This window comes from Camellia sinensis, chromosome 8 (genome assembly GCF_055761805.1).
Source record: "Camellia sinensis isolate YWXY chromosome 8, ASM5576180v1, whole genome shotgun sequence".
NCBI classification, from domain to species: domain Eukaryota; kingdom Viridiplantae; phylum Streptophyta; class Magnoliopsida; order Ericales; family Theaceae; genus Camellia; species Camellia sinensis.
The window spans coordinates 40142374-40214462 of NC_138968.1; the positions used below are offsets into that span (position 1 = coordinate 40142374).

A 72089-nucleotide genomic window follows, 5' to 3' on the forward strand; every position below is an offset into this window, starting at 1 on the left:
AGTTCCAACAGGTTGAATAGTTCCACTAACGGTTCACTTTTCAAAATGTTTTAAAAGTGCTCCAGTACATACCAACGGACCTTTTCAAAACATTTGAATTTTAGTGCATCTCTTCATTCCATTTTTGGTACCTGTTCGGATAGATGTATTTGTCTATAAAAACAAATCCTTTTCCAGCAGTCCAAGATGATCCCAAAAATCAGTCTGAAATATTTTTTGTTGTCCAGTTTGTAATCTTTGGTGCATTGGTGCGTTATTCTTCATTTTAGTATTAGAATAAAATTAAGAGAGTTAGAACACAGGTTTGGTTCGCCGAACAAATTATTTGGAGTACTACTACAATTTGCGAAGATCATTGTATCCTGAGAGATAGACGCCACTCAACCGTAAGTACCGTAGCAGGGCGAATCTGTCTTAAGGACAGAGTGTCACACACTCGACTTGGTCTTAATTTTAATTTGATTCGATAAATAAATCCGGTATGTTATTTATTTATTTTGTTTGAATTTATTTCAAGTTATTTTATTTACACAGAAGATTGATCCAACACTTATAACCAAACATACAATTCAAAATTATTTTAAAGCATATAAAAAATTTTAAAAAATTCAAAAAATGTTTTTTTCAAATATATAAAAATTAACATATCAATTGCAACCAAAAAAAAATTACTATTCCAGTCAACCGGTGGGACGACTGGTTAGGCAAAAATTGCAAAAAGAAATATTTCGAAAATCGTGCCTGTCTCAGAGTTCACTGCAGAGTTTTGGAAACGTGTTTCCAAAACTCGTTCCAAACATCATATTTAAATGTAAGTGTAGAATCACGTTTTCAAAACACAACCAAACAGAGTGAAAGTTTTTATTATTAACAAAATCATGGTCTTGGCGGATCCGTCACTATAATCGTTTGGAGTTACGGGTTTTGAGGGTTTGAATTTTTTTTTTTGTGGTGTTTTCTTAGTTTACCTATACAGTTTAGATATAGATTATATATTTATTTTGGAGTTATTCCAATGTCGAACTTTTTTGATTGACCTCTGCTTTGCAGTATAAATGTTATGTCTAGATCTATTCATAGCTTATCTTTAATACTTTATTTGGGAATTTTCATTTGTTTTACACAAGGTTTTTCCTTTGTTTGACGTAAGCTTGTTGATGATTATCTTGTAAGTGTCGTTTGACAATTTTTATTTTAATATAAATTTTTATTGATAAAAATAAAATAAAATTATAAAAAATTAGGTACACATGTCTTGCTCCAGAGCCCTCAACACTGCATCTGTTGTACATGTAATCATTAAAACTTGGTTGGATCAAAAGCCTTCCTATTCAGGTCCTAGTTAATGTCTGCTGCGTAGGATATAACATGCATAACAAAAATGTTTGGACCACAAAGAAGGATTCCTACTAGGGGTGGACTCGGGTTGGTTGCGGTCACGAAACCTCTAATCCGCCATCCGTCTGCCAGATTGGCAGATTGGAGAAAATCAATCCGCATCCGTCCGCCAATCCGGCGGATGTGGATTGAGCGGATTGGCGGTTTGGCGGATGGATGCGAATCAGTTTAGCGGTTTGAAATTTTATAAATTTTCAACATAATTCAACTTGTGTACTTCCTCAAAAAAAAAAAGAAAGTATTACAGTCAATGACTTAAAAAAGTATTACAATTACTGCATGTATCATCCAAAGAAAGAAAGTTTGAAACTTTAGAATATCACAATCACTGCATGCCTCATCCACATAAAATATTACAATCTGTGGTTCTTAAAATATAAAAACAATTCAAACCATCAAAACTATGAGCAAAGCAATAGTGGAGATTGTATGTCTCTGTATTGTTACATTTATATATGTTTTTGAAAATAAAAACCAACTAGCATATGTTATATTTTCTACTTATTACTTTTAGAGTTAGATTTAAAAATCAAAAAATATAGATAACTAATATGTTTATTTTTTTCAATTCAAAAAATATATCTAAGTTGAAAACTTTTTTTCAACAGAATATTTGAACTCTTTTTCAATTGAAAACACAAACAAAATATTTAAACAAATTGAAAACACAAAGTCTTATAAATTACTAAGGGTGCTCGCGGTTTGGCGGTTCGATTGCGCCCAAAGGAAGTTCAAATCCGTCATCCGTCCGCCAAATTGGCGGATTGGAGAAAATCAATCCGCAACCATCCGCTCGTCATCACGCATCCGTCCAAAATGCGGCGGATCGGTTCGGTTCGGTCGGTTTTGGCGGATCGGTATATCCGCTGCTCACCCCTAATTCCTACCACTCTATTAATGAATTAATTATTAATGTATTTAATTTTTTTTTTATTTTTAATAGTGACATGAATAATTCAGATCATTTTGAAGGTTATGGAGTTGTATTTTGTGGGGTCTCTATCATTACTACATACATAATATTGATAATGATATATAAGTATAATTTTATATAAAATTTTCATAAATAATAATGTGGCTTATGTACTTCCTTCATCTCCAATCAAAACATTCACCGTAATCTTTATAATTTTTAAGATAAATTATAAATAGGCCTCCTGAGGTTTGATTAAAATACGAATTATTCCTTGTAATTTTAGAAATTATATTTCACCTCCTGAGTTTTTAATTTTATAACAAATCGCTCATTTTATGAATAAATTATCAATTCAATTAACAATTTTTAATGATATTGGAAATATGTTTCAATTAATAATTTAAGTAATTTCATTATTATGTAGGAGAGTAATTATAAATTTTATTTTTTTAGTTAATTTTGTTAAATAAAAAATTCTGACAATGGGTTATTTGTAATTTTTCAAATCACATGAGACAATCTGTACTTTAAGTAAATCTCAAAGGGTGTATTTATAATTTACCCTAATTTTTATAAATGCAATTGATACATTATGTTGAATGTGTTTTTTTTTTTTGTATAATTTTCTATTTACAAATCATTTCCCTTATAATATATGTATGAATATTACTATATTTGTAATATTAGTCTATCAACAACTTTGATTCTTTAGAATAGATTTTTCTTTATTCTATTATTTTTTAGTTTTCAATTTGAGAACTTTACTTCAAAATACGTATCCGATTTTTGAAATTGACCTTTTAATTTTACAATATTTTAGCATTAATTGAAAATTTCACTGACTTTCCACAGTAAAATTTCATTGTTTTGATAATAGCAAACACAAATACTAAATTTTCACTATCTTTGCACAGTGAAATAGACATTGGAATTTCACTAACTAGACTTAGTGAAATTTCAATGTTTCAATAATATGAAATTTCATTGTTTCAGTAATACCAAACATATACACTGAAATTTCATTGACTTCAGTCAATAATAGTGAAATTTCACTTGCTAGACTCAATGAAATTTCATTGATTAAACTCAGTAAAATTTTACTGACCAAGGATAGCAAACTCAGTGAAAATTCATCAATTTTTTTTTGTTCACAATTTCATATTCATCACAGATCTTGTTTGATAGATCTTGATGAAAGGATTTCAAAAATATAAATTTTAACAAAACTAGAGATCTAGATCAAAAGTAATTTTTTTTTTTTTTTTCAAAATATGAAAACAACGTAGTTGCTATGTGTTACTTGATTTCAAGTACTACCCTATAGGGTAGTTTTGTCTAAAAAAATACTATATACTACGGAAGGATTTATACTAGTAAGAGTTAGTTTTGTGTCCTTTGGCTGATAAGAACTAATAATAAGGGAGTTAGAAATAAATAAACCCTTTTGCTTTATAACTTTTCTCAAAAAATAATTGCTGAATAAATTTCAATACAACAGTGATACAACTCCATCTTTGATATGTAGAATCATCATCCAATTATAATATATAACATAGAAAAGTGAACTCTACTATGCAATTGTAACTATATTGTCCAACTGATCTCACTAATTGACACATGGCTTCGTTTGGTGTAACTGTTAAAATAGATTATAGATTATAGTTTAACAGATTCTAGATTATAACCTTAATCATAAGCTGTTAATCTGTTTGGTGTAACTGTTGGATTATAGATTTAAGTTGTTGAGTAGTATTTGTTAAATAAGTTATGAAGTAACTTTTTGCTATGTAAATGTCTTTCTTACCCATGTTAGTTGTAAATTGAATTTATCTTGACTTTTTGCTATTAATTACATATTAAGAGATCATTCCAACACCAAATTAACATAATGATTTTATTTTTAGATAATAACAATGATATAAACATTACACAAAATTAAATTTATTATATTTTAATAATTATTTCCTTCAGAAATTGACATTAAAATCTCATATCTTCTCGAATCCATCTCATAATCATCATTATGAACCGAATGTCCATGTCAGTATTTCCCTACCACTACTTCTTCGCCAATAGGGACATACTCAATATGTTTATCATAGGAGTCAAATGCAATATCCCTTAAATTAGTTCGTTTAATGAAGTTGTGGATCGTCCTGGCAGCACAAACAAGTTGCCGTTGACAAGCAAAATTGTAATTGCATGGAATATCTCTCATAAAAGGCCATCTTGTTTTCCAAACACCAAATGATTTTTCTATTACGCTCTTGAGCGATGAATGTGTTTTTTTGAATCTTTCATGTGCAGTTTGAGGAGGCCGATGGTCAAATTGAGCTAATGATATCTCTCTCCTTTATACAGCGCAAGATAACCCTTTGTGTTTGGATAGCCAAAATCAACCAAATAATACTCATCTACAAAGTTAAATATGAACTCATTACAAATATAACTAATATAGAATAAACGAATAAATCTTAATTTGTGTTACATACATACCTCCTTCTGGATATGGAAAATTATTGTTTGGATTCCTAATTGTATCCCAAAAATTTTGCGTGTCATGTGCACTTCCCTCCCAACCAGGCAAGCAAAAGGTGAAACACATATCAAAGTCACACACTGCCAATATGTTTGGTGCATCGTATCTCTCCCTACCTATGAAACGGGGTAAGCATTTTGCTTCCACATGAGGTTTGATATGTGTTCCATTAATTGCCCCAATGCAATTCTACATACAAAAAATATCATAAAATATTTTTTTTAAGAGAGAGAGAGTAATTATTTCTAGTTACTTTAAAATTAGGGTAATATTTTCAGCTATTCTTTATGTACGGATGGACCCCATTTCTCTGCCAAGGCTTCACCCAATCCACGGACATTTTCACACACCCTTTTAAAACATAGTGGAAGTATTTTGAAATAGTTTCACCTGATAATTGAAATCTTTCTTGAGCATTTCTATTGTTTGCATGTTAACCAACAATAAACAAAAAAACAGCAACTTTTTGTTGAACCCCAACTTTTTTCTCACTTTGTAGTTCGTAGTTAGTCTCTAATAAATTGCACAATTGATAAAAAAAAATCCCTGTCCATTCTAAAATTTTCTTATATTCTTCTAGCATTACCATGTTGCAATTCTAACATCCATTGATGTCCTATGAGGGCAGATGTCCTACATGGTTGTTTATTTAGGTAATTTTCTGCATACATTGTTCCTGCCACTACTACTGCCATTAGGTAGGGATTCCCATACGGGTGATTTGGTTGCTGTGAAAATTTGGCGACATTGTCATTATTATCATAATCACCAGCATCATTGAAATTATCCATCTTTTTATACTGTATAGAAATTGGGGTCATGTACCACATTCATTCAATAAGAAATTAATTTAACACATAAAATAAATATAAAATTAGTGGATATATATAGACAAAAAATAAAATTAGACAAACATCAGTAGCACACCTATAAAGATTGGAATGCCTCTTTGTTGTTTAACAATTCAGAATGGCAAACAAGTTCACCATGAAAGTATATATAGACAGTGTCATTGCAATGGCCATCATTTAAAATAATATTTTTTTAAAAATTGTTTTCCAATCTTGCGGGCAAATGGACAAATAATAGCTAAAACCTGTGACTTGGAATTGTAAGGACAAATAATCACATGGCACACAAGTGGGCAATACAACTTGCAATAATACTTCTTATTCCACCCGTGAGAGCACAAATTAAATCTGCCAATAAGGCAAACATATATACAACATCAAGCCAGATTAATTGAAGATAGTCCTAATGAAAAAAAAAAAAACATTCGCACAATGAACTAATCATGATAATCAGGAATGCGAACCTTTTCCAAAACAATTTCAAGATTAATATACTTCAAACGCAACACATCATTAGGCAAAGCCATGAAAAACTCACGAAGTGAGGGCTTCATGAACAACCTTGCAGCCCAAACTAAAAGGTCATCGTCTTCACTAACGCCAGAGATTGTGCTAATCTTAGCCAAACACTCAGTTATTGTGTGCGGATTTTGCATAGTAGCATTCTATGTACCAGTTGAAGATGATGCCTCCATAACATCGACAATGCAGTTAAGTGTCTTACTCAACTCACCGACAGCCGATTGTTTTTTGTTCCCCTTTTGCTTCTTTGATGGACCCTCTTTTTAACGACAAAATTGGTTGCACAATTCAGAATGATGGATTTCCGTATCAGTATCATCACCAAGTGGGGTGTGAGATCCCTCAGTGTCAAGAAATACTCCAGAGCTTGGGATGTATGCCCACTCACCAGTTGCAGAAACATCGGAGAATACTATGTCTATGTCATCAGCCAATATCAATGGCTTATCACAAAATCTGGCCGCATCAGGATACCTCTATAACAAAATATGGACAAATAATTACAAATGTATAAATCATAAAGCTCAAGTACAAGTGAGCAAGAAAAAAAATTAACATAATTTACTGACCTGCAGCTTCAAATTCCATCAATCATTAGATGCCATGATAGCTCCAGTCAAGGGATTTAACCCTAGCTCAGTCTCATCTCTCAACAGATTTTTCCAAAGACCTCACTCCTTTTTTAAGGTATCCTAACGATTTTTAAGTTGAACTTGTTAACATATGACTTTCCAGTTACAATTTTGAACTTGTTAATAACTGCTTCCCAACCAACCCTATCTAAGTGTGTACCAGGTCTGTGATCTGCTTTCACTTGCTCCACACAAAGTTTGACAAAAATTTTAGTGGATTTTGTGTCCCAATGTGCCTTTAAACCTTGTGAGGGTTGGGAGTTTTGGGAAACTTTTCCCTTGCTCTTTGTAGTTGTTGGAGATTGTGATGGTGGTTGGGAACTCATTTTCTATTAAACAAACCATAATAATAAAAACACTTGAATTGCAATAATGGTTTGAACAAACCCTTACTCATATTATTAAAAACCATATCAACAAAAAAAATAAAAAACAATCAAAACCAAGTTAATTTTACATGGCCTTGTCCCATTTTGAAAACATTGGATATGAACAACATGAATTAATAAGAACATGTAAACAAAATAAACTTCAGAATAATAGTGAAAATAAAGGCACATAATCATTCCAACAAGTAAAGAAAATCACTGTTGTCATATTCCTACACTTAAAAGCAATTGCATACTTTAACAAGCATTATTTAAGTGTATATCAACTAATTCATTGTAAAATCTAGACCTAATTAAAAATACACAGTAATAACCTATCTGTGTTCTTGAGAGCATTATCTATGATCTTAGGCATCATACAAGTTCATCTACTGATTGAGGGATCCAAGAAAATTCTGAATATCGGATGAAAGAAAAAAAATATATATATATATATATATATATATGTGTGTGTGTGTGTGTGTGTGTGTGTGTGTGTGTGTGTTAAGCACTCCTTCAAAGCATTAGGGAGATACTAGCATGATTGGGTTCAAGGGCACATGCCAATCAGTTCACATTTTTTTTCGGTTTTGAGCATATATGAGCCCTCCAAATCATATATAGAGAACTAGGACTCTGGAGTACTAATTTAATTAGCACAAACAAGTCTCATTGTTCAAGAATCAATTTCAAAACATTTCAGACTTTAAGATACTAATTGTATAACATAAATATCAAATTCACATCTCCAACAAATACACAATCCAAACAACTTCAAGGGGTCATACAGTCACCTATAAGAAATGTAGCAAATAAACCCTAATAGTAGTACCAGAACAATAGCCTTTAATCATAATTGTTAATTTTTATACATTGGCAAAATAAACAAACAAACAAATGTTAATTTTTCAAAAATGAGATTCAAGGGGAGGGAAATACTCCATTTGGTTGCCCAAAAACTGCAAAGAAAAACAACTAAAAAAAATTACAACTTTTTTAAGTAATTATTTTTCGTCTAGTTGACTTCAACATATCCATAGATCATTATTGAATGCGTGGAAAATAAGTTAAAATTAATGTGAGATCCAAAAGTTTGTTTCATTCTTTTATCTCTAGAATTTTCTGGGCAACCAAACACTATTTAGATAGAACAACTCTAAAATTTTCAATTGTCGAGCCCTAAATATGAATTTTAACAACAAAAAAACCACCAAAAAAAAAAATTCAAGAAGAAGAATTAGAAAATAATTGATTCGAACCTTTTGATTTGAAGAAGATTGAGATCGAATTTAGGTTTGTAGAGAGTCTCAGATACATTGATAAACCATAAATCAATGCAATGGCAATCAACATCCTACACAAATTTTTAACGTCAAAGCATGAATAAAATTTCCCAAAATTTTTCCTAAACCCTAAATAGTCTTATTTTCTCTAATTTCAAACAAATTTAAAATAGACAAAATCACAAATAACCAAACAATATATGTATATATACATGTATGCCGAATCCAATGCAAGAGAGAAAAGGAAAAATCGAGAGAGATGAAGGAAAAGAGGTGAATAGAGAGAGCGAGAGTGCAAGAGAGAAAGAGAGAAGAGAGAAGTGATCCAGGGTCGGAAACGAACCACAGCTGCACGTCGCCGGAAGCGAACCAAAGCCGGAAACAAACCAGAGCCACACGTTGCCGGAAACGAAATAGAGCCGCAAGTCTTACTATTTGCGTTGCTGCTTGTTGATGCGTTTTCTCTTGCCAAAGAGAAAGATTAAGGCTAAAAAGAGTATATATATGTAGTATAAGAGTAAATACTTTAAAACACTAAGGGCATTTAAGTATTTTTACCCTTTTCCGCTTGGGGGTGAGAATCTGAAGCACCTTGGAGCAACTTCTGAAATTCAGCTAATTTGCCCTCTGCATAAGTTGATAGAAGTTTAAGACCTCGTTTGGGAGTAACTATTATAGCCAAAAAGTCATTATAAGTTGTCACGTCACTCTTTCTATTTTTCTACACATCTTTTCGTAAAAAATTAAAAAGTTACTAAAATTGCATGTTCTCAAACGAAGGCCTAAGTTTTAGCTGATAGAAGTCTAACAAACAGTTTGCTTCTGCTTTTCTTAAGCTAAAAGCTATAAGTTGGGTTAAGTAATCTGGAACAAACACCCCCATAACATGGTATAGCCATTTCATTGGATTTTTTTTCTCGGTAATTGCCAACACCTCCAAACCTTTAAAATTTTGGATAAATTATATTTTATCATTTTATATTTGGTTATTTTTTCACTTTGACCTTCTATGTTAAGTTTTATTTTTCAATTTACTTCAAATGCTAACTTATATTCAAAATTAGACATAAAATGACACATTGACAATAACGTGACATAAAAAAAAGTAAATTAAAAATAAACCCCCTAAGGATTGCTTAAAATACGAATTGCCTCATGTGGTTTAGAAAATTACAAATACTTCATTGTCAAAAATTTTTATTTAATAAAATTAATTGAAAAAGTAAAATTTCTAACTGTTCACCTATACAATAATAAAATAGTGAATTACACTAATAATTCCTATAGTTTTGGATTCGTGTCACTTTGGTCCCTGACTTTTCAATTGTGACACATTTGATCCTTAATTTTGAATCTTATTCCAAATAAGGACAATTGAATATACCATTCCTTAATTTCATGGATACAATCGTTAATTTGATAAAATATAAACTAATTTGACAAAGATAAATGTCAAAAAAAATATTTTTAAATTTTTAAAAATTATTTCTACCCTCCAAAGATAAAAATATGTAAAATTAATAAATCTTTTAGACATTTATTTATTTTACCAAATTAATTTTTATTATATGTTTAGATGATGATTATGTAATGGCTAGTTGTTAAGCTTTTAATGTGTAATCGATACGTTTAATATATGAAATGTTTTTAGTTTTGAATTATTTTTTTATTTATTTAATGGATTGATTTAATAATGATATCAAAGTTGCCGCTATATTTGACTTTTGAAAAGATAGAAACTAATTTAATAAAAACAAAAACAAAAACAACCACACATTATATGATTATTATCCAAACACATAATAAAAATTAATTTGGTAAAATAAATAAATAAATATCTAAAAGATTTATTAATTTTATATAATTTTATTTTTAGTGGGTAGAAATAACTTTTAAAAATTCAAAAATATTTTTTTGACAATTGTATTTTTGTCAAATTAATTTATATTTTATGAAATTGACAATTTTACTCTTGAAAAATTCAATAATATCTTCAATTGTCTTTATTTGGAACAAAATTTAAAATTCAAGGTCAAATGTGTCACAATTGAAAAGTCAGGAATTAAAATGACATAAGTTCCAAACTATAAGGATCGTTTGTGTAATTCACCCACAATAAAATTATCTTAATTATTAATTGAAATAAAATTTTAATATTATTAAAAATTGTTAATTAACTTGTTGATTTATTAATAAAATGACATATTTATTATGAAATTAAAAATCTTAGAGGGCATAATGTAACTTCCAGAACTACAGGAAATAATTTGTAATTTAAATAAACATTAGAGGATGTATTTATAATTTATCCTAAAAAAAGGCTAAAATTTCACGCATTTTACACTTTAAACCCCAATATTTTAAATTTGACAAGTTAAACTCTATAGTTTTATGACTAATGTTTGAGGGCCACAAAAAATGTGGCTCAAATGGCTCAAAACTGCCAAAACGACGTCGTTTTGCGTCGTTTTACGTCCAAAACGACGTCGTTTTGGCAGTTTTGAACCATTTGAGCCACACTTTTTGTGGCCCTCTACCATTGCTCTAGTTTTATATGTGTATTAAGGTGACCTCCTTTCCATCTCCTTGTAGGTAAGGTATCAAAGAATCATTTTGATGAAAAAAAAATATATATATATATATATATATATTCTCTCAAAATTTGAAAAAAAATATATATATATAAAATTAAGTAAAATATAAATATATTTTATTTACATTTTATCTATATTTTTTTATTATTCATTCTAAATCTCTCATCAAATCCCTGACCAAACAAAGCATTACAGCCACCAGATGCGGTCAGATCTGGAACCTACTCCGACGACCTCAACCCTTCTCCCCTCCAACAGTCCCCACCCTCGCCGTTGCAGCCTACTCCGACAGTCGTTTCTTTTCTTCTCTCTCTCTATCTCTCTCTCTCCCACCAGATGCGATCAGATTTGGAGGGGTCACATACATTGCACTCCGAAACTTTCCAAACATACTTCCTACAGAGATACAGTAGACAATAGATACACAATGTCCTTCACTTTTCAATCTATTCTAAGGCCTCGTTTGGGAACAGGCTAATTTAGTAACTTTTTGGCTATTTGGCTAAAAAGGTAGGTAAAAAAAACTTGTATGTTTGGGATGACTTTTTGGCTAATTCTGAAAAGATGTGCAAAAAGTAGAGAGAAAAGAGAATCTTTGACTTTTTGGTATGGGTTATTGGCTTTTTGACTAATTTAGTAACTTTTTGACTAATTGACTAAAATACCCTCTTGCCAAACGAGGCCTTAATCTACACATATAGGGAGAGAACTCATTGGTATTGGTTATGGAAGCTCTGTTCTCTATTTGTATTTCTTAAAATGGGTTTTGAATTTCCTTCAATTTTGCGACTTCAAATGTCAAGACATTGAAGATTTGTTAGATTAATGAACTTAAAAGGCAAGATTTCAGATCATTGTGAGAGAGGTCAAGAACAGAGAGGTTTGGGAAACTCGATCTGTGCGGTCGGTGGTAGTGGAAAAGGCTGGGGAGCGTGCGGAGGTCTCCGAAATCTTGAAAGGCAACGCCAAAGCAACCCGATTCACTGCGATCCTAAACCCATTCACGTAACTACCCCTTACCAGCAAGTCGAAAGTCAAGATCATTTGGGTTTTCGGTGTCTAGGATATCTAGGATTTGTGTTCCAGAAGATTAAGGTTGAGAATATTGTTGCTGTTGAATTTGATTATCATTATGTTGGGTTGAGTTCAATGAAAAAAATTAAAAAATGGCCAAACATAAAAGTAGTAAAGTGTTATAATATTTCATCTAATTTGATTATTATATTGGATAAAAAATTTGATTGGATAAGAGTTATTTTAATATTTTTATCAAATTTGAGGAAAAAAAATGCTTTCCATAATTTTGTGAAACATTTTATGTAAGACATTGGAGATGATTTTTGATGAAGAAAAAAGAAGTTAAAAGAATTGGAGATGAAGTGTAATTCACCCCCTTTGTCTATGACTCGCAAATATATATATAAATATTAACTAAACAAATTAAAGGAGGTTCTAGGTGTGTTGTTTTGTGTGGTGTCTCAAAGTGTACATCTATAGTTCAAATCATTTATCTTGAAGAACAAAACTTGACGTAGAATGAAATTTAGATGGTACTCCATCCAATGGTCAAGCCTCCTCTTATTTTCACCTTAATCAAGTATAATATCATATTAGAACAAGTTTTATGTTCCATTTGTTTCGGTAAAAAGTCTTACCACCTCCACCTCCCCCTCTCCACAACTACTATCACCGCCATCACTTCTAGTACATAACCAATTTTTCAACAAGCATATGGCATATTAAACTACAACCCGCTTTTCTGGGACTCGGAAATAAATTGCCTCCCCATCCTGTCCTCTTACTTGAATGCGACTAATAAAGATATGCCTACAAAAGACCAAACTCTTTTTGAAGACTACTATCAACTGCACCGACAGCTCTCCTGCACACTTTGTAGCTCAAATATGTGTAGAGACAGTATTCAGTAATTTTCACAACCTAATTATTTATATATAAGTGAACGTTCCAATTAGATAACAAATGTTTTGCCATTAAAAGTAATTTATTAATATTTACAAGTTATTAAGCTCAACATAGTTCTTAAAGACTTTCTATTTCGATGAATGTAAGATATACTTACACCAGTATATATTTGGATTTCATATTTACAAGGCCGAGGAATTTATTTAGCTCATGGAATTATCACGATAGCCCTTATTTTGGCCTATTGTCCGTCTTGAGAAAGCGAACATATTCCTGCTGCAACATCTCCCCTCCATTAACAGGATCAAAACTGCACCTGTAGAAACTGGTCACAAGGCCAAAAAAGAATCAAGAGTAAAATAAAGTTAATTTAAAAATAAAAAAATTGACGAGAGAGTGAAACCGTTCAATCTGACTAAAACACTTAACAATAATGCTAAATTATCATTTTTGTTGCCAATTGTAAATACTCAATATTTTTTAACCTTCCAGAGCATATAGGAAATAATATTATTTCTTATTTTCATAACTTGCACTAAGCTTGGGCAGAAAGCCTAGTTTTTGGTGGAGAGCATGAGGGAAAGGAAGAGAAAGGGTGGAGAGGCCAGTTTTCCACCCGAGGGCCCAAAATTCTTTCCATCCAAAAAAGGGCATTACGGGGGCAGGGACACACTCCCCACTTTTTAAAAGTTTGAAATGATTTTTGGTCCTTTACAAGTTGCAACTAATCAACTTCAAATAAAGTGAGGGTAAAACAGTAAAAGGACATAAAGTCATAAACCCATCTCTTTCGTTCCTCTTTTCCTTTTCATCTTACCAAACAAATTGATGAAAACCAACGATCCCTTCCCTCCTATTTCCTTCCTACAAAACATAGCATTAGTGCAAAAACCACATCTCCATGCAAAGAAAGCTGAAGTGTATGAAATGTCAGAAAACCTCACATGAGCAAGCATACAATTGCATGGTTGAACTGGACTGATTTGGCATTTTGGATGCAAAATGCTTTAGTCAAATCTTGCTCTCAAAATGACCTATGTTCAGGAGATCTTTTATTGAAGAGAAAAATGAGAAAGGACAGAGGTCAAATCCTTGTGATGATCTACTGAAGTCCTTCAACATCACACTTTTAAAATTGAAATTGGAAGGGCATCACATTCTTATTTTTGATAAGTGAAACTAGAAGGGGATCATGCTTCAACCATTCATCATATATCTTTTCTGTTTATAACATCAAGGCGATGTGCATAATAAGAACAAAGGTTTTGTTGAGTTGACTCAAGCCATTTTCTAGCGACATATTTACAGCAGTGTAAGTAAACAAAAGAAAGAACACAATTTCATTACTCCCATAAAAAAAAAATAAAAAAAATCATACCTCCCGTCCATGCCAACAATAATGACAGTGTTCTGAGATCCAAATGCTGCAATGAATTCGGTGTATTCTGGTAAGTGAAACTGGGCAAATGACCATTCTGAGCTAAAATACTTTGGTAACACCCCTAAAAGAGCACAGAAACAAGAGAGTTTGGAGGCAACGTCAAAACAATCCCTCAGATATGAATTATTTTGGAGACCCCTAGTACTGGAAAAATGAACAAAGTTTGGACAAAACCTATCAAGCAATGGTGTAGTAACAAAATATACTGCTGGTTAAACAGCAGTTCAACTGGTAAAAATAAGGGCCAGAAGATGTTTACAAATTCAAAGTCTTTTTTTTCTTTTTTTCTCCTTTTTTTTGAGACAATTTAAAAAGAGTCTAGTTCAATTTAGGTGATTCTTGGCAATTTCATAGAAAAAGAAACAGTGGTATGTCAAAATAATAAAATATTAAAGTCACAATAGTCATAAATGGGCTTTGTACAATGGCATGCCTTAATTCTTAAACCCTTAATGCAAACCATACAAAACATAGAAATTTTTTGATAGTCATTCCAAGCTTGAGGTCAGAAATAACTTCTGGATAAACGTCTCTTACCTTTCATAAAAGACAATGATGAACCAGGATTGGCACTAGTACTTGGAGAAATAAGAGCATCAAGGGAAGATGATGAATTGTGGGAAACCATTGCTGGACTTTGAACAGCACTTGAACAAGTAGCTGAGTCCTCTCCCACAACCCGAACTCTGAGGCTGAATAAATGCACAGTACCCTTGTCACTTGACACAGCCAACCACTGGACATTAGGAGAGAGAGCAATACTAAAAATATCTGCCTTTTCCACTCCTCTGCGTACCTATTCAAAGGCAACAACATTTAGGTAACAGGGAAAAATTGCAAATGCAAAAAAAAAACAGAACCTAGTGGAGACGAACAGAGTACACCAGAAACTTATAGGCAAAGAGAAGTGGGATGAGGTTGTGGTAGGTCTAATGTTCAAATCTAGCCCAGAGGCTAAGAAAGTAATAAATAGATCACTTAGAAACATGAATTACTATCGTACACAAGACAACAACATGTGGGTCCACTTGCACCAGAATGTGGTACGATACTGAGCAGGATTATAAGCTTCTGCACATTTCTCAATTAAGTTAGGGAGTGATAAAGCAACTTTAAGCAAGACCAGATTTTCATTTAATGGCTCGAAAATGATACATGCAACATTTATTTTTAGCATGCACATGATTCCTATTCCTGTCGCTACATAGTGACTGACCTCTTACAAAAGGCCCATACTTCTAGGGGACACAGTGCACTCCCAATATCTCATATAGTGAGTCTTAATTTCTTATTTCATCTTGATGCAGGTCTTGCTCAATATGCATAAAGACATTACACAATTTCTTGATCTTCACATAAAGAGTAATCTTAAGTTTGAAGAAGCAAAGAGAATATAAGCTAATTTTAATTAAGTTGGTGGTCTCCAACCATGATGCTAAAAAGGCGTGGCACTAAAATGGAAAGAAGGAATTTCCATTATTTATTGATTAGTTCCAGCTATATGGTTGGAATTTGGAAACATATTAATCCAGCAACTAACACAAAAGGAATGAAACTCTCTATAGAAAGACCAATTTTGAAGAAAAGAAAGGGAAATGGAAAAGAAATACAAGACCATCCAGCACAGTACCTCCTGTAACCTGGTCCCATCCATTGTGTTGAAAATTCTTATCAAAGTTCCTTTTGTACTAGCAGTCGCAAGAAGAAGTCCATCCATTGTTAAGTTTAAGCATGCTATTTGTGAATCATGAGCATTTATTAACTTGGTCATATTAAGACCAAAGTGTTCAATCCGAACCTGCCCTCGTCGTAGACCTGGGCAAGCCAAGACAGATGTATTCAAGTTCTGTGAAAGGCAACAAAGTCCCCTGGGGTTGGCCAGAGTTTCTATCTGATGAAGAAGCTTCAGATCCATAAAATTGTAGACATATATCTTGTGCTCAAGAACAACAACAATGCGATCCCGTCTTAGTTTCACTGCACGAACTTCAGACCTAAATGAAAATTCACCAATGCACCGGCTCTGATGATCGTCCCAAATTATAACTTTATTAGGAGGGTACTGGGAATTGGCTTTACCACCAACAAGTGCCAGAATGTTGGACCGAAACAACATCTCAACAATTCCAAATCCTCCGTTTTTCAAATCACGTCTGAAAGTTTCCTTGAAAGGATCACAATTATAGATACGAAAACCACGGCTTGTTCCAGCTGCGAAGCAACCGTAGTCTTGATTCCAAGATACAAAGAGCAATTCTGTTTCATCATTGTCATTGAACCCTGGTTCTATCTGGCTAAAAGGACCAGAAACCCCAGATTCACAGGTATCAAGCCTAGCTGGTGGAAGTATTCCTCTAGACGTTGAAACAGTAGAACTCATGGGGGACGAGTGGATGTTCGTAAGCATATGAAGTAATCAAACACTGCAAAAATACAGGACATACAAAGCAAGAACAACACAGGTAAGACTCCACTATAATAATTACGAAATTCAAACTGTGATTCAGAAAGCAACACTATAAAAACCTATCTACTATTTGCCTGATTAGTCTAGATGCTGCTAACCCCAAAATTTTCATAAAGATTCAACAGACATGTAATGTAACAAACTGAGGAATAAATAGCCGTATTTTCACTGAGATAGTTTTTATTTTCAAGATCTCAACACATCTGTATTGTTCAAAATATTTTATAACATTTTATAAATTTTTACAATTTATATGAAAAGATAACGTATTTTGCTATGTGTTCATCGATATATCCTTATTTATCAAGGCTGCATCCTTGAAACAACTATTACCAAAGCAAGCATGTCTCCATTCACAATCCATAAATTGTCATGCAGGTGCATAATCACCTCTTTCTAGAATGGCAAAAGTTTTTTTATTTGCAAGACGAAAGATGTTGCTCCTGAAGTCTGACTCTTGGGAGTTGGGACTATCTTGTGGCTAGGTGGAGTATGGAGCTCCAAGGTAACAATTTCATTAATGAAGTTAGCTGCAAGGCAATTGGAGCTTTCATATACTGTATTTGGATGGCAAAGAAAATTTTGACCCTTTCATAATAATAATAAAAATGAAGGATCTTTATTGTGAGACATGGTTTTTGTATTACGGATTATTTTTCTGGGTACTAAAGTGTTTTTAATTCTTCATCTGCTAGGGAGAATTGCACTAGTTGGTCCGTCTCAGTTTGGCGGTGTAATTCTCTAAGATAATGGGTAGTGCAGCTGCATTTGTAGTATAGTATTGTTCAGATCAGATGTATATAGTCTAGTGGGGTCTTTTGTTCAATGTGGTACATACCTCATTCGTGGATCTTTAGGTTTCTAGTTGAGTGCCATTCCCTCTACAAATTTTTATTTTATTTTATTCAAAGGTATATGAAATTCCTTTTTAATTCCCTAATAGTTACTTATCTACATTTGACAATGTGAGAAGGGGAGTGTGGGTAAGAAAGGTTAGAGGCGATCGGTCGTTGACCTCTAGGAAGATGGCGGGCACTTTAATGGCTTGAGATCACCGGAGGTGGAAGAGGAGAAGACCAAGGCAGGTTTAGAGAGGATAGGGATGGCAGTGAGAGACCTTGAACACTTTGTATATGTTGTTGCATGATTCTTGTTGTTCTTGTGAGAAGGAGAGAAGAAGAGTAAACATAAGATTTACATCCCATGCAATAAGTGTTCAATAAGAGACTTTGTTATGGAAGTGCATAATCATAGTAGTTATTAGGTCCATGTGGGTAGAGACTAGAGAAGACCAAAAGTACATTAGAAGATCTTTACTAAGACATTCAGCAAGTTCCTTAGAGGGACAAATTCACATTTTGCCCTAAGGTTTCAGAGGAATCCCCAAGTTTACACCCGTCTTCCTTGTAAAATCAGCCAGAATTGGTTTGCTAGCTCCATTCCAAATGTTTTCCATACAGCCCCAGCTATAGCCTCTTCTCCTTGAGTTCCCCAAGCATCACACACTCCACCTTTGATTCACATTCCCACTAGACATTACAGGATTGGTATACATAGTAACTGCAAATTAATATTTGTCTATCCTTCCCTTTGGTTTGGGTCATCCTTACTAAGATGGGTTGCTCATCTACAAATGTGTTGCTGATGAAAATGTCCCAAATGGGTTTGTACCCTCTCCACATAGTGAGCAGTTCTTCCATAGTGATTCATTGGATTAACCACAAACTTAAAGAAACATCCGAGATCTTAGTTAGCAACTGCACAACAAGATAATTGACCCCATACAAAAGTAGTAACATCATTATCTCACTGCCATCTCACATAACTTCTCACAACTAAACCGTCTTCAGATTACCCTATACATTTATTTCTAAACGCATCAACCTAAGCAAGCTCATATGCATTCACCCTATATATGAACAAATTGAAATGACAATTCATAATGCAATATGCTAAAATTACATAAGCATATTTATGGCAATGCCGCTTTCTTTCTTGCTCCCAAACGAACAAACTAGTTTATTGGCTTGTTGAATGATTTCATCCATCCCATATAAAGAAACAAAACTGATAGTTCTAAGAAAATGAAGGGCCTGTTGAGCAAATTGATAATAAAATTGTCTCTACCTCTAAAAGCTTAAACATTCAGCCAACTTGTCAGTCAACAATTTAACATGGTATCAAAGCAGACAATAGATCATTATCCGAACCTCACTGCATACCAGATAATTATAATACTTAAACGTGTTTGGTCTACTTATGTATGAGATTCAGGCTACATGTGAGGCGCGTGTTGAGAAAATTGACCTCTAACATCTTTAAGCTTTTAAATGAGGTGGTCAACAAGTTTTTTTTTTTTTTTCGATCTCCGATTTTCCGGGCCAGCGACTAATCCCGGGCCTGAAGATAACGGGCAAACCTGCAGTAGCCTCAAGGTTTGGGATTGGCCTTCATGGGTTCGAATTTTAATTATGCAAAACACAATTGCACATAAATTCGAATTTTAAAGAGAAGATTCCATTGCAATCCAAGTGAAGAGTTTTAGTTTACCAAAGGAACTAATACACTTTTACATAGCTTAAGTCAACATGAATTTCAGAGACAAATATACATAAATCAAGGATTAAATCGTGAAGAAATTAAAGGAAATCAATGAAATCTCTTACAATTTTTTGATGATTAAATCCCTCGATTTCGTGAATCGTTCATTCTTCAGCATAGACGGCAGCGTCAACGACTTTGCTCGATCAGAATTGTGGATTGCAAGTAGTGTTTTTCTACATTAACAAAGTGTTTCTTATAGTGAACTCAGGAAAAAAAAATAAAAAATAAAAAGCGTGAATTTGTGGACATTGTAATCTGATAGAAAAGCTGAATCGAAATCGGAATTTCAGTGTGGATCTTCACTTTTCGGGTGCTATTCAACCACGATCTTGAGTTCGTTGAGGAAAGAGTGAGATTGTGACTTCTAGGTCATAATGATGAGAGAGAGAGAGAGAGAGAGAGAGAGAGATTTGTGTTGGAAGCCGATGGTGAATGATGCATGCGAAGAAGCTTAGGAGAGATTATTCTGAGTCTGAGATGACGACACGTTTATAGGAGTAATTTTGGGTATAGGATATATATGATATGGGCATCTGCCATTTCTATTCAATAATGATTGAGACATTATTTTTTTTATTTTTGTTTGGAGGCTTCATAATACTCTTTAAATCTCAATCATCTGCTTCATAACACTTTTAAATTTCAACCATTAATGATATAAGTCTCACACATATATATGAGTAGGTTATATATATATATATATATATATATATATATGATTAAGATCCAAATAAAGTAGTGAGGGTCTTAAAAAAATAGAAATTTCAAACATTTTTCTTGTTTTTTGACGAGTAAGATTTATTATATTTATCTTGAGAGTTTCCAAATAATAAGAAAATATATATTTGTAATTATTGGAGGGTAGTGCCATATATTATAATATTAGGGTTTGTTTGGAAAGTGGATTAGTTTTTTAGTTTTATGACTTTTTGACTATTTTAGTCTGGAGGTAAAATGTCGCGTTTGAAAATGATTTTTTAATTTTTTTGAGTTTTTGTAAAAGAAAAAATATAATAATTATAGATTAGATATGATATTTTGTCTTATTAAACTACAAAACTTATTTTATATTTTTATGATTAAAATTGCCTCAAGTCCAAACCAACTCTTCTTTTCAAACGAAGCCTTAATATGCAAAAAAAAATTCATTTGTAAGGTACTCATTGTTTTTACAAATTATATTAACACCCTATAAATTTTTGAAATTAACAAAACCATCCTTTTGAGTTTCTAAAAGGACAAATTACACTAACAGTCTCTATAGTTTGGGACTCGTGACACTTTGATCCCTGACTTTTCAATTGTGACACATTTGATCATAAATTTTGAATCTTGTTCCAAATAAGGACAATTGAAGATACCATTGTTTAATTTCAAGGGTAAAATCGTCAATTTAATAAATTATAAACTAATTTGACAAAAATAAATGTCAAAAAAATATTTTTAATTTTTCAAAAATTATTTTTATCCATTAATGATAAAATTATGTAAAACTAATAAAAATTAATAAAAATTACATGATTAATTTTGCACGATCATCATCCAAACACATAATAAAAATTAATTTGTAAAAAAAATAAACAAATGTTTAAAATATTTATCAATTTTACATAATTTTATTTTTAGTGGGTAGAAATAATTTTTTAAAACTCAAAAATATTTGTTTGACATTTATTTTTGTCAAATTAGTTTATATTTTATCAAATTGACGACTTTACCTTTAAAAAATCTAATAATATCTTTAATTGTCTTTATTTGGAACAAGATCCAAAATTACGAATCAAAATATATCACAATTAAAAAGTTAAGAATCACAATGACACAAGTCTCAAATTATAAGAACTATCAGCGTAATTCACCCTTCCTAAAATTACATCCACACTCTTATTCTACCTCACAAAATACTCCTTCCACCACCCCTTAATTAGTTAAGGGGTTAGATTGTCCTCAGTTGAGTATTTTAATTGTACGGACTAGTTCGGCCTATTTTGAACTAATTTTGAATTCGTCTCGATAATTTAAACTGTTAATATATAGGGTTCGTCAAGTACTTTATCTTTATAAATTATCAGATTGATCAGATATCAATAAACATTTGATCAATTTATATTTGTGTCAACAATTTATTTTTAAAATCATATTTATCGTTAACACAAATTTGATTTGATCAAGTAGCTATCAATATTCGGTCCACGTGATTTTTTACAGAGATAAAAGTAGTCAATGAGCCCTACACATTGAACAATTCGAATTATCGATATGCGCTCTGTAGGCCTACAAAGTCCCAACAGCATGCTCCAATTCGATTTCGGATCGGAAAAGAAACCACGGCCATTAACTGACACACCAAAAAGAACTGATATGACCAACTTAAAATTTTAAGATAAAGGTTTCGTTTGGGAAGCCAAAAACTATGTTTTTTTGGCTATTTTAGTCACAAAAATAAAGTAGATTTTTTAGCATAATAAGACAAAATATTACATCTAACTCATAATCATTATATTCTTTCTCTCACAAAAAAATCAAAAAAGCCACAAGCTCTTCCCAAATCAGACTTTTTTACCTCAGGCTAAAATAGTTAAAAAAGCTAAAAATTGAAAAAATTAACTCACTTTCCAAACAAACATAAAGTACCTTGACATCCATTAAAGTTTATTATAATTATAAACACTTTCCTCCAATTTTTTGAAATTATATTGCCCTCTCTATCGAACATATTTACTCCATTAATAGATAATACACTTATTTATTAAACTATGATTCATAAAAAGACAAAATCTGACAAGGTATAACAATATGCCTGGTAACACTTGATTCATCTTAACATTTATCTTCTTCACTATTATTACTGCAAAACCTTAAAAACTTTACCACCACTACAAAGTCCCGCTATTCCACCTCCACAACCACTAACACCATAACTCTACAGCCATTGCTAGCCCCATTATTGTTGCAAAACCTAAACATCCAAATCTTTCATCCACTACAATCACCACCAACCCTGTACAATCACTACCATCACAAAACAAAAACAAAAAAAAACACACATGAGCACGCAAAACCAAACGTATAAAACCCCACTTCTCTCACAATCACCACGATTGCAAAAGCCACACAATATCACTATAAGTCCCCACAACTCAACCATTTTTGACCATGTCGACTTTAGATGTTGTCGGCCTTTATCAGATGCTTGCAATCAACACCTCAATCAGCGCCACTACAAAAACGCAGAACCTTTCTTAGACGTTGTCGCAGCCACCTCAATCAATCCATGCCTCAATCATTTTACAACCTCATAATGCAAACTTGCTTGAGAAGTAGCACACAATCAAAGAATTTCAATAAACCAAGTCCCTCACGGGAATTTCATCAAATCGCTTTTGCACAATCTGAATTAACCCATTTACCGCATACAATCTAATGAGATTGGTACAACAAAATTAACCCAAGGGTTGTGACACTTTGGTAAGGCTTTGGGACATAAGTCTTGAGGTCTCAGATTCTACACTCTCAGGCCCTGTTTGTTTTGGGCTATAGGGAGGGTATTGGGACTAGTAATACCAAGGTATTACTAAAGCCCTTATTTGTTTGCAGAGAAAGCCTTGGGACTATTAGTCTCTTGGTATTGCTAATACCCTTGAAGGGGGATTGGTAAGGAGGAGGTAGAGATGGTATTAGAAAATAGTGAGGGGATTAGAAATTTTTTTATTTTTTATATATTGGGAATTTTTTTTTAAATATAATGTTTAATTTTTTATATTTTTTTATTTGTTTTATTATTTTATATAAAAATAATTTAATAATTCCTCACTATTAATCCCTTCACTATCAATCTCCTCACTATTGATCCCCTCACTATCAATCCCCTCACTAACAATCCCCTCATTATTGATCCCCTCACTATCAATCCCCTCCATTCTATCTCCCAAAACAAACGGGGCCTCAAGGCTAATTCCTACAAAAATGCTTGAGATCACTAATAAGTGATAGTTCTAATGATGTGGTAGTGGATCTCACCACTGCCACAGTGTTGCTGTGCCCTTTCTTCTTCTTCTTCTTTTTTTTTTTTTTTTTTTTTCGAGGTTGCCACATCAGTAAAGCTCTTATTAGAGCTCTACTATTAGAGGTTCCTAGCACTGTCGTTAATTCCTAAGGGTTTGGTGCAGTGGTTCGAGGACGGTTCTCTAAGTGTTGGATAAACCGTATCCAAGGCTTAGGTGTGTGGTCGAATCTTGACAATTACACTCTCTGACTTAAATAGTGTGTGTTGTGGAATCAGTGCACACATCCGAGATTTGCCCTTTGTCCTATTTCAGTAAAATTGACATTAGGTAATTAATTCCGAAATCAATAGAAAACAGACTTGGAGAGTTTACTCGTTAACTAAAAAGAGATTTGTACAACAATAATTTCTACACCATACCCAATTCGTATAATCAATTTGGGAACATCTTTAACATTTGGTTTGGACCTTCATTTTCTCATAAAGCCTTAAGCAAGAAAGACAAAATGACATTGTTGGGGAAAAAGATTAGATTGTGCAATGATTGAGATTCAGGTCTTTGATGGTTGATCAAGATTTATGTGATTTGGGTCTTCAATAAGAGACGCTGGATTTTGGTTGTAAAAGGGAATGAAAGAAATGGGTTGTTGTGGGGGTTATGACATGGGCATGTGATTGTGAGGGGCTAGGGGTGAGTTGGGAGGGTATTTTTGTTGGCTGGGTTTGAGAGGGCAAAATGAAAATTAAACGTGAACAAATTAATTATCTCATAGGATGTGTTAGTCAAATTAATAGAAGGGGAGAAAGTGAAATTCAAAAATGAACTGTAGGGAAGTTAATGTCATTTCAAAAATTTAGGGAGAGGTTTTTATAATTATTATAAACCTCAGGGAGATCAATGTATTTTATTCAAAATTTTAGGAGAAAATTACAAATCAGTGGAAAGTTTACGGAATATTTACATATTAATAAAAAAAGTTTATAATTTTAATTATTAATATTTATGTAATTTTCATTGATTTAAAATTTGTTTTAAAAAACAATACTGATGTATAGTTTCTCCAAATTTTAATATGACAATATTTTTTCCTTATAATATATATTTTAAAAATACATCTACATTTATTTTAAATATTACAAATAAAATATATTTTTTAAAGAATTACTATATATATATTACCTTAAGGTATATTTGTTTCGTAACTTGAATGGTCGGATTGGATTACCATAGTTGTGGGTCACACTCACAGCGTGTTTGGTAGTGAAATTGGAGGGCGAATTGATAGTTCAAGAGACTTAGGGTGTGTTTGGTTTTGTGTTTGTAGCGTAATTTTTGAGATAAAAAGTACAAAAATTTGTATGATTTGTCTTTTTTCAGAAATAATTTTCAAAAATTATTTTGGGAGAGGGTTTTAAAAAAAGTGATTGATTTGATGTGTATGAGAGAGAGAGAGAGTGATTTTGGAAAGTAGGTAACCAAACAAAATTTTGATATTCTTTTTGAAGAAATTTGTTTGGTTTGATTATTCTTTCAAAAAAATTTGTAGAGAATTTTTTCTAAATTTTTTTTCAAAAAACAAACCAAACAAGGCCTTAGTAATCCCCCTCAGTAGGGGATTAACTTGGCTGGGTAGAGAGTGAGATTAAAAAAATAGTGAGCAGATTGAGTCTATTTTATATAAAAAAAATTATTTTTTATTTTATTTTTACCAAATACACCTGTTTGTTTTAATATTTGTTTTAGTTTTTTTAATATAGAAATAGTTTTTTTATTTATTTTATATAAAAATAATTTAACAATCTCATCATTAAACATCTCTCACACTATTATTAAAACAAATACATTTTTAATTAATCCTCTCACTAACAATCCCCACATTAATAATCTCTTCACTAACCATTCTTTCACTAATCTTATCCAACTTAATTCACCAAACAAACATGTGTATTAATATAGCGAGTCATGTTATTTTTAAATATAATAAATCTTGGGTCGTTTGTCATGATTTTTCTCTTTTTCCTGTTACACATTAATAAGAAATTATTTAAGTTTAAAATTGAAACAAAATAACAATAAATGTTTCTAAAATTAAACACTCAAAATAATAAAATTTTGTTTCAATTTAAAACTTAAATTGTTTGATCATCACAACAAAATCGTGATAGAGAAAAATCTTGATGAAACATGCTAATTTCTTATACATGTGTCCGTTTGATCGAGCGGAAACGTTTTTTTGAAAAAAAATATTTTTTATATTTTTTGATATTTGATATAATAAAAAACAAAAGTTAATCAAAAACATTTTCTATGATCAGTAGAAAATATTATAAGTCTATATGGCCAGAAAATATTTTCTACTTTAAAAAAGTGAAAAATATTTTTCGAATTAAAATTTTACCAATGTCACTACATTACCACCGCCACTCTCATCTCCACAACTATACCATCATCACTACGGTCACCGGTACCATCATCGTTGCTATCACCGCCGCCGCTCCCACCATCATGTCACCACAGCCACCTCCACTTTCATTTCAATACCACCAAGAAACATAAAAAAATATCTTCTCTAAAAATATTTTCTTAAAAAAAATTTATGAAAAAAAAATTTCGCTCAAATAAACTTGAACATATTCATCAGCCACTCAACGGCACCAATGCTCCCACAGCGCATCCTTTTTTTTTTTTTTCTTTTTTTTTTCTTTTTTTTTTTTATCTCTCATCTTATGATTTAGAAAAACACTATACTGCACATCCCATATGTACTTTATAATTAAAAAAATATGAAATAATTTTAATTTTTAAGTCATAACTTTTTTTTAAAATATGTCATAACTAAACACAACATGAGACATAACTAAAAAACTCATAACTCATAAGTAAAATAATATCATAACTAAAGAAAAAAAATAATTATAACTAAAGAAGAAAATGACTTAATTAAAAATATATATGGTATACCTTTTTTAAAGAGGTATATTTTGAAATTTTCCTATGATTTAAAGCTAAGTTTAAAAACCTCTCTCATTAACTATTCAACCTAAGGGTGGGTGGCATTGTGGTCAAGGTTTGGGGTTTAAGCCCCAAGGTCACAAGTTCAATTCTCCCCCTTGGGTCAATCTCCTAGGCAAACTTAAGAAGAGCTTGTCTTGGGAGATCGGGACAAGTTCTCAGGTTATAATCTCCTCTCTCTGTTCCGGTTCAATGCTCCCTCGCTGTGCGAGTCCTGACTTAAACGGAGCTTGTCTCGGGAGATCGGGGCAAGTTCCCAGGTTATCGTCTCCTCGCTCGGAACGACTAACAGGTTGTCTCGGGAGATCGGGGCAAGTTTCCAGGTTATCGTCTCCTCACTCGGAACTAGTCTCCTCTCTCTGTTCCGGTTCAATGCTCCCTCGTTGTGCGAGTCCTGACTTAAACGGAGCTTGTCTCGAGAGATCGAGGCAAGTTCCCAGGTTATCGTCTCCTCGCTCGGAACGACTAACAGGTTGTCTCGGGAGATTGGGGCAAGTTTCCAGGTTATCGTCTCCTCGCTCGGAACGACTAACAGGACACCCTGGTGATCTCCACAAGCAGAGCTTGTCTTGGGAGATTTGGGAGATAACAAGACACCCTAGTGATCTCTGCAAGGGGCGCTGCCTTGGACCTGCGGGAGGGTAGGGAGGATTTTCCTGTAAAAAAAATTTAAAAAAAAAAACTATTCAGTTAAAAAACTCTAAAAAAGTCAAAAAAAAAATCAAAAAATTATACTAAAAAGTCAAAAAATTTCTATATTATTTATTTTTTACAAACTTTTCGTAAAAAATCATAAAATATCCCCAATATTAATTTTTTTTTTCACCTTGCATTTTAATTAAAAAAAATACTAAAATACCCTATTCTATTCCCAAAACAATTGTAGTTCTCACTACTTATCGATCATTATCTCCTATATACTATAATATTTCTCATTTTATTAATTAATACCATCATTATTATATTTACAGAATCCAACCCTGCCTCACCTCTGAGAACCCACTAATCTCCATGGCACCCTACCTCCCTCAACATTTTCATCTCCTCACTCTTAGCAAAAACAAATTGAATCACGCCCCATCCTTGCACCCACGGCTACAACCACCACCACCATTGCTACTCTTTCATTGTTTTCATAAGAATACACGAAAGATTCAAAAAAATTGAGAATTGAACAAATATAACCTCCATTTATTAGGTTGGTTTAATTTTTCAATACAATTGTCCGGTTCTGAATAAGAAAACATTAAACTCAATAAAATTGATTTAGTTCACGGTTTAGTTCATACCTAAACTGACCCTAACTATATATGTATATATATATTACATTTAAAATATAGTATTTGATCTTGAATTTTCATCTTTTTAACTTTTCTATCTTATTATTAATGACTTGTATTGGAATAATATGAACGATTATTTGTATTTATTGGCTTGTATTAAAAAAAAAAAAAGTTTTAAAACTTGTTTATTGTTGATTTATCATTATTTCTAAAATGGTGAATTACAAATATATTCATTGATGTATCAAATAAATATAGATTCTCCTCAACACTTTGAAAATATAGAAAATGCTTTTTAAGGCAAAACAACAATGCCATAAACACACAATAAATCACTAGGTGAAACCCATCTCTCATGAGAAAGATGGTTAGTGTAATTCATGCAGAGTCAATAACATAATAAATTCAGAAACTAAAAAAGAGTAGTAATTCTACTTCCATGGTTATCCACAAAAATTCAGAACTTCAAGAAATGTAGGACATATTTGCATTTGTATATTCTTTCTTCTTTTTATTTGTAATTAATGAGATGAACAAATTTGAGACTCAGTAATTTCATGAGAATATTGGGCTATACCCTAAAGAGACAAAACAATAAATAGAAAACAAACATAACCAAATTTTCTTACCGGGCTTTCTTTCCAAGAGACAAAACAATGAATCGGGTGTATATTTATTAATGTAGACTCCGCTATCTTTGTGTCTAATTGTTAAAAAAAAAAAACACAGAATAAAAAACCAGTCTGTATATTATTAATCAAACCAAAGAGAGGGACCACATGATGAGCTGTATGGAATTTCTATAAGAGATTCTCCAGTTCAGAAAGGCACAAATCATTTTCCCAGTTTCCAAACATCAATGAAGAAGAGAAAATGGGACCACAACAACACCACCATGCATCTATTGACTTTTTCTTGGAAAAGTAAAAATTCCATAGATAAAACCTGCACTGGCGAATGCACATTAAATTCAAACTAAAGCTCATTACCAAAACAGGATCTGAGCTTTCAGAGGTCCCCCCATCTCCATTTGGCAACATCTCATTTTCTAATAAAACAAACAGTCTCTTACCTCATCTGAGAAAATTTATAGTTTAAACCAAAGTGAGCAACCAAGTAATATATAAGCAAATTAAGAACTCGTGGCACAGTTGCAGATGGAAAAGAAAATGAATCAATCTGTACTTTCTTTCTCGATGAACCAAAACAAACTAAAATTTTAAACTCAAAGCATCTGCGAACTTGTACTTTCTCCATAAAACAAGTCATTAAAGAACGCAATTTGCTAGATTCAAATCTAATATTTATATTCAGATTGGTGGAACAAAGAAGAGTATTGTGATGTTTTATTATTTTTAATGGACTTCGCCACTTTCTAAGGCTACAATCTGTACCAAAGGCACATGAAGCGTGTATTGCATCTTAGTATTGGTTTGATGTCAAAGCAGACCTAAACTTTCCAAAGTATACGACATGAAGGACAAACCCTGCAGTTTCCAAGCAAACACAGATCAAGAATACAAGGAATACATCATTTTTTCCGAAACACACCTCATGTAGCTCCAAGTTCTATCTTTATAGCCTTAGTAGCTAGAGCTAGAAGATTCAACACATTTCTGAAAGACACACAACTAACACAAGTCTTATTCAACATACAATATTTAAACGGATACATACATTACAAGAAGCCTGAAGGAGAGTTTTAAATTTTTTATTTTTTTGATCGGAAAAAAAAAAAAAAAAAAAAAAAAAAAAAAGGTTTATTGATGTAAAAACAAAGGAGTACAACCCAGCAACTAAGTTGAAGTGAAACAACCCCAGATCCATGCCAAAGAAAAAGAAAGGATTGGAGCTGCAGAAGGACCAACTACCAAAACCACACATACAGCAGAACCGTGATAATATAATAAAACACATGAAGTTTAAAACAAGGCATCTCACTGTTAGAATAACCTTGAGGATAGCTTATGTAAAAAGAAATCCGATGAAGTTACAATAATTATGGAACAAAGCAAGATGACAAGGTTTTGGCTGATCCACTTCAAGCCTTTGTGGGGGTGAACATGGTCAATCTATTCAGATTTTAAGAAAGGAGGTGTCTGTGAACAAGCAATGCCTAGCTATACTACCGAGAAAACATAAATATGGAGCAAATAGTTGGGAAGTAAAATTGTGATTATCACTTATCACAACAATCCTGCAACTCTATAAGAGGAACAGAAGTCACAGAACAGATTTTCTAGCCAGGAAAATAGGAAGAAAAAAATAACAATAAAGAAGCCAAGTTGATGTTTGGGATGTTTTCCAACCGCAGAATTGCCAAGTGGATCATTACGAGCCCTTATATGGATCATTAAGCATTCATGAAACTGAATAGTGATGCACTCATGTTAGAGATTATATGATGATATTACAAAGTTTATAGGTGACTATAAGTTAATGTTCTCCAATATTTACTATTTGAAAACAAGAATGATGATGATAATGCATGAAGGAAATGAAGGCAGCAGAAAGAGGGAGCTCCCTTCAGTCCAAGCACAGAGGGAGAGGAATGGAAACTATCTCCCGCATCATTCATGCAACCACAGTAGCCAAATTACCGATGAATTCCCTGTCTACTGAGTGGTTGAATGAATGAGTCGGCAGCTAATTCAGACCCCTTATCTCATCCATAAGTGGACAGAAGGAAGCTCTCTCAGATCATCACCCTGCAGCAACTTTCGACTGTGTTTATGGCGCTCAAACTGCACTCAACTATTTCACAAATGCAAAGTAAATGAACATTTGTGTCTCCCAAGATGAATTTTTACAAATCAAAAATGGTGAAACAATGATATATTTACTTTGTAACTAAAACCAACAGTGAGTGTTCCACTCTATGAGAACAATAAGAATATATAATTCCAAACAAAACCCTAATAACAGAATTTATGACATGGTAACCAAAAATACTATTCTTGCAACAAAAATGAAAAGAAAAGAGTAACATTTGTTGATTAAATACAGACAAAATGAAGCATATCTCATTTCCTGATTAATTAGGTCAAAAATACCATTTCCCACTTCATGTTTGAACTCAAAATAATCAGTTTAAGAAATTGATAATGGTGAATAATTCTTCCATAAAAATTAAAAGAAAAAGTAGGAGAGGAGGAATACAAAATACATCATGCTGTGTAGATTTATGGATCAAAATATTATGACAAGATTTATGCTTGAGTTCAAATGCAATAATTGAAGAAATTGACAACAGAGAACACATTTTTGGACATCCTCCTCACGGTTAGAACAGTTTTTGATCACAACCTTCATGGGAAATCATATCAACTCTCAACACAAGAAAAATGAACAACAAATAAAACCAAAATAACCTTATTATTCATAGAAAAAATCTGAAGACATGAAATTTCAAACATGTTAAGGCTCCCTTAAAATGAGTATTTCTTTAGATAATATGAAGCTATCAAAGCCTGGTTTTCATTATCATTTATTTATTTATTTGGTTTAAATTTCAATCAACTACCATAAAAGATTTTCACCAGCACAATGAGTAAAGCATTTAGAGTATATATTTGCAACCAATTACTAGTTGAAACACCTAAAAATCAAGAACAATTAAGAAATTCTTGAAGAACATAAAAGCTAGACAGAATGAGCTTTCCACAAACCCTAACCCTAAATATAACCTAAACAATAGAGAGTGAGAAAAGACCCATTTCCCACTTCACCTCTTAGATAAGACCCATTTCCAAACAAAAAAGGCTCAATGCAGAACAGATCATATGCAGAAATATATCCACATAATGTGGACAAACCCAAATTTCTTAGTTTTATGAAAAATGTCACAAGCCCCCCCCCCCCCCCCCCCCCCCCCAAAAAAAAAATAAATAAATAAAAACAAAAAAAATAAAAAAAAAGGGTTGAAATTTCAATAGCATAGATGATCTAGCCATCGGAATTAGTGTTGCAACATAATCAAATCAAATTCATAAGAGTGCCCCCAAACCAATTTTATAAACAAGAGAGACTTGGGAAAACACTTAACTGCTGACAAATGGGGGTGTCTTGAAAATTGAAACCCTAAATCTCCATTGGTGCTGCATAAAAATTTAAGTGTCAATTCACTGCAACAAAAAAGGGGAAAACCCAGGATGAGAAAAACAAAGAAGCTGCTCAAGAACACATTAAAAAAAATTCCTTTCAGGAAAGAGATATAAACAGATTCGAAAAAAAGTGAGTGGCAAAAATGAAGGATGAGAAAGTGGAATTTATGGTAAGAGAGAAGATGATGGGTCACTTTCGTCATGAGAATCAGAGACAGGAAAGCGACTTCCTTCCAAAGATCACAGCAAATCTAACACAGACACAGAGTGATATAGTAGGAGGAGCATTACATATATATACTCACACTCACACGCATATATGTTCAATCAGTTTTTTTTTTTTTTTTTGAAAGTTAATTGTTCGATTAGTTCTTGCGAAGACTTGGGACTCCAATTCCTCCATGGTAAGAGGACAAGTGGGTCATCTGGAAGGCGTCCCTCCAATCCAAATGGATGGTGCTGTTAGGTGTCCGTCAACTCAACACGGTAGGATAATATGAATTGTTTAATATGTAACTTTTGTTAAGTATTTTATTTTTATAAAAAAATTATGTTAATTAGATATCAATAATTGTGCGATTAGATTATATTTGTATCAATAGTAAATATAATTTTTAAAATTAATTATTTATGCAAATATAAGATAATCAAGTGACTATCGATATCTAATTAATGTGATTTTTTTGTAGACATGAGATACTCGATTAATCTTACATATTGAATTGTTTTGATCATCGATGTGGGTTTCGTGGCGGACTCACAAAGGCCCAACCGGAGAAAAGCCTCTCTCTATCTAAAATATTATCTGTTAAAATTGTTCAGTTCACACCAATCAACTCATTAATCGTGGATTGGTTTAATCCTGATTTAAAATTTAAAATTTATTTTTAAAGTCGTCAGGTTCCGTCATAGTTAATATATATATATATATATATATATAATATCTAAGGTACTATTTGTTTACCGGATATAAAAGTCGGACATGGGTGTGAGATTGGATATAACATGAGGTGGGTCTCATGGTATTGTATATCCCCTACCATCGAATATAACTCATCTTTTATTCAAAGGTCAAAAATAATTATTCTCCTCTTATCTCATAATATATTTTAATTTTAACTAAATATAGTATAAGTGACTCCACAATATGTCTTATAAAATATTATATCCTATCTTTATTCTTACTTATTACATATTCTCGTCAAACTCTTATATCCAATCCGAAAAATCAAATGAGACCTAGTTAATTGATAAATTTAAAATAAAGTAATTGTGAATTTTCTCATAAAAATTGGTAGTTGGGAAATGTAGAGCTATGCATGTTAGCTATAAATGAATCAGCAACATTGGAGTGCCCTCATGAATCTTTATATTAGGGTCTCCTCTAAAGTTCAAAAAAAGAAATATTGCAAATTGCCTAATTTAGTATAAATAATATCGATCTCCCTTTTCAAATAATTAAAAGTTTCGAAACTAATGTAAATAGTGTAGATATGCAACAGATAATAAATAAAGAATATATAATGTCATTTTTCTATTCATATGATTAATAAACTATTGATAAAAAGATATTAAAGATTATATAAATTAAAATTTTAAGAACACCCAATGATGTGCCAAAATTGTGGAACTTCATTATATTTTGTTCAAAAATTTGGAGAAGTCATATATCATCATATTGTTAAAATTTGACATGATGGATACAAAAATCATACTTTGCCATGTAGTCAAACTTAAATATATTATATATTTTTAAATTTATTGTATTATTTTTCAAAAAGGGTCATGCCATGTGTTTTTTTATTATATATAAATTCAATAAAATTGATTAATTAATATAAAAATCAATATTGATATTTTTTAACCATCATATTAAAATAATCTTAATTCAAAATATAATTTGAACATGTTCAAAATAAATAAAATACAATCACTAAGGCCTCCTTTGGCAAAAGGTTATTTTAGTCAATTAGCCAAAAAGTTACTAAATTAGTCAAAAAGCCAACAACTCATACCAAAAAGTCAAAGATTCTCTTTTCTCTCTACTTTTTGCACATCTTTTCGTAATTAGCTAAAAAGTCATCCCAAACATATAAGTTTTTTTTACCTACCTTTTTAGCTAAATAGTCAAAAAGTTACTAAATTAGCCTGTTCCCAAACGAGGCCTAAATAATTTTACTCTTTCTGACGAGACCATACATGTTCAATAAGATTGTTATAAAATATATGATGAATTTCACAAGATCGAATCGTATCATAACAAGCAATGAGCTCGATCAATTCGGATGTCGGCTCTCAAGGTTAACTAATAAATGGAGTTTTCATAAATATTAAAGGTTTGGCTTCTTTCAAAATCACATTTCAATTTTAAAGAACTTGAGAAGTCTGTGGAATTAATCACAAATCTCGTTTTAATAATTTGAACCGTTCATTTTGTAAGGCTCTTAATATATAACATCTATAAAAAAAAATTAGATCAATTCGATAACTGTAACCTTTCTATCTTTATAATGTTTTGTCACCCCCAAAAAAATAAGAATTATATTTTTGAAAATTGACCATATATTTTTTTTTAGACAAACATGATAAAATAAAAATGTTATAATTATCGAATCGATCCATTTTTTTTTCATGGATAATATATACAGGGAGGACCTTTCAAAATGAGTCGTTCGGATAATCAAAATATGATATGATATTGCAATAATTTTTAATTCTTCCTAGCACACTCGCAATTATGACATTTTTCTTCGTAAAAAAAATAAGCCAAACATTTTTACTTAACATAACTAAATAGATGATTTAAATTAAAAACAAATTAAAAAATGGGAAAACTACTATTAAAGGGTAACTTTTAAAAATTATTACAAATTCTTGAAAATGTTTAGAATTTTAATTATTAATATTTATAATGTCTACTTATTTTTTTGTAATTATTATTTTTTCTGAAAATCACTGCATGTTATTTGCCCTAAAAAAATTAAATTTAATTAACAAAATTCAAAAATAATTTTTTTGTAATTTTTGTATAACCTTTGAGGCAAATGGACCGCGTTGTCGTTGTGTTACAGTACCAAGGAACAACTGAACAAGTGGCATAGGCTGATTATGCGTCAGATAACTTTTTCTTTATTTTTACATGGGTCATGCTATAAGGAAATCCTTTGGGTGCACATTACAGACAACCCATCACAAAAATATATAATTCTATAATTCTATAATAAAGTTTTATCAACAACATTAGGTGATCCGAATTTTCTTGGTTCGAATGACGTCATTTTGACGCATTCGAACCATTCGAGTCACACAAATTCGAGTCACTAAACATTTTTTAAGTTTTATAATATTAATTTTAAAATACGTAATCTCATTATAAATTAACATAATAAAAATGTCGTAATCAAATTATAAATTTTGGTAATATCAATTATAAAATTTTAGATATTATTATCATCTTAATTTATAACAAAATTACACATTTTTATGATATGTGCATATAATTTGCACCCCGAAAAGGGTGCACGCTATAGGATTTTCCCATACTATAATAACAGTGTTTGCTATTACTACAAATGTAATAATTAAATGAATCTCAAGGAATTGGCTTGGCTTGGTGGTAAAGGTATGCTTCTTCGAGATTTTAAGTTTAAAACATTTTAGGTGTAAATAATGTTTTGGGCCAATTCATGACTTCTCTAAGTGAGTGGTGAGATTGGTCACTTGGATTAACAATTTCTTGGGCCAGTCTATATAGGGCTTCTCCAAATAGATGGTAAGATTGATTTTCCATATTAGTCAGTCTAATAGGTTGGACACCAAGTTATCAAAAATAAATAAATATAAAAAAAAATAAAAATTCTTAGTAGCTCGAAAAAGAGGGGCTTAAATGACCCAAATGAGTGTTGATCGGACGTTCGCCCCGACGACTGGGTGAAAATTTGTCTATTGCGGTTGTCACCTTTGTTGACCGCGGCTGTTAGCCTTCTCGCTGGACGACCGACAAGATGAATTTCAAGTCATTCGAGTCAACCTCTTTTTCGGCTACCAAACATTGCTATATAAAAAAAATGTCATAACTAAATCCTTTGAAGTTATAACTAAAATAGAATAAAAATTAAGTCACAACCAAACACCACATAAGATATTACTAAAGATTTTTTGAATCATAACCCAAATAATAATTACAAGGGAGAGGCTTCTCTCCAGTTCACTATGTAGATCGAAGTGTACTATTGGGCCTGTGGGACCCACTGCATTTCCCATTTCAATTAGTCAAACCGTGCAATGTGTAGAGCTTGTCAATTACTTCTTGCCTGCAAAAAATCACTTTGATCAGATTCCAGTAGCCCTTTGATCAAAATACATTTTAGTGTATGATAAATATGATTTTAAAAATAAATTGTTAACAAAAATATGTTCCGATCAAGGGGCTACTAATATCTAATCAATGTGATTTTTTGCAGGCATAAAGTACTCGACGAGCTCTACATATTGAACAATTTGGATTATCAAAATAGGACCCGTGGTGGGCTCCACAGATCCAACAATACGCTTCAGTCCACACAGTGGATTGGAGAGAAGCCTCTCCCTAATCACAATTGGTCCAATTCAACATCATAATGAGTTATAATTGACACTATAATTAGGGGTCATTAATCGGGTGGGCCGAGCTTACCTATCTGGCAACTATTATGTCAAAATCTCAAATTTTAACAAGTTTTTCAAGATTTGACCAGTCAAAGAGCTGATACGGGGCTGAGCCTATCCAAAAAATTAAAATAACGTTTCACCCATAAGCTCAAATCTTATGGGCCAAAATCAATCCGATCTGGGTTACACATTTTTCATTATACTTATATCATTAAGTTCTACATATTTTTCATTCACATACTTTTAATATTTTCATTAGTTATTTTTCTTGTTTACTTTCCAACATAATTTAAGTATTTTAATTTTTTTTTTTCACCTTTTTACATCTCATATAATAATTAAAAGGACACAATGGCTCAAAACTGCCAAAATGACGTCGTTTTGAGTGCAAAACATGCCAAAACAACGTCGTTTTGACAGTTTTGAGCCATTGTGGCCATAAAAATTGTGGCCCTCTAGCATTGTTGTAATTCAAAAACAATTAAGTAACATACAGTACACACAAGAAGAGGAGAAAGGAAAAAAAAATAAAAATTAAAAAAACCTTAAACATGAGACCAAAAAAAAAATCAAATTAAACATTACTTACCTAAGCGGGTCTTAACGGCTGGGTTTATGGGCATGCTCGAATTACAATTATTTGTCCAAAGTCCTAGATCATCTTTTACGGATTAAGATGGGTTGGATAATATTGGGTTTTTTGTCCGCGGGCTATTCGGGGACCCCTAACTATAATGAGTTATAATAGAACTATTTACTAAAGATTGTTTGAATGGTAACCTAAATAATAATCACAATAGATCAAAATCAACATCGTAATGAGTCATAATTGACAATACAATGAGTTATAATCGACTTATAATTGAGTCATAATTAACAACGCAATATGCTATAATTAAAGATCACAAATATTATAATTCAGACTTATGATACACCCTTTAAAATGGAGTATTTATTGTAAAAACATAAAAAAGTAAAAAAATAATTTTTGTTATGAAAGTATCACTGATTTGTATAAATAAATATTATACTTTTATTAAATTTTAATTATTAATTTTGGTTCCCACTTTTTTATATTTCCTCTATAAAATTTATTAATTTGTAATTTTGAATAACATTTTTATTTGCATGATAAATATCTGAAACACACAAGGACATGCACTAGAGTTAGATGGTGGTCCTAGGGTGTTTTTTGGTACATGTGACAACAAGTAGGGTTGCCTCATAAAGTCTTTGGACACATAAATTCAGTATATGGATTGCCAAGGAGGTTATAATCCCATGCTTGGAGGACAATAGTTAATCTCATAGGATTGAGAGATTTTGTTATTTGAGAAATGTTAGGTATTGAGAGGGTAATTTTTGGTAAAAATTGGGCCGAGCTATGTGATGGGCTTTGTGGCCCAAAGTGCCAAGGACTTGGTGAAACGGCTGCAATGTTACTCCGGCCCAAGAGAGGTATAGTTACTCCGGCCCAGGAGAGGCAAGGCTACTCCGGCCCAAGAGTTGGTATAGTTACTCCGGCCCAAGAGAGGCAAGGCTACTCCGGCATAAGAGAGACAAATTTACTTCGGCACAGTGACTGTAAAGATACTTCGGTCCGAAAGCAACTTGGAGTTACACCGGTCTTAAGGTTATACTGGCCGAAAGTCATTGGTCCGGTCTAAGACCGTACTATGGGTTCTACATAGAAAGCCGAGATAAGAAAGGGATAACACAAGAACCGAACTAAGGATGAATTCGGTTTACTCAGTGGCTCTGCATAGCCAAGCTTATTTCGGTCATATAGTAGTTCAGCCAAAGTAAAAACCATCCCACTTGGTTTAAGCAGTGGGGGAGGGTGTAAAAGGATAAGCATTATCTTTAGGAGTATGAATCCTAGGAGGACTCTGCATGGAGAGATACAAGTCCTACTAGGATTGTGCCACAGGAAACTTATAAAAGCTCACAAGCATCACCTTGGAGGAGGTAACAGAACACAACACAAATTTTGCTTTCTGAGAACATAGAGCTTTGTCTATTTGTCAAGCTTACTGACTTAGGCATCGGAGAGGTTTCCAGCGCACACCCGCCGGCTAGCTCACGTTTGTGTTTTCAGGTGATAAAGCGACGTCGTACGGAAGAGCATGGACTTGGTCAACAGGATTATACGAGGAGAATTATTTCTTCCCCGTACAATTGGCGCCGTCTGTGGGAAAAACAGACAGAACGAAACCTCTTGATTAAGCTTCTCCTTTTCTTATTCAATGGCACACATTGAAGACTTGCCGCAGTCCGCCGTCGACGGACTAACTCCAGAAGGGGGCGCAAGGCGTGAAGGATTACCTTCTGTCCCTCCCATGACGGACTTGGAGCCCCAAAGACATACCTCCAAGAGGCATGCTAAAGGGAGACGGACTCACAGCCCCCGTCAATCCCATTCTCAAAGTCCCGACAGACAAAGACGGAGGATTGACCCTCAAACTCTGGAAGATCGCGTGAAGGAACAAGATGAATTGATAAGAAAGATGGCGGCGGACATGGAGGCCTTGAAACGCCAGATGAAGAACAAAGAAGTGGTGACAGGAGAGGGGCTCAAACACAAGGCACCCCCTCGCCACTCTGAAAATCGTAGTAGGAATACTACACCCTCACAAGGAGAGAGCAGAAGCCTCAGGACAGGCGACACTCATTCCTTGTCTTCCAGAACTCGTCACTCTAGGTCTGAGAGGACGAGACCTGAGAGATCATACACTGAAGGAAGCACATATTGGCCTTCACATTCACACCAAACCAGATCTAGACAGACAGAGCTGCCCAGGTCATCCGACTTACGAACCGTGCTCGAAGAAAAAGCACGATGCAAGGAGGATGCCAGGGCAAGGGATCCACACCGAGTTTCTGCCTTACAGCGGTTGGCTCCTCGGACGGATGGAAGCGTCGAGGTTGGAATGCCAATACCGCGCCCAGCCTATGAACCAACGGACAAAGCCTTAGCAAGACTACAGACTTCGCCGTTTGTTCCAGCAATTGAGAACGCGCCCCTTCCATCAGGCTTCCTTCAGCCGAAATTCACTACATATGAAGGAAAGACGGACCCGTATTCACACTTGAGCCACTTTCGCCAAGTCATGGCCGTATACAGGCGAAACGAGGCTTTAATGTGCATACTCTTCCCATCAAGCCTTGGCGACCTAGGCTTGACTTGGTTCGAAAAGCTCTCAGAGGGCAGCATAGCCTCCTGGGCTCAACTAGCAGAAGCATTTGTAACAAGGTTTCGAACGAACACTAAAACACCGGTGGAGATAGACCAGTTACTCTCCATCGACATGGGGGATAAAGAGACCCTTAGATCCTACAACAGTCGCTACTGGGAAACATTCAATCAGATTGGGGACTGCCCTACCAATCTTGCCATTGCGCAGTATAAAAGAGGCCTTCCAGTCGGGAACAGACTGAGGGACTCAATCACCATGACGCCACCCCTCACCATGGAAGCCCTGATGGAAAGAGTGCATCAGCATATCAGGGTAGAAGAGGATGGCACACGTGCCAAAGAAAAATCTGGTGCGACCACAGTACCAGAGAAGAAGGCCTCAGCAAAGGTCAACACAGTGGATCGTCAGAATAAGAACGGTCGTGGCAGACGGGATAACGGAGAAGACCCTGATAAAAGATGGTTAAGGATCCGCACTGCCATAACCACAGTGTTCAAAAAACCGATATATCGAATTCTGAGCGAGATAAAAGATGAGCCTTTCGTCAAGTGGCCAGCCAAGCTAGGAGAAGCTCAGAAAGACTACGACGACAGATCACGGTGCACCTTCCACAAAGAAAAGGGGCACCGAACTGAGAATTGCACGCCATTGAGACAACACTTGGAAGAGCTGGTGGCAGCAGGCCACTTGGACAAATATATTGAAGGAGGGACGCAACCAGCCCCCCAAGATCACAATAACCCCAACGGAATACCAATCAACGCCCCACCTCAAGGCATTATCAATGTAATACATGGAGTCTTTGAACCTGAGCGCGTATGCGAGCTCAAGGGATCCATCAAAAAGGCTGAGCACTTTAGAGAGGTACAGAGTGCCCAACCAGCCATTAAGAAGGGGAAAACAGAGGCAACAAATGTTATGACCTTTTCGGATAAAGACTTGGATCGAATATATTGTCCCCACAATGATGCCCTAGTCGTCACTCTCCGAGTCAAGGATTTTGACGTCAAGCGGATTCTGATTGACCAGGGTAGTTCATGTGAGATCATGTACTACGACACATTTAAACAACTGAAGCTACAAGACAAAGACTTGGCGCCTGTAGTTTCTCCCCTAATTGGATTCAACTCCATGCCAAAGTGGCCCGTCGGCAAAATAATTCTTCCGGTCAGAGCAGGAAGCGTAACGAAACAAGTGGAGTTCTGGGTATTGAAGGTCCCCTCCACTTACAACATCATCTTAGGAAGAACATGGCTGCATGCCATGCGATCAGTGGCGTCTTCCTACCACCAAGTAATGCGGTTCTCCAACGACACCGGCATAATTGAAGAAGTCTATGGCGATCAGATCATGTCAAAACAATGCTTCGCCACAGCGAATGGAAGCCGAGCTGCCAAAGGATACGTTCATTCGGTGGAAGAACCAGAAAGTAATGAACTATTCGCAGACGTCGGCAAAGCAGCGGATCAAAAAGTAATGGAGGACTTGGTAGAGGTAAAGATAGATGAAAAGAACCCGGATAAGTTCTTTTTGCTCGGTTCGTCATTGTCCAGCACTGAGAGATTAGAGGTCTTGGAATTCTTGACCTCTAACATCGAAGTGTTCGCCTGGACACTCTACAACATGCCAGGCATTGATCCAAGCTTCATCAGTCACCAACTCAATGTCCACCCATCCACAAGACCAGTCATTCAACGCACACGCAGATCGGCACTCCACCACGCCGAAATAGTGGCGGAAGAGGTAGGCAACCTGCTGGAGGCAGGAGCAATAAGAGAAGTGCACTACCCAAGATGGATCTCCAACACAGTCGTAGTGCCAAAAAAGAATGGTAAATGGCGTGTCTGCGTCGACTACAAAACAGTCAACAAGGCGTGCCCAAAAGATAGCTTTCCTCTACCAAGGATAGATCAACTGGTGGACCTAACAGCAGGGCATAACCGACTTAGCTTTCTGGATGCATACAGAGGCTACCACCAGATCGCCATGCATGAACCAGACCAGGAGGTCACATCCTTCACAACACCAAGGGGATTATATTGCTACAAGGTCATGCCCTTTGGCCTAAAGAATGCAGGGGCGACATTCCAACGATGGTCACCAAGATGTTTGAACCATTGTTAGGCAGAACAATGGAGGCTTACATCGACGACATGGTGGTCAAAAGCAAGGATGAGAATGACCATCTCAAGGACTTAGGAGAGATGTTTGAAGTCCTGAAGAAGCACAAGTTACGCCTCAATGCATCCAAATGCGCATTCGGAGTTGGATCTGGCAAATTCTTGGGCTTCCTTGTAACCAACCGGGGTATAGAAGCAGACCCCTCTCAGATTAAAGCAATCCAGGAGTTGGAGAGACCAAACTCAGTCAAAGAAGTGCAGCATCTCACTGGTATGGCGGCTGCGCTCAACCTGTTCATAAGCAGGTCATCAGACAGACTACGACCATTCTTCCAAGCTTTAAAAGCCAAGTTTGAGTGGGATGAAGAATGCGACCAAGCTCTGGAAAGCTTGAAGGAGTACATGTCTTCCCCACCACTACTTGTTACTCCAGTACCTGGTGAAGAACTCTTTTTGTACCTGGTAGTCTCTCAGCACGCAGTTAGCGCAGTGTTGGTTCGTGCAGAAGGAATACAACACTTGCCCATCTTTTATGTCAGCAAGACATTGTTGGGAGCCGAAACAAGGTACTTGCCCTTGGAGAAACTAGCATTAGCATTAATGATGGCATCCAGAAAATTGGCGCACTACTTTCACGCCCACACCATAGTCGTCCTCACAGCCTTTCCACTAAAAGCTCTGTTTGAAAGGGCGAACTTTAGTGGGCGAATTTTGAAGTGGGCAATAGAGTTGGGACAATTCGACATCAAGTTCCAACCCAAGACCGCAATAAAAGCCCAATCTTTGGCAGACTTCGTCGCAGAATTTACTCCTGGAAGTCATCATATCTGCCCAGTCGACCTAACTGACACAACCGAACTAGGGACGGAAGTTGACACCGGAATAGCGCAACCCCTAGTAGAAGGCAGTCAATCAAGCACCAAGGCAGACCATACTAAGGACAACAAGGAAGAGACAAACAAAGGCTCACCAACAGTTCAAACAGAGGACGAAGGACAGACAGCCAACATGGACCTTGAAGAAAACACCATCCTTGACCCCACGACATCATCTGACCCCTCCACTTGCTGGAAGTTATTCGTTGGAGAGATGTGGAAGCTCTTTGTGGATGGAGCGTCCAACCGGCATGGTGCAGGGCTTGGCATAGTCCTCATCTCCCCAGACGGCCTGGTTGTAGAGCAAGCAATCAACCTTGGCTTCCCAGCATCCAACAATGAAGCGGAGTATGAGGCGCTTCTCGCAGGACTCAAGTCAGCCTACTACCTGAAGGCCACCGAACTAATGGTGTACAGTGACTCCCTACTGGTAGTAAACCAAATCTCTGGCGACTACGAAGGAAAGGATGACAGGATGGCCAAGTACCAAGAATTGGTCAGAACAGAGATCAAGAAGTTTGATGTAGTAAGGATAAAACAAATTGGAAGGGAGGAAAACAGCCGAGCGGACGAACTAGCAGGCCTGGCCTCAATGGCAGATACATCAATCCCTCATCCATTACTCATCGACTACTTACCAAGACCAAGCATAGAAGACCCCGAAGCAGAAGAAGTATGTTGCGCAGAACTAGGCCCCTCTTGGATGGATCCCATCATCCTGTTCCTAAAAGACGGCATCCTACCAGAAGAGAAAAAAGAAGCCAACAGAATAAGGGCAAAGCCGCAGCGATTTTGGCTATCTCCATCTTTGGCATTATACAAGAAGTCATTCTTAGGGCCTTACCTAAAATGTGTTCATCCCAGCAAAGTGGAAGCATTCTTGTTCGAAATACACGAAGGGGTGTGCGGAAGTCACCAAGAGGGAAGGTCGCTAGCTTACAGGGCCATTTCGCAAGGATATTGGTGGCCATATATGCAGGCAGACTCAGAAAAATATGTGAAAAAGTGTGAGAAATGCCAAAAATTCGCACATCAAATACATCAACCAGCCAGAGAACTCCTACCATTGACTAGCCCATGGCCTTTCGCAATGTGGGGCTTGGACATCGTAGGACCACTCCCAACAGCACCCGGCGGCAGGAAGTTCTTTCTCGCAGCAACAGACTGCTTCACAAAATGGGTTGAAGCAGAAGCATTGGCATCAATCAAGGAAAAAGATGTGAAGAAGTTCGTCTGGCAAAACATCATCACTCGATTTGGCATACCAAAGGCCCTAATCTCAGACAATGGCACTCAATTCGACGGCAGAATCTTCAGAAGCTTTTGTGAAGAGTACAAGATAGAGTTCTACAATTTTACACCAGCATATCCTCAAGCAAATGGCCAAGCAGAAGCATCAAATAAAGTCGTCTTGAATGGACTAAAGAAAAGGCTAGAAAAGGCAAAAGGCAAGTGGGCGGATGAACTTCCTCATGTTTTATGGGCTTACCGCACCACACCTCGGCGATCAACAAGAGAAACACCATTTTCCTTAGCCTACGGAATGGAAGCTGTAATCCCACTGGAAGTTGGCCTCCCCACAATTCGAAGCAAAAATTTTGATCCAGACTTGAATGAAGTTGCCATAACATTGGAACTTGACCTTGCAGAAGAAAGAAGAGAAAGAGCACTAGTTCACATCGCCACATACCAACGAGAGTTGATCAGAAAATACAACAAAAAAGTACATCCAAGACAATTCAAGATAGGCGATTGGGTACTGCGCAAAGTAATGGGAAACACTTTGATCCCAGGAGATGGAAAGTTAGGGCCAAACTGGGAAGGTCCTTACAAGGTGGTTGGGTTAGCAGGCAAAAGGGCATACCACCTAGAAGACAAGGATGGCAAGGCAATCCCTAGGCCATGGAATACGGCAAATCTCAAGTTATTTTACTTTTAGCTTTTCTTTTTCAAACATATGTAATTTTTTCTTCCTTCAATAAAACAAGCAATTCTTTTCAGCACAAGTTGTTCTTTGTAAAAGTTAGCCTTAGTAAAGATTAGGTATATTGCAAGCATTCTATTCTAAGTTAGCTGGAAAAACTAACTTAGAGGTTGGCTGAATTAAACCAACACCCTTCCTAAACCCAGGATAAAGATCCAGGTTGCAGGACGTTTGGTCGGAATAACCAAACATTGTTCTAAGTTAGCTGGAAAAAACTAACTTAGAGGTTGGCTGGATTAAACCAACACCCTTCCTAAGCCCAAGATAAGGATCCAGGCTGCAGGACGTTTTGGTCGGAATAACCAAACATTAGCTGGAAAAACTAACTTAGAGGTTGGCTGGAATAAACCAACTCTTGTTACTCTTCAGCCGAAGTAAGGGTATGGCTGAAGACTGGTTGGCTGGAATAAACCAACTCCTGTTACTCTTCAGCCGAAGTAAGGGTATGGCTGAAGAGTGGTTGGCTGGAATAAACCAACACTTGTTACTCTTCAGCCGAAGTAAGGGTATGGCTGAAGAGTGGTTGGCTGGAATAAACCAACACGTGTTACTCTTCAGCCGAAGTAAGGGTATGGCTGAAGAGTGGTTGGCTGGAATAAACCAACTCCTGTTACTCTTCAGCCGAAGTAAGGGTATGGCTGAAGAGTGGTTGGCTGGAATAAACCAACACTTGTTACTCTTCAGCCGAAGTAAGGGTATGGCTGAAGAGTGGTTGACTGGAATAAACCAACTCTTGTTGCTCTTCAGCCGAAGTAAGGGTATGGCTGAAGAGTGGTTGGCTGGAATAAACCAACTCCTGTTGGTCTTTAGCCGAAGTAAGGGTATGGCTGAAGAGTGGTTGGCTGGAATAAACCAACTCTTGTTACTCTCCAACCGAAGTAAGGGTATGGCTGAAATTGGATCGGCTGGATTAAACAAACTAAAAAACTCCTCAGCCGAAGTAAATATGTCGACTAAGGAGTGGTTGGCTACTGTAAGTATAGTTTAACCAGCTAAAATCGAAATAACAGTTGGAGTAATAGAAGACATTACAAGTGCAAGCATATGAATCAGAAACCGGAATAAGAGTCCAACAAAATTTTCATTCATTGAAAAGCAAGTACAAGAGGACATAGCCCGGTTACAAAGAAAAGGTAACAAAAAAGGAAAAAAAATCAGGAAAAAAGTTCTTCAATTTCGGCGTCAAAAGCCGCATCACCATCAACTTGAAGACCGGTTTCAAGAGGAAGTTCACTCTCGGTTGCCAGGATGGTTTCGGTTGGAACCATGGTTTCATTTGGCTGTTCGATAGGTAGGTCCTCTACCATGGGCTCCAACCGAAGTGATGGATCTGCACTAACAACCGGGATGTCTTCAGAAGCGGAGGAGTCATCAGAATCTGAGTCTTCCAGAAACTCTTGTTGCAAGGCACCCGCATACTCCGCAAGGGACTTCGGTATAAAGTAATCTGGAGGGTTGAAGACCTCGGTCTGTTGATCATGACCGAGCTTCTCAACAGCCGCCCTCCAGCCGCACTTGAAGAACAGCTCCTTGGCGGCGTCGCACTGTTTGACATAGGCGTCTTCTGCCTTCTTGTAACCCTGCTTGTAACCCTGCTTTTCGGCTCCCTCCGCGCTCTTTTTTAGTTGAGTTATTTCGGTGTCTTTTCTCTTCTCAAGCTTCACCAACTCCCGCAGATACTTGTCTTTCATAGCGATGGCGGCTTTCTGCTTCTCCGCTTCAGCCGAATTAACCAGATCGGCAAGTCAGCCGTTCTCTGCTTGCATCTCGGCCATTTTCTTTTCAGCTTCTTGTAGCTCGGCCACCTTTGCCTCGGCTTCCGCCATTGCCTGCCTTGTGGTTTTTCTAAGCTCTTGGACCTTCTTGTACGTAATGTTGTTCTTTTGTAAGGCCTGACAGAACGAAGACTTTCCTTAAGCCGAAGTAAAAGTTTGAAAATTTAAACAGAAGAAACGGACAGAGCTACTTACCAAAATCATGGACTTCGATGTAGACCGAATTGACTTCATTTCGGTGTTTAATTGCTTTAGGTGGTGCTCCATGTCCTTGGGGAGGCACACACTTTTGGCCAGGTTAAAGGCCAATTGATGATCTTTTTCAGCCACAACCGAATCAGAATCTTTGATATCTCGGTCGTTGAAGGTTAGCTTCGGAGCCCAATTGGAAGATTCAGCTCGGTCGGTTTGCTCCGGTTGGAGGATAGGTTGAGGACTTTGGGGGATGGATTCAACCTCATCGACAAGTTGCTGTTCGGTCGATGTAGATCGGGCGCGTTTGGAAGGGCAAGAGGAAGAAGGCCGTTGAGAAGGGAGGGCCACAACGGCAGGCTGCGTTTCAATAGTTGGTGGTACTTCGGCCCTGGTTGTTGCAGTCAGAAGGGCCCTAACTCTGCTTTTCTTTGCCATCTCTTCTTCAGCAGTTAATGGGACAAGTCGTATTTCGGGCAAAGTTGGGTCCGGTTCTGGTGCTTCCTCAAGAAGGAAATCGGTCACTCGGGCTTTACGACGACCGCTATATCTGTAGGTCGGTTCAAAGTTTAGAAGCTTGGCCCAACTTCTTTCTTTGATCCGTAGTGCGGCTCGGAGTGTGTTCAGATTTGGGTAACTGTAATAGGAAGCAAGATAAGCTAAATCTGCAAAAAGGACAACTGTTAGATCGGTCATGACGCCTGAAACCGAAGTAAAAGAAAAACATACATAAAACCGAAGTAACTTTACCAGGTTCTCCTTTCTTCCAGTTAATACTTCGGCCTGGGATTTGGGCTTGGTGATCCTCAAAATTGCCCGATACCCAGAAGAAGTCATCGTCATTAACATCCTTATCCGGTGTATCTTTTATTATCTTTTCTCTACGTCGGCGTATCCTAAGGTAATAAATCCAGCCATCATCTTTGGAACCTATGGAGTACTGGTGGAAAATTTCGGCTAAACCGAGGTTCAGGCCTGCTTGGCGGTTTAGCTCGGCAATACCCATTATTATCCGGTATGTATTGGTGGATAGCTGGGTTGGGCATAGTCTGGTTTGCCTAAGAAATTCACAAATTAAAGGCTGGACGGGGAACCTTAGTCCGGTTTCTATAATGGATAAAACAGTAAAGAGGACAAAGCCTTGGTTATTCCACGGAATGGTTTCCTTCTTGGCTAGGGTGAGGTGTACATCGTCTGGAATGCCATAATCCCTTCGGAATTCGGCCATTCCACCAGGGGTCTCTACCAAGTACCTATACTTACCCATTTGTATAATTTACAAATAAGTTATATCGGTGCAAAAATTGTGCCCAGTAGCTCGGTTGAGCGCACGCAGGAGTGTCTGGGTAACCTAAGTCTGCAAAGTAGAAAACAAAGGGGTTAAGCACAGATCATTGGACTGTGCTACAAATTAAAAGCAAGGTAAATGAGCCCTATTTCGGCTTTGTGGGCTGGTTCTGTTTCGGTTCTGCACAATACTCGATAGTTCGGTTTGAACTTATTGTGCGCAAGATCGGTTTTCCTTTAAGGATTTGTTATCTCGGTTTGGACAGTGGGTTTTTTGCTTCGGTTAAGCCACTAGGGGCAGCTTTTCTGAGTTTGGTTTAGAAACTAAGAAAGCTGGCTTAGCCCCAAAGGCTTAGCTCGGTTGAAGACTAAGGTTCTTAGTTTGAATGTATTCAGACTTCGTTCGGTGATCTTATTTTGGCTAAAGTGAATCAGGAGGTTATTTTTTTGAAGCTACTGTCATCTCTACAAGTCCTAGTTCGGCTATTGACTAAAGTGATCTACTACTAGCACAAAAACAGTATCCTAGTTCGGTTGGGGCGAGATTTTGGATCTGAGACTAGTTTTTTACAGAAGTTCATACACACATGAGCTCTGCTATTATTTTTTCGTGAAAGTACAGAAGCAAAAGCAACAAATGAAAAAAAGTGTTTGCAAAAAGCATACAAAACAAAACTATACAGATGATAAAGCAGACAAAGAGCAAGAAGGATAGGCTTGCTTACCCGAATAAGAAAGAAGCTAGGAAATGGAGGCAATGGCAGCAATGGAGGCACGAACACAGCAAGCTCAAAACTCAGGGGCTCAGGAACAAGGGAGAGAAGAAGGTGAATGGTTCAAGAATGAAAAGAGTGTTTTGTGAAATGAAAGAGAGGGAAAAGAAAAGGGAAGAAGCGGGAACTGTTCAAAAATTGCGAAACACGAAGACGGCGTTGACAGCTGCCTTCTACGAATGGGGGCGTGCCACGTGTATACGGAAAGGGAAGCGTTACAGTCGTGATTGAAGAGACGTTTTAACCGGACAAAGTGAAGCCCGAAGTAAAATTAGCTCGGCTGGAGAGGCTAAAGGTTTTTAGCTCGGCTGGAAATGCTTAATAACTTCAGCTCGGTTGGACTGGTAATCCCAATCATGTTGTGCAGATGGAATTAAGGGGCAATTGAGAGGGTAATTTTTGGTAAAAATTGGGCCGAGCTATGTGATGGGCTTTGTGGCCCAAAGTGCCAAGGACTTGGTGAAACGGCCGCAATGTTACTCCGGCCCAAGAGAGGTATAGTTACTCCGGCCCAGGAGAGGCAAGGCTACTCCGGCATAAGAGAGACAAATTTACTTCGGCACAGTGACTGTAAAGATACTTCGGTCCGAAAGCAACTTGGAGTTACACCGGTCTTAAGGTTATACTGGCCGAAAGTCATTGGTCCGGTCTAAGACCGTACTATGGGTTCTACATAGAAAGCCGAGATAAGAAAGGGATAACACAAGAACCGAACTAAGGATGAATTCGGTTTACTCAGTGGCTCTGCATAGCCAAGCTTATTTCGGTCATATAATAGTTCGGCCAAAGTAAAAACCATCCCACTTGGTTTAAGCAGTGGGGGAGGGTGTAAAAGGATAAGCATTATCCTTAGGAGTATGAATCCTAGGAGGACTCTGCATGGAGAGATACAAGTCCTACTAGAATTGTGCCACAGGAAACTTATACAAGCTCACAAGCATCACCTTGGAGGAGGTAACAGAACACAACACAAATTTTGCTTTCTGAGAACATAGAGCTTTGTCTATTTGTCAAGCTTACTGACTTAGGCATCGGAGAGGTTTCCGGCGCACACCCGCCGGCTAGCTCACGTTTGTGTTTTTAGGTGATAAAGCGACGTCGTACGGAGGAGCGTGGACTTGGTCAACAGGATTATACGAGGAGAATTATTTCTTCTCCGTACAGGTATCATGAAAAATGTTTCGTGAAAATAATCATAAAAAAATTTCCATCCTTATATTACAAATTATAACTTATTACCTATATAATCTAAAAGTTAAAGCCTGCGTTTGGTTGTGTTTTGTAAATGTGATTTGAGAGTATGAGTTGTATTTTGAGTTTGTGTGTTGTAGAATTATGATTTGAGTGTAGAAAATTTGTTTGGTAAAAAGGTTTGAAAACAGTTTCGATTCGTAGCTCAAAAAACGTGGCTCGAAAATGGCTCGAGAGTGAAACGACGTCGTTTCGATGCGTTTTGCTTTTTTTCTTTTTTCTTTTTTTCTTCCCCTTTTTTCCCGTGTTTTTTCTGAAATGAATGTTTTTTCTGAAATGAAGGATGAACATCAACCCAGAAAATATATGATGGCTGCACCCAGATTTTTTCCGTGTTTATTCCCTTTCAACCAAATTTGTTCATTTATTCAGAGAGATCAACCCAGATTTGTTCATTTGTTCATTTGAGCACTTTCAACCAAATAATTTGTTCAGAGAGGAGAAGGAAGGGAATAATTTGTTCATCTTGAAAGTGCTCAAATCAACATTGAAAACCCAGCAGAGAGAGAAAGAGATCAACCAAATCAAACCCCAAAAAAATTTGTTGATCCTCAGATTTGTTGATCTAAATCTGCCCTCTGAAGTAGATGACAGATCCATGAAGATTTGTTGATTAATGTTATTTGATGATAGATCCTTTTTTTCTTCTTCATCAGAAAAATCTGGTTGCTCCATCTTCCTCTTCTTCTTCCTTTTTCTTCTTCTTGATCTATTTGCTCTGCATCGTTGTTTTTCTGCAGATCTTGTTCAAATCCAGAAGATAAACTGTTGATCTGGATTTTTTTAGTTGATCTGGATTTTTTTAGTTGATCTTCATCATTTCTTCATCAATATTTCAGAAAAACATTTTTTGTTCATCTGAAATATTTCATCTGATCTTCATATAATATTTTTTTTGTTCATCTGAAATTTTTTTTGTTTATCTAAAAAATAGTTACCTAAATAATAATAATTTTTTTAAAAAAATATTTCATCTGAAAAAAAAAAATTTGTTCATCTAAATTTTTTTTTTGTTCATCTGAAAAAACAAAAAATATTTCTTCATCAAAAATATTTCATCTGATCTTCATCAACTATTTTTCAAGATCTTCATATAATATTTTTCATATATCAACCGATCTTCATCTTCATCAATATTTCATCTTCATCATTTTTTTTAGTTGATCTGGATTTTTTCGTTTTGATGTTTTTTTTTTTCCTGCAGATTTTTCTGATGAAGAAGAAGAAGAAGAAGAAGAAGAAAAAGAAATGCAGAGCAAACAGATCCAGATCATCAACAAGAAAAATGAACAAAAAAATTAAACTGAAGCAACAAAAAAATACAGATCCAGATCATCCTCCTCTCTTCCTTCTCTTCCTCCTCTCTTCTCTTTGCTCTCTCGCCTGAGTCGCCTCTTCTCTCCTCTGTAAAGCAACTGAAGCAATAAAATTATCCATCCAAAAAAATTGAAGCAAGAAAAAGAAAAAGAAAAAGAAAGAAAAAAAAAAAAATTCGACAAAACGACGTCGTTTTGTCGATTCGAGCCAATATTCGAGCCGCATTTCTCGAGCTACCAAGTATTACTCTTTTGAAAATAGTTTTGGAAAAGAGGTTTGATTTGAGTGGGGAATTCTTGATGTGACATTTGATATGTGATACAAAAATTTACAACTCATAACTAAACATACAATTCAAAATTATTTTAAAGCACATAAAAAATTTAAAAATTTTTAGAAAACATTTTTCCCGATTACATAAATGAATTGCAAAAAAAAAAAAAAAAAAAAAAATTGGACAGCAGAGGACATCCGGGCGGATGTCCCTAGGGACGTTCGGGCGGAAGACCCCATGGACATCCGGGCGGTCTTCCCTGAGGCAAAAAAATCACAAAAAAAGTTGCTGATGCACAGAGCTCTCGGCAGAGATTTTGAAAATTGATTCCAAACACTCAACCAAACATCATACTGAAACACACCTGTAGAATTACATTTTCAATTCACAACCAAACAGAGCCAAAAATCTTTTATGATTATTTTCATAAAATATTTTTTATGATATCTAATATTATAATGATAATCTATTTTTACTGTCCAACTCCGATTGGTAGCTCGAAAAAGGCGTGGCTCGAATGGCCCGACACCAAACGACGTCGTTTTGGTTTTTTTTTTCCTTTTTTTTCGCCATTTTCTAAAGCTGAAGAAAAGAAGTAGAAGAAGAAGGAGAAGCTGGGTTTCATCAACATCAACAACATCTTCATCAACATCATCACCGTCATCATCATCAACAATTTTTTTTATGTATTTTTTTTTTCACATCCAAAACAACTAAATTATATATATACAGAAAACAACATCAACATCATCACCATCATCATCAACAATTTTTAATTTTTTTTTTCAAATCCAGAACAAGTAAAAATATATATATATATATATATATACAGAAAACAGATTCAGCTCCAGAACAACTAAAAATATATATATATACTCATCATCTCCAGATCAACATCATCATCTTCTTCATATCATCATCTTCAGATCGGTAATGGCAGTCGTCGGTGATGGCGGTGATGGCGCTGGTGATGGTGGGCGCCGGTGATGGTGAGCGCCTCTGATGGCGGTGATGGCACCGGTGATGGCGAGTATCTCTTCTTCTTCTTCTTTTCTTCTCCTCCTCTCTTCCTCTTTTCTCCTTTTCTCTCTCCCTCTCTTTTTTCTGTCTTCTATCTCTTTGTATTCTAATTTAAAAAGCAAGAAAAAAGAAAAAAAAAAATTCAAAATAACATCATTTTAAATCTCGAGCCAAATTCAAGTCACCGAATTTTGAACGACGAACGATATTCTTTTACCGTCATATCTTATTATTTGATACGTGAGCACAGTATTGATGGACATGATTGGTGACATTCGGTACATCAATATAATATTAACAAGTAAAATAATAAATATAATATGATGTGATTGCATTAATAATAGCAAGCGTGAAATCCACTTTATTCATCTCAGGGTTGTAATTTGGGCACTCTCAACTTAAACAATCTGAATTTTCTCTTCAAATTTTAAGACTGAAGTATTTTGATTTTAAATTTCCTATGAATCTGGACTATCATTTGTAGGGAAAATTAAAAAAATATCATTAATTATAAATATTAGCGATACGTTAAAAAAATCATCACAAAAATATGTCACTAATTTTTAATTTTCAACGACAGTTTAAAAAATTATCACGAAAAAATATCATTAATTATAAATTTTAACGATAATTTATAAAAACTGTGATAAAAAAAATCATTAATTATCAATTTTTAATAATATGTAAAATAATCATCACAAAAAATTATTTTTAACAATAATTTTATTAAATTTGATAAGAATTAAATGCAAATATTAATAATTTACCCTTGCAAATCCATCTGGATTTCATTTTGATATGATTAGATTTACTCATCACACATGAGTTTGTTTTATTGTGTGGTCGAATGTGACATATGTGCGCCCCATTAATTATGACATGTTGAAATTAAAAGCCTTGTCGCCACTATATGCGTACAATACATACATGTAGTGCTTTATTTATGATGTTACTAGTAATGGGACACTGCCACCGGTGCACTACAATTCCAAGTACCACAGAAGATTTTAACTTGTTATGCATGACTCTCTCACTCTGTGTTTAGTTAGAAGATTTGAGTAAAAATTTAGGAAAAAAAAAAAATAGGTAAAATATAAATAAAATATATTTATATTTTACTTAGTTTCATATATTTTTTCTCTTTTTCTTTCCAAGTCGTTCTTCAAATCCCCTAACCAAACACGGTATTAAGAAAAATAATTCAGTATTCTTATAATAGTATTTTATTTTATTTATAGATTAATAATTAATATTTTTGCTTTTTTAAATTTTAACATAAAAGTGAGCATTACTTACACTTATTCTAGGAGTATTGATTGATTTCTCGTTACTTAGGCCTTGTTTTTTAAAATTGATATTTGTAGTGAATTTTTAATTTTTTAATTTTTTTATGAGATAAAAAAAATTTAATATATTTAAAATATTTTTTTCTAATTTTATTAAAAATTGTGAATTATTGAGATATTTGATTTTTCTTTTGGTTGAATTTTTGACTTTTTTAAAATTTTCTGTGACCTCTTGTTCTGTTTTTTTTTTTTTTATTTTCACTTTTTTTTGTTATTTTTGCCGAAAAAACCAAGTTGCCAAACCAGGTCATATATGGAAATTTTCAATGGGGTGTATCATATACACATTTTATTTTTTGAATCACAAAACATATAATATTAACACAAAAATATGTAATAATATCATAAAATGCATAATTTTATTTTTGAATCATAAATTCTCATAATTTTATCAAAAAATTAATATAACATTCATCATAAAAATATATAATAAAAAAATACTTGTAGTACACACCCTATGTGGTTCCTATTGAATTCACCCTTCAAAATATAGCCGGGCAAACTCTAAGTACACTTCTGATTTTTTTATAGGTTATAACGAAATGGACTCGAACTCAAATTATTGACTTTCTCATTATTCTCGAGTCAACTGTCTTTTCTCATTGTATTTTTTTTTTTATTTCTTTTTATAATAATTTTGGAAGAAGTCTATGCCCTAAATGATGGTCTGAAATTGCTTCCCTATCTGTAATATTCCTCCATTGGCATTGTAGTGGCTTTGTGGTCACCACCTCCACACAGAGTAAAAGGTTCAGTGATATGTGGTCATTACTAATTCATAATATTAATACGTAGGTCGAGCCAGTATTGAGATAATCGATATGTTCAACTAAATAGATTATGTTGTTTGAGTGATTTGGACATAAATACACAATAACACAACATGATATGATACGATTCTCACACACAATCTCACTATGTAAAAATATTTGTTTTCAACCTACTAACTAAAATAGTTTCAAAAAAAAAAAACCTACTAACTAATAGAGGTAGCCATTGCTTTTAGGAATAAAATTTAAATCTGGCCTGACGGAGACCCGACCCAAGACCCTGATTAGAACAGTTTTTTTTCAAAAAATACTCCCAAAGGGTCGAGGATGGTATTCGAAAATAAATCCCTAATAATTTTCGGGTCGGGGACGGTGATATGTGTCCTAGCCCCGGCCCTGTCCCCGTCCTCGTTTCTCCGAACTAAAATTACCATAATACCCCTCTATTATCCATTCATATATATAACCCCCCTCTATTATACCCCTCTCTTCTCTCTCTCTCTCACTCTCACTCTCTCTCTCTATCTGCCATTATTATTGAGAGAGAAAGCTAAACACAAAGAGAGAGAGAGTTATGGGGATTTTTTGAGTTTAGGAAACCCAATCCCCGTTAGGGGCGCGGGGATTAGGGGGGTGATAGGTTCCCTGTTGGGAATCAGGAGAGGGGAATTTTGTACCTTCAAAGATCAAGGACGTGAAGTGTGATCCCCAGTCCTACCCCGGCCCATTGCTATTCCTAATTGGTTTGTGTCGGTCCTATTTGTATTGTGTCGTTTTGAGTTCATATCAATTTTTTTTTAATACTAACTGAATCTATTTATTTTGTTGTGTTATCGTATGGTTTCATTTTCAATATCTTGATTAAAAATATCAAGTGTCAAGCAGAATTTTAAAAAAATAAAAATAAAAATTACCAACAAATTAGATTTCATGAAATTAATCTTTATTGGATAAAGTTGTTCATAAAAAAAAATATATGATTTCAATTTAATTTCATATCTCCAATTTACAAAGATCATGCTCTATTATATTATATATTTATTTATTTATTTATTAGATGTATTTTAAAATAATAGACAGAAAATACATTATCTTGAATGAAAAAAAAAATTACATTATCCTTTAAAATTAAATTTTATTCAGTTTGATGGAGTTATATTATGAGTTTAAAAATGTCATGACACATTTAATAAAAATAATATTAAAATGTATAATTAATTTTTTATAAAATAAATTACTCATATTAATTTCGTAGTATATAAATTTAACAGTGACACAATCCATTCCACATTCTTGTTGAAAGTTTATCAATTTGAATCCACTAACTTCATGTACAGCTAAGTCAAGTGGGTGCTGTTGCAAGCCATGTGGTTCATGCAAATGAAACTATAGTTATGGGTGTGCTATGATCATATACTTATGTTTCGTTAGAGAATATATTATTTTAATAATTTTTTAGTGTCTTAATTATCAATTTCAAAAAAAAAAAAATTTATCTTGATTAAAATATAAGATAAAAGAAAATAATATATTTGAAATGAGTTTTTAATTTTTTATAAAAACAATGTACAGAAAATAAAGAAAAAATTGAATCTTTTAATTTTTTATATAATTTATTAACTTTTTATTTTTATTTTTTTTGTGTGTAACTATTTAATTTTCAGTAATGATAGAGACTCTCCATAAAACACAACCCCCACAACCTCAAAATGATCTGAATCATTCATGTCACTGTCAGATACAACTCTTAAAAAAAACAAAAATGCTAGAGATCCCAAAAATTCTACCAAAAGTTTTACCAATTGTCTCACATGGGTGTGGGACCCACATTGTGTGGGTCCCACACCCATGTGGGACATTTGGTAAAATTTTTGGTAGAATATTTAGGATCTCTAGCATTACTTTAAAAAAAATTCAAACACATCAATAATCAATATATTAATAAACATCATGAAAATCCTCTTTTATAGGGTACCAAACATTTTTCATTTAACTTTTAAACTACAATGATGGTTAGTGGTACTAGTATTGGGACCTAACTTGCTTGCTGGGGTTGGACTCTGACGGTGGGAATCTCGGTCTCCTCCTCCAGGATTGTGTAACAAAAGCTGATACACATCCATGTGCTACTATTCGCCTTCTTTCTAACCTTTTCTCATCTTTATCTTTTTATTTATGTCTCTTATGATGTAAACATTCAAACATTTTGTACAGCATTTTTTTTTTGTTACAAATACGAATGCTATATTTATTTTGTGTTAAATTATTTTTTATAATTTTTCATATTATTTTAATTTAATCTAATTAATAATATTAAAAAAATCAAATTTTAAAAAAAAATTAATTAATAAAATGTCCACACCAAAGGAGCCATATGTTATTTAGTCTAAAATTTGATCTTTTTCTGATAAGAACACGCATTAAAAAGTCATTGAAATGTCACCAACGGTGGTCGACAACAGCAGTTGGTGGAGGTGTGATGGGGATAGAAGATATTGGACAAGTATAAGCATACTTGTACAAATATGTGACATTTGAATAGATAGACCAATATGTAAGTTTTGGACAAATAAGTATCTTTTTTAACAAATCAATGTCTTTTTAGTTAAAAAATATTTAAACTTGGACATATGGATCCAAAAATTTCAAAAATAAACCTCTAACATGCGTCATTCCCCTTTTTCACCCAGGCGGTGCTGTTGGAAGAGAACCGCTAGAGATGGAAGTTTTTGGCGAAAAGAGCAGAGATCGGAGATGAGCATGGGCATGGCCGTGGTGGTGAGAATGGGGACGATCTGGAAGATCAAGACTGCTGCTTTAGAGAGAGAACATTTTAGAGAGAGCAAGAGACGCAGAGATGAGAGAGAGAGAGAGGAAAAGAGGTAAATTTAGCAGAGGAAGAGAGTTTAGAATGAGAGAAAAAAAAATGAAGTTTGATTTGAAAAATTTCTCTGTGATAGATGAGTGTTGAGGTTGAGGGACCTTAGACATCATAAAATAATATTGTGGATCTCTTCCATTATTAAATATGAAAGAGAGACTTTAGACTAATTTTCTCTTTTATTTATGTCTTTTATGCTGTAAGCATTCAAACATTTTGTATAGCATTTTTTTGTTACAAATACAAATGCTATATTTATTTTGTGTTAAATTATTTTTTATAATTTTTCATAATATTTTAATTTAATCCAATTAATAATATTAAAAAAATCAGATTTAAAAAAAGAATTAATTAATAAATGTCTACACTAAAGGAGCCATATGCTTTTAGTCTAAAATTTGATCTTTTTGTGATAAGAACACGCATTAAAAAGTCATCGAAATGTCACCAACGGCGGTCGACAATAGCAGTTAGTGGAGGTGTGACGGACAGATAGGAGACATTGGACAGATAGGTGATGTATGTATAAATAGGAGATAATTTGACAAATAAGCGACACTTGTACAAATATGTGACATTTGAATATATAGCCCAATATGTAAGTTTTGGACAAATAAGTATCTTTTTGACAAATCAATGTCTTTTTAGTTAAAAAATATTTAAACTTGGACATATGGGTCCAAAAATCTCAAAAATAAACCTCTAACATGAATGCCTTAAAAATAAGAACCAAAATGATCAATTCAAAAGAAAATAGACACTTCTAAATTGAGTAATTATATTTGCACACTCCACATTATTTCACTTCACATCACACTAAATTTAAACATCAATCACAAACTCTTAAAAAAATAAGTTGAGAGGAGCAAACAAGGTGTAGCATATAATATTACAACATGATACCCTCGCAGTATGTAATAATTATTTCCACAATGGGGGGAACAAATCCATTCATCAGGGAAGAGGAGGGTGGCCCAATGACCACTGAGATCCAACCATTTATGGATGGTGAAAGCTTCCAAACAGTTTGATCATGATTCAGGCCGTAGGGGTACGGTAGAGAAGGACTTGTGCTTGTCACTATTATATATCCACTACTAGCAAATAAGTTATATAAATGTAATCAAGCAAGTTGGTATTACACTCGTTCAACAAATGTTCTTACATATCTAAACCAACATCTCAAATGCCCAGCTTCTTTCTATAACTATTGGAAATCCTTTTGGTACACACCATTTTTCTTGTACATCATATATGTATTTTTATAACAAATGTTATGTAATCTTGTTGCACAGTTCTGACAATTTTGTGATCCAAAATTAAAATTACGCATTTTATGATAATATTATGATTTTTAATAGTGATCTTACACATTGTTTCATTGAGATTTTTTTAAACTACAAAATGTGTAATATTAACACAAAAATACATAATATATATTATAAAAATGTATAACAAAGTGCTTGTCTTGTGGTACCAAAAGAGTCCCCATATGTAAAATAATATAATAATGACAAAATCTATAAAACACAAGCCCCAAAAGAACGATGTGCACCATTCACATCTAAATACTTGGTTACTTTCCTAGAGAATGAGAGAAAAAAGCATTTGAATTACAACACAAAATTGTTTCGTGCAGCTTCATGTATGCTAAAATTAATAATCAGAAAATAAAAATTAGAAATACATCCTTACCGACTTCTAAATAATTAACTTCTTTTTTTATTATTATATCTTATTTAAGCTATTTCTATCTCATAATGCGTGTAAACCAATATTCTAATAACAGACTTTCAATATATATATATATATATAAATTATAAATCTCCTCATAAGCTGCAACAAGCTAGATAATATTGTCGGTCACCTAATTTCTGCCCAATATAGTACTTTAATATGATCACATTGATGTGGAGTCACAACCATGGTTATCATACTTGCGATCCAAATCACAGAAGAATCTTAAATTCAAATCTTCAAATAATTATAATCATAGTTATAAAATCGTATAAAATCACGTTATGATTCAAATCCTATCAAAAAAATAATTAATATTATTATTATTTTTTTTATATATGTATAGATACATAAGAAATTTGACTATAAACTCTTTCTCCAAACATCTCTAATTTATATTAACATAAAAAATGCATTATATTAAATTTATCATTTTTCTTTAATTATTTTAAAATTATTTAATATACATTATCATTAAGTATAATTTCTCATTTTATTTACGTTGAAATTATAATACTATGATCCTCAATTCAATTCTACAATCTGATCCAAAAATCCCTCGCAACGATCCTAACACTAATAATCCTATTTAGAATCCCAATTTTAACAATTTAGTTACAACACAATGCTATAACTACATCAAATTGAATCATTACTTTTGAGGGTGCGCATAGACCGACTTCGCAATAATTCAGTCTATTTAAATTTGAGGAAGAGATGACAAAAAGACAAAAAAACACACACACACACATATATATATATATATATATATAACAAAAATTAAAAATGAACAACATATACATTACCTTTGCAATAATAAGAAGTATACAACATTTTGAGAGCACAATTTTTTGTTTCACCAGGGCTAAAAAAAAATTATGGAAGTGGGGTTGGAGGATCCTCTCATCCTCCTAAAAATCGCTCCAGGTCAAGGCCAAGGGGTGCATTAAATTTCAATCCATTCGCTAATTCTGGTGAGATACCTTCCTTCAAGAAGAAACTTCCCAGGCAATCTCAGAACTAATAAAGCCTATGCAAGAGATTTAAATAAATAAAAAAAATGGGGGGGAAAACAGCACTTTAAGGGGAAGATACATACTTTGTATCAATACTTTGTTCGACACGTTGCAGGATTTTAGAACAATTGGAAGAGCAAAGTTGTTGATCCATCCCCGAATGATCGCAGATCAGCAGGTCTAACCAAGGCCCTGCACAAAGGGCATGTCCTTTCTCTCTCAAACCTGGAAACAATATACTGCATGTTAGTCACAGTGGGAAGCTAATAGAGCTTGGAATAAGTCAGACCCAGTAGAAACCCATGCAAATGTACGAGACATTCGTTTGAAAACGAAAACGAAAACAAAAACAAAACAAAGCAAAAATTTACCTGAGAGAAGCTCTCTTATATATGCTATGTTTTCAAAATTTTAACATTAACGCTCCATTTGTTTTGGTGGAAAATGTCTTTTGAAAAATGATTACTGAATGTGCAGGTATATATCTACACACATGCGTATAGTCTAAGATGAAACCATCACCTTCATCACTATGGCACCACCACTCCACCGAGGCAGCTGCCACTGCCACCATCATGTACCACTACCACTAGGACAAGATAATGGGTTGATGATCATGTGGTTGCAGTTTAAGGTTGAATGGAGAAAGTAAATAACGGAAATATAGCATGATAACCCCACTCCTGGAAAGTAGATCTCATACTCTCGCTTTTTGATAAATATGTTAGTTATGTGTTCTACATCCTGAATTCTATGTGAATGCGCAGGTATATATATACATATACACATGTATCTAAGATGATGCTATCACTATGAAGTGAAGTCTCACATCACCTGCGTACTAAAGTAATAGTAAGCATATAAGCGTTAAGGCACCCTCACCTCTTGAGCTAGCTTTTAGGATTGAGTTCTACCCAAGATATGTAACATGGTATTAGGGCTGGATCACCACCAACACCATCACCATCACCACTAGGACAGAGTAATGGGTTGATCATCATGAGAGCGCAATTTAGAGTTGAATGAGGAAAAGTGAAAAGTGGGAATCTTGCATTATAGTCACTCGTGTTCTGTTAGATCTCAAACTCTCTTTTTCAGTTAATGGGTAAGCTACATGTATTGGGTCCCAAATTATGTGTATGTGAGAGTATATATATATGCACATGTGTATATACAGTCTAAGATGGATACCATCACCACCGCCAAGGAACCACCACCGCCATCGAACCACCAACACCATCCTCCCACCACCACCACCAGGACAGAGTAATGGGTTTATGATCATGTGGGTGCAATATAGGGCTAAATGAGGAAGAGTGAATAGTGAGATTGTTGCATGATAGTCGCTCGTAGTTCGTCGAATCTTTGATTCTCCTTTTTAGTTAATATTTTAGTTACGTGTTCTATGTATAATTATATGTGAATGAGTGGATACACACACGTACATTTAAGCCTAGTTTGGCATAATCTAAAAAAGTCAAAAAGCCAAAAAGTTACTATCCTGTTTAAGTCACATCACCTCTCTATCACATCACTTCAAACCCAACCCATATTTCACGTTTCTTCATAAAAAGTCAAAAAATAAACTTATTTAGATCATCCCAAACAACTCCTTAATTTACAATGATTCCCAATACCACCACCACCCACCAACACCAACACCAACGCCAACATTGCCTCCACTGGGGCAGAGTAATGGATTGAAAGCAAAGAAGCTTTTTTCTTTGAATGATATGGTTAAGCAAGGACAGTTGTGGATCCATGACCTGAGAGAAGCAACGAATATTGCTAAATTGAGACCCTGAGATTCAGGTCAAGGAGGTCAAATAGACGAAAAGTTCTTTCTCTCGTATGAAAAACAAATCCTATGGGCTAGCCCATGCACCCATATTGCACGAGTGGAAAGTGGTCGTATTAGGGCCACTCATGAAAATGTAGCGTGATAATCACTCGTGGCTTCTTTTATTCTCTTTTTTGATTAATGGGTAAGTCCTTGTTCTACATCCCGAATTGGGTGTACATGCGGGTATAGACACACACATATATTATATACCATCAACATCACCATCACCATTTCCAATCGCCACTACTGCTGCTGCTGCCAATGGGATAGATTAATGGGTTGTTGATGATGATGAGGGTGTAGTTTAGGGTTGAATGAAGAAAAGTAAATAGTGGGAATGTTGGGTGATAGTCGCTTGTGGTTTCTAAGATCTCTGACTTCTCTTTTTTTATTAGTAGGTTAGTTACGTGTTCTACATCCTGAATTATATATGAATATGCAGTATATATAGTCTAAGATGATACCATCACCAACACTGCCACCAACAGCATCCTACCACCACCAGGACAGAGCACTAGGTTGATGATCATGAGGATACAATGTTGGGTTGAATGAGAAAAAGTCAATAGTGGAAATGTTGCGTGATAGTTGCTTGGGGTTTGTTAAATCTCTTACTCTCTTTTGTTAATGGTTAAGTTATGTGTATGCGCAGGTATATAGACATGTATAAGTCTAATATAATACCATCACCACCACTATCTCCACCTCTGAAGCACTGGCATGTCCCTAGGGCCTGCATACGAGTGTTGGACACGGACATGCGTCAGACATGCTGTGAACACGTGTCCGACACTCTCTTCAACATGTCCCTCTTTTTTTTTTGAGTTTTTCCGATCAGACACGCCGTGACACTTTCCGAACACGCACAAGGTGGATCGAAGAAGCCCTAACTGTTGGGGAGAGAGAGAGAGAGAGAAATAAGCCCTAACCTGTTCAGATCAATCGAAGAAGCCCTGAGGTATTCTTCTTCGTCTTCTCTCTTCTTCTTCTCTTCATCTTCTTCTCTTCATTTTCTTCTTCTCCTCCCTTTTTTGTTTCGCCCTTTCATCTTCTCTGATTCTCTCTCTTTTCTGATTTCAATCTCTCCCCTCTTTCGTTTCTCTTTTTTTTATTTTTTTCTGTTCTCCCTTTTTCTAATTTCACCCACTTCTCTCTTTTTATTTTTTATTTTTTTTTTCTGTTTCTTTCTCCTCCTTTATTTTCCTGATTTCTCCCCTCCCATTTTTTTCTTTTTTCTTTTTTTTTTATCCTTATTTTTGTTAAACCTAATATTCATACAATAAATTATTTTATTTAAAAAAACTCATTTTTTATTTAAAAAATTTAAGAAATGTGTTTATTAATTTTATTATTATTGTAATTGTATAAGAATCAATGATTTTTTAAAAAATTTTAGACCTATAATAAATAAATTAAATTATATATATATTAAACGTGTCCCCAGCGTGTCGTGTCCTCCATTTTTTGAAAATTTGCGTGTCCATGTCCACGCATCATAGATCTTCACCACCCTACCCTATTGCAGCCACCACCACTTGATCACTAACACTACTGCTACTGCTACCACCAATCTACCACTAAACCGGCGCCACCACTGGAACATAGTAATGGGTTGATGATGATGAGGGTGCAGTTTAGGGTTGAATGAGGAAAAATGAATAGTGGTAAATTGATAATGTGGCATGATAGTCGCTCATGGTTTGTTAGATCTCTGACTTTTTTTGGTAATTAGGTTAGTTATGTGTTCTATGTCTTCAATTATATGTGAATGTACGAATATAAATATGTACATAGACATGCAGATAGAATTTAAGACGATGCCATCACCATTACCATCACCAACACTGACTAATGGGTTGATGTAATTTAGGTTGAATGAGAAAAGGTCAATAGCGGGAATGTTGAGCGATAGTTGCTCGTAATTTGGTAGGCCTCTAACTCACTTTCTTGATTAATGGGTAAGTTATGTGTTCTAAGTCCCGAATTATGTGTGCAAGCGAGTATCTATACACACACGTCTATATAGTCCAAGAGAATACCATCACCATCACCATCACCATCACACGTTGACCACTAACACTGCCATCACCGCCACCACAATTGCAGCCACATTACCAAGACAGGGTAATGAGCTGATGATCATGAGTGCAATTTAGGGTTGAATGAGGAAAAGTGAAATGTGTGATGGTCGCTCATGGTTTGTTAGATATCTGACCCTCTTTTTTGGTTAATAAGTAACTTATGTGTTCTATGTCCTAAATGCAAGTGCATATGCAGGTAAATACACATACATATTGTCTACGATGATCATAGCCGAAGTTCCAATTACAAAAATTAAAGGAAAATAAGAATGCGATTTTGGGTTCCCATGATTCTAGCATTGAATGACATTGAAATACGAATGAGATTCCTGATTTCTCAATCCATCCAGAATTAGTTTCCTAAATTGAGGGGGAAACTGATTCCGCCACTCTACCACAGTAATCTTAAATTCTTGCTTAATTCAGGAATTAAAAAGGCTAATATTTTTATTTGCTATTATATACCCCCTTTCTTTTTTTTAAAGATATTCTTGAATTATCCATATACCTGGATGAGAATGTCTAGATATTGTATTACTAGGAATGAAATTACGAAATATTACTAACAAAATATCTTCTGAACAATGTTGGCAGAAAACCTTTATCCATAAAGATTAACAACGGAAAAATTGGAAATTATATTCAATCTGATAGTAATTTTTAAAACTCTATATTCAACAATATATATTTTTTTGGACAAGCAACTTTATATTCAAAACATTAAGAGCACCCTTAATAAAGTACCAAGTCATATATTTATTGTTAGAATTTACCATCACCTACCACCAATTTACCATCACCTACCACCACCTACTCCTCACCTACTACACTCACCCTCTCCTATATAATGAGCCACTCACCATTTGTAATACACAACAACACAATACATCAATCAATAATACATTTCTCTATTTCTTTTTATACATTGCATTTTTTACATATATATATATATATATATCTCTTTTTATTATATTCTATTAAAAAAAATAAAAAAATAAAAAAAAAAAAAAACAAACAAACAAACAAAAAAAAAAGGCCACCAAACAAACAAAACCCCAACCCCGTTTATCAATTTGCACAACCACCCATCTTTTATTCATCTCAGGGATCAACCCCGATCACATTTTTACACCAAAAAAACAAAAAAAAAAACAAAACAAAAAAAAACAAAACAAAACAAAACAAAACAAAACAAAAACCAAAAATACAACCAAACACATCCACAGGCGGGATTTTTCTTCTCTACTCTGCTGCCGGTCTCTTCTTCTTGCCTCCGTCCTGCGCGGTCCTTGACGGTGTTGCCTCCGTGTTTCCCACTCCACTGGGCACGATCACTCCACCATACTCCTCTACTGCAGCATATGGCGGACCTCCAAATCGGAACATCACGGTGGCCTTCCGCTTCAGCTCCTTATTTTCCGCCTTTAGCACACTTATCTCTGCTCGCGCATCCTTATACATGCGTTGGAGCAGAGCCAGCTGGGAGTTTAACTGCTGCACCTCATTTGCCCTACTCTGCAGCCGGTTCGACAAATTTGTAACCGCAGTCATGGTTTCCACACATGACTTCAATGTATACTGATTGGCTTCCACATCCGACTGCACTGCCATTCTTTGCTCCACAGACCGCATCGGAAAGTTCAACGGAGCAAACTCCGGGGCGCTTGGTTGAGGTTCCAGTGCCACCGCACCAGTTCTCTCTCTTGTTGACTCGTTGAGGTCGGGAAAGAGGGTGAGCAGACTCCGGGAAGACGAGGCTATTTTCTGGGCAACAGAGTGTTACAGACTCTCTCTCTCAGCACAACGAAGAGTTTTTCAGAGGATCTCGCAGGTTTTTTGCCTCTGCCTCGGCCTCCGCCTTCGTCTTGGTTAAATAGCCAAGGCAGCCACGCGTATCGCGCGCCCCTTGACGCCAGACGACAAACGGGCGCGCCAGCCAAGACACTCACGTGCCTCGCCATCATGTCCGGCACACCTTTTGATGAATTGGGCACGCCTTTTGATGGCACGCCTTTTGAAAAATTGGGCACACCTTTTGAGGGTGCAACTTTTACAAGGGTCCGACAAGACTCTGTAAACTGTCCCGACATTGATTCCGGTTAGTTTCTACAACGGTCTGACATGACCCCGTAAACTGTCTTCTACAACGGTCCGACATGACCCCATAAACTGTCTTCTACATCGGTCCGACACCGCCATCCAGTGTCCTCTACACCGTTATGACACCACCATACAGTGTCCTCTACAACGTTATGACACCCTCATACAGTGTCCTCTACAACGTTATGACACCCCCATACAGTGTCCTCTACAACGTTATGACACCACCACTCAGTGTCTTCACCAATGGTCTGACACGACCATAAAGTGTCTCCTATCCTTTTTTATTTTTATGTATTTTCTTGTTTTGTTCCTCTCTTCAAACTCAAGTTGGTTAGTTTCTATCCTCCTTGAGTTTGCGGGGAGCTGTTAGAATTTACCATCACCTACCACCAATTTACCATCACCTACCACCACCTACTCCTCACCTACTCCTCACCTACTACACTCACCCTCTCCTATATAATGAGCCACTCACCATTTGTAATACACAACAACACAATACATCAATCAATAATACATTTCTCTATTTCTTTTTATACATTGCATTTTTTACATTTATCTTAGTGGGATTAAGGCCTTGCTAAATCGAGAATAGTAACTTAGAGCATCTCCATCAAAATAGCCAAATTTTTACTTAAATTTTAACTAAAAGTTCATTATTCTATCTTAGCTAACCAATTTTTCAAATACATTCTCCAACAAACTCTCTGTTTTTTACTCTATTCTATTTTTATTTTATTTTTTTCCAATTCCAAATTTAATATTTAAGAGAGAATTAAAATAATGAATGATCACATTTGTTTACGATAATGATTTATAAATAAAATATTAGATAAATTACATTCACATCTCCTAAAATTTGAAGAAAATACAATAAATTTCATAAGTTTGCATATTATATTAAACTCCTTTTAAGGTTTTAATTTACGTAACACTTAACCCATTTTTTTCTATAATTTGTTAGTCTCACGGATAAAAGAGTGATTATTGTCATCTTTCTTACATTAAAATCTATATTTTATTTTATTTATCTTTGAGTCTTAGCACTACCTACATTCGTTCCAATCCCTTTAAGCTAACAAATAAAGAGGTTAATTTAATTATCTCAAAATGTATTGTTTGTTGAATCCAAACTTCAGGAAAGTCAATGTAATTTATCCCTAAAAAAAATTATATTGAATTTACATACAAAATGATGCGACACTTTATGTTCCGTTCATCTCAATTTAAAATACTTATTATTCTAACTTATATTTTAAAAAATAACACAATTATATCATTCTGATTCAGTTTTTTTTGTATACAAATTTTGTTTATTAATAATTTTTCTTAATTTTTCAAATTGTGTTTTTTATCTCATGTATTACAATTGCATTAGTTTAATGATTTCACCACTCATGTTTATTATCAATATAGTACTAATTGACTAAATGATAGATAAAATATAATATATTAAATATTTTATTACCTAAAATCATTTATTGAGTCCTCTTTCCCTAGCTACATGTAGCTAGTTGTTTGGAGGCTAAGTTGTTAATACCATACCGGATTAGGTACCTTTTTTCCATTGGTATGGTACCTACCGGTACCGGTATGTTACTGGATACCGTTTCGGATTTATCACGAAAATATTATATATGTATTAAAAATATTGTTCAATAAAAAATAATTTAACAATACATATCATGAATCACAAATTTATATGTAAAAGAGGCTTAAAAGCATACTATTGTCTGCTAAATAACACAAATTAAAGTACTTCAATGAGAGTATGGAACACAAGTTTCTACCATATATATATATATATATTTTTTTTTTTTTTTGTCACAAAAAATCATTCCACTCTTCCGCAGGTCCAAGGCAGCACCCTTCGTAGAAATCGCCAAGATGTCCTGTTGTCCATTCCAAGCAAGAGACTATAACTTGAGAACTTGTCCCAACTCCCCAAGAGTCAAGACTCGCGTAGCGAGAGAGCATCAAACCCACACCAAATGTTGTGGTAACAACAATTTGAGGCTTAACCTCCTAACCAACTACACTATACTCGGGAGATTGCCCAAGGAGTTTCGAACTTGAGACCTAGGGTCTTAACCCCTAGGCCTTGTTCCAAGTGCGCTACTGCCTTGGGTTAAGTTTCTACCATTTTAATATTACAAACCATTAAACATAAAATAATAAATAAATTGGCCAATATTGTCCAGTACTTGCCCGGTATTATGTTTTCAGACCGGTATTGTCTGATATTAGCCAACATTGTTCAGTATTGGCCGGTGTTTTAGGCGGAACAAAATTGGACTATGCAGGTACCGTTTTGCTTCTGAAATGGTATGTACCGGCCGGTATGGTACAGGATTGATAACATTGGTTTGATGTTCAACTAAAGTAGCTATCCAAAAATTGAGTTTGATGAAGGGGTTGTTTGGGATGACCTAAATAAGTGTACTTTTTGTCTTTTTACGAAAAGATGTGCAGAAAAGTAGAAAGATGATGTGATGGAAAAAAGATAAAAAGTGTGTACTTATTTAGGATAGCCAAACTTAGCCGAAGTGTGTTTCTATGATTTTGTGCTATAAAATAGCCAAGAGAAGGCTCTAATGAGCTTGATGATGATGCTCTTAGTTTGTTGGAAAATTCCTTACTTAATTTAAAAAGTAACACTCTATTTGGAATTTGGATTTGATAAAGGAAAAGAAAAGTAATGGGAAAGGAAAGAACTATGGACGAGAGAAGTTCCTACTTTTGTTTGATTAGGTAGAGAAAATGAATAGGTATTTCTCAAAAAATTCACATTTTTTTTGTTACCCATAGAAAAAATGAAGTACAAGTAATTTCATTTCCCTTGTCTTTTCTTTTCCCAAAAATCCAAGATCCAGACATAGTTTAAAGAACAAGAATTCATGGACCCTTTGTATCCTACAAAACTGACATCATTGAGAGGAGGAGTGTTATTCAACTAATTATATTGTACTTGGAAGAAAAATAAATGGCTTTCATACAATCCACATTTTTCTAGTGTTCCATCTTTGCTTCGGTGCAACCAAACCATCATTAAATCCTGGCGAATACCCCTTTATGCCCTCTAAAGCATTCTGCATCCTCGTATATTTTTCCTAAGAACTGTAATTACTTAGTTATTCAAATGTTCAAAACTATCCAGACAGGTTACGAGATATGCAGATATATTCAAGCCCTAACCATTACGCAAAAAACTATCGAATTCATTATAGAAAGTTACGAATGTTAGATAACAAAGCAGCAAAATCAGAAACTGACCATTCTGAAACGCAGTCTTCACAGAAAATGTGTTTACAGCGCAGTAGAATTGGAGAATGCATCTTTTCCTGGCAAATCGCACACAAGTCTCCTGCTGCAGTTACCTGGCATCAAATTACTAGCAGCTTTAATCACAGGAATAATTTGCTGTGTCACATAAAAAAGAATGTGTGTGTCTGTGTCTGCCAACAACTCCACAAATGCATATGTTATTTGGAGATTTAAACACAACATTACAACTGGCACTCATAGCAATGCTACCAATGCAGACAAAACCTGATGAAGTATTCAATCCAATGCCAAAAGACCATGCGAAAATTTTTAACCTAATCCTTCCCCCTATGCACTTTAAGTATTCTCAGAACTACCTAAAATAAAAACAAGAAAACCTTGACAGCTAGTGTATGTGTATCCTCCCAATTTGTCCATCCCTTTTTCAAGTCCATCGACCTCGCTAGTAACTCCAAATTTTGAACTTATAGCTTACGCATTAAGTAAATGCACATTGGTAAAACAAAACAATGTCATAAACAAGATGCGGGGGGTTTATTAAGCCTCATTGTAAATTCTATTTTTTGGTATATCTAATTCACTTGCCTACCCAAAAAAAAAAAAAAAAGATGCAGAAAATATATTCCACCTCACTGCAGTTACATGTAATTTGTGATAAAGCACTGTGATTCTAGTTTTCATGCACACTTGGCATGTGCATGTGTGGGTGAAAACTGTCTTTTGTATGCCAACTTCATAGCATGTATTGGTAAAAAAAACATCAGTAACGTTATACTCCGGGTTAACAAGCAATGCAGTAGAGAATCTGCAAGTAGCTTTAAGATTAATTGAACTCGTAACGATGCCACAGCATATGCCTGCCAGCTTTCTATTTGAAGTCCTAAGCAATTGTAAAAAGTTTGAAAAACCGACATACCTGTTCTGATGTAGCATAAGACCCATAATGGATTTCCTTTCTTGATAATGCCTTCAAGGCAGTAAAGAAGGATTGGACCTGATCAACAATGCCAATCAAAGTTCATGATAGCAAACAAAATCACTCTAGTTGCTTAAAGTTTGGATGTTTGGATTCAACGATACAAAAGAGGGCAGTCAAAGGCATTAAATTATGTATTTAGGAAATCGTACCTTCTCAACAATAGATGTAAGCTTGAAAGTTAAGTACAACCCTGTAGTCAGTGATGAAAATAGGCCTCCATATTCTTTGTTTAAGAAGAACCGATACCAGACAGGAGTTGGTAACAATGCACGGTACAACAGTAGGGTATACTCCACCAAAGTGAGCATTTGACCCTTAAAAACCAATTATCTAATGTCAGCGAACTCCAAACAAAATAAGACAATAAAAAAATGTTCGAGTTACCTGCCGACGGAAATTATGGCCTCTTCCATTCTTATAATACATTAGCAGCACACACTTCAAAGCCATAGCTGCCTGCCTCACCATTGTGTCTGAAACAAAATAAAATTCTCAAGGATGTTCCCAAAGATCGATTGATATATAACAATTGTCATGATAGTGGAATGATGTTTAGGACATGCAACATTTGAGAACAAAAAAAGAAAGTTGATATAAAGCAAAACAGAAGCCTGATGGAAAACCACAACAGGGTTAACACACAGATTTTCATATAAAACTATGCCACGAAATTATTAATCCCAGACTGAAAATAAACCTCCACCGGGTGAAATCCTCCTATAAAATGAAACATTAAGTGAATAATTTAAAGCTAGAAAAGCAAGAGTAGACACTATTGAGTGGACATGCAAATAAGCATACTGCAAAACCAATCTACATAAATACATAAATTAACCACCCGTATTCACCAAGGCAATTTATTCCCTTCCAAAATTTTGTTACCCCACTATATACATGCAAAGTTCACATGCAGGTAGCAAGAGAACAAAAGGCTGGACCATGTATCAGTCACACCACTAACAGCTCATTTGTATTGAGTGATTTGGAGAGAAAAGAAAAGAAATCAATATCTCTTGGTCCTACTCACTTGTTTGGATTATTAATCAGGAGAGAAATGACGAGAAACATTTTTCTCATAACTCACTTTTTGAATCTCTTCAAAATTAGAGAGATTGCGAGAGAAGAAATGGAAAGATTACTAATTTTGTATATAACCAAAATAGTCCATCTACCTACAAAAGAAATAAAAACATAAAGGTTATTTTGGTAAAATAACTTGTAAGAGTTTCTTTTCCTTTCTTTTGTGTAATCTATCCAAACAAGATTGGAGGGAAAGCACTATCTTTTCTTTTCTTTTCTTTCCAACTCAACCAAACAAGAGAGAGAGAGAGAGAGAAATCACAGTCAGTCTTTTTCTTTTCTTTTCTTTTCTTTTCTTTTCTCTCCTAAC

The 72089-nt window shown here is 34.7% G+C and overlaps 2 protein-coding genes across 13 annotated transcripts in view; both read right to left on the bottom strand.

Annotated features, from left to right (window-relative positions):
* Positions 1–13072: 13072 nt before the first annotated feature.
* ATG18C (autophagy-like protein) lies at positions 13073–20166 on the bottom strand. Of its 10 annotated transcripts, none has more exons than XR_014337599.1 (7): positions 19601–20104; positions 16098–16890; positions 15005–15263; positions 14405–14450; positions 13971–14075; positions 13844–13890; positions 13073–13351 (listed from the first exon to the last, which is right to left on the bottom strand). XR_014337599.1 is itself a non-coding variant. In XM_028196881.2 (7 exons), exons 3-7 carry the CDS (start codon positions 16872–16874, stop codon positions 13230–13232), a joined length of 1329 nt encoding a protein of 442 aa, XP_028052682.2. In that variant the 5' UTR covers positions 16875–16890; positions 18236–18659; positions 19601–19972; the 3' UTR covers positions 13073–13229. The 10 variants fall into 10 exon arrangements, 8 of the variants coding, with proteins under 8 accessions (XP_028052682.2, XP_028052684.2, XP_028052680.2 ...); XR_014337598.1 differs by having other exon boundaries at positions 14405–14528; XM_028196881.2 differs by lacking the exon at positions 13971–14075 and adding an exon at positions 18236–18659 and having other exon boundaries at positions 14405–14528; positions 19601–19972.
* Positions 20167–60172: 40006 nt separating this feature from the next.
* The window catches only part of LOC114257123 (uncharacterized), an 18032-nt gene continuing 6115 nt past the window's right edge, over positions 60173–72089 (bottom strand). Inside the window, exons 4-9 of one of the 3 annotated variants that reach the window (XM_028196878.2) lie at positions 71084–71172; positions 70849–71013; positions 70637–70714; positions 69709–69812; positions 60492–60633; positions 60173–60379 (exon numbers count right to left, since the gene is read on the bottom strand). In XM_028196878.2, the coding sequence (XP_028052679.2) occupies positions 60528–60633; positions 69709–69812; positions 70637–70714; positions 70849–71013; positions 71084–71172 (542 nt within the window). In that variant the 3' untranslated portion in view covers positions 60173–60379; positions 60492–60527. Of the gene's footprint in view, positions 60634–69708; positions 69813–70636; positions 70715–70848; positions 71014–71083; positions 71173–72089 lie in introns of all 3 variants that reach the window. The other 2 variants (XM_028196876.2, XM_028196875.2) reach the window with 2 other exon arrangements.

Excerpts from the sequence above, each read along its gene's own strand:
- ATG18C (XM_028196879.2), bottom strand. The coding sequence starts at position 16,874 with ATGCTTACGAACATCCACTCGTCCCCCATGAGTTCTACTGTTTCAACG. Across the intron at positions 14,529-15,004 it reads ATCATTGTCTTTTATGAAAG|GGGTGTTACCAAAGTATTTT; the intron begins GTAAGAGACGTT and ends GTGCTCTTTTAG. Across the intron at positions 13,352-13,843 it reads GGTTTTCATCAATTTGTTTG|TTTCTACAGGTGCAGTTTTG; the intron begins GTAAGATGAAAA and ends CCTTGTGACCAG.